At 36.4% G+C, this 72,089-nt stretch overlaps 3 protein-coding genes across 3 annotated transcripts in view; 1 reads left to right on the top strand and 2 right to left on the bottom strand.

Annotated features, from left to right (window-relative positions):
- LOC128548413 (uncharacterized) overlaps positions 1–15,220 on the bottom strand; it is a 15,446-nt gene extending 226 nt beyond the window's left edge. The window contains exons 1-4 of the mRNA XM_053523092.1: positions 14,678–15,220; positions 13,800–13,955; positions 13,123–13,501; positions 1–4,265 (exon numbers count right to left, since the gene is read on the bottom strand). The exon at positions 1–4,265 is cut by the window's left edge and continues 226 nt beyond it. Coding sequence (XP_053379067.1) covers positions 1,555–4,265; positions 13,123–13,501; positions 13,800–13,955; positions 14,678–15,220 — 3,789 coding nt within the window. The 3' untranslated portion in view covers positions 1–1,554. The remainder of the gene's footprint in view (positions 4,266–13,122; positions 13,502–13,799; positions 13,956–14,677) is intronic.
- A 4,436-nt stretch (positions 15,221–19,656) lies between these two features.
- On the bottom strand, positions 19,657–30,408 carry LOC128548139 (uncharacterized). The gene is made up of 6 exons (XM_053522548.1): positions 30,138–30,408; positions 24,810–25,354; positions 22,661–22,816; positions 22,156–22,504; positions 20,274–20,380; positions 19,657–19,884 (listed from the first exon to the last, which is right to left on the bottom strand). Exons 2-6 carry the CDS (start codon positions 25,350–25,352, stop codon positions 19,657–19,659), a joined length of 1,383 nt encoding a protein of 460 aa, XP_053378523.1. The 5' UTR covers positions 25,353–25,354; positions 30,138–30,408.
- Positions 30,409–38,972: 8,564 nt separating this feature from the next.
- On the top strand, positions 38,973–67,860 carry LOC123526701 (sacsin-like). The gene is made up of 7 exons (XM_053523091.1): positions 38,973–39,271; positions 42,086–42,198; positions 49,207–49,320; positions 49,846–49,993; positions 50,670–52,298; positions 55,901–66,186; positions 67,738–67,860. The coding sequence occupies exons 1-7, from the start codon at positions 39,268–39,270 to the stop codon at positions 67,843–67,845; spliced, it is 12,402 nt and encodes a 4,133-aa protein (XP_053379066.1). The 5' UTR covers positions 38,973–39,267; the 3' UTR covers positions 67,846–67,860.
- The last annotated feature ends 4,229 nt before the right edge of the window (positions 67,861–72,089 follow it).

The raw sequence follows: 72,089 nt of genomic DNA, 5'->3' as shown, positions 1-72,089 counted from the left end.
ACTATCACTCTTCGTTTCCTAAATTTTCTTTTAATTGGTTTGTGTAATTCTTCTGCTAATTCGTCGCTCCAGCGGTAACTCAGAGTTACCGGCTCTGCAGTGATTCCGGGGGTATACTCTACCCCCTTTTCCCGTTTTTTGACTTTTGTCCCAGCCCAAGTTTGTATTTCGTTTTAATTACAGGTTTTACAACTAAATGTTTTGCAATCTTTTCTCCAAATGTTTTTGATTTAGTTTTATTTAAGTTGGAAAGCATTTCTTTGTCGCATGTACCCTTTTTTTACACCGCTGTCATAGCAAAAGTCATGGTCCATACATACTGCATCCAGTTCGTTGACAGGAGGTCCGTTATCTAAAGGATTTCCTGGTCCACAATAATTATATCCTGGGAGTGTTACACCTTTCTTAGATAATAAAGGTAACATTGCTTTATGAATATCTAAATTACCTGCTGTGATAGTACTTTTAACAAACTTTGATTTCATTTTTCTACAAGACGAACAGGTGGCCATTATCATTCTTTTCCCGTTTTTTTGCCGTAACATAGTGAGGATTTATATTATCAGTAAATTTTCTTTCTTTCAAACAATATATTTTATTCTGTAAACTCATTATATTATATGTGTTTAAATTTAACTTTAAAACTTTTTACTGGGTTTAAACCTGTGGATTTTAAATTGTCCGGCATTAGTTGGTTCGGACCGGGGATTAAAGGTTAAATGGGGTTATACTGTTTCAAAACAAACAATTACTTTACTACTTAGTGCCTATTATTTTGCATTTTTAGTTACAATGCCTATTTATATGTCATGATAAAGTCGACAAACTTGAGGCATTATGTATCAAACTAACTGATTTTGTTACGCATTGTGTGTCCTACTTGGAAGAAGGGATAAATTGTTTTTCACACTGTCCGTCTGTCGGTAAATCAATTGGTTTCCTATCAGTGACTAGAGTCCTTGTTCTTTTAATAGATGTTTGTCAGTGTTTATGAGATGACCTCTATTGTTACGTTGGTCAGTAAATCAAAGGTCAAGGTCATTGTGACACTGAGACTGAAAAGATTATGCTCAAGAACTAATAGTTCTATGACCTACAGTTGTCATACTTCGTAGGGTGATTGCCTGTTGTCAGTAGATGGCTACTTTAGTTTTGGGGGTCAGAAAGTCAAAGGTCAGGGTCAGTGACCTCTAGACTGAAAAAAGTGGCCACTAAATATCTAACAAAAGATTTGGTCTACTTCCATACTTGTTAAGGGGTCAGTAGGTCAAAGAACAAGTCCATAGTGACCTCAAATCACCAACAATCCAAAGACTGGTACCATACACACACTATTTTTTGCCATACTTTACTTGTTGATATTCTAAGCTGACTCTAGACTTGGGGAAAAAATCGAAACTTTGGTATACATAAATAAAGTTTGGAGAAATGTAGACTGAAGATTTTTTTAAAAACAGAATAGACTCATATCTGTTGTGTACAATTTCAATTCATTGCTTTTGCCTAGCCCTTATCTATGCTGATTCTTACACGCTAATGATGTAACGCATAGTTTTAGTCTCTAATAGTTCTGAATACAAAGCTATTAGACTTCACTCCATAAACATTTTCATTTTCTCCATCCAGAATCACTTCAAACCTACCCGAAGATTTTATATAATCAGTTATCCTCTCATATTCCTCCGCTGGTGTTACAGTACATTCTTCTAGCATTACCTGAACTGACTGTAGGAGCTGTTCAACCTGCTGTACAAGCTGTTCCAGTGATGAACTTGTCATTGTTGTATTCATCATATGAATATATTCAATATTTGCATCACACGATAGTTTCAATACTTTGTTCTTTATATCAGTATTTACAACAACAAGTTCCTTGATAGTATTTAGTCGTGGAATTGTATCCATCATATTACTAAGGTCATTTCCTCTTTCGTGTAATTGAAAATAGTAAAATAGTCTTAATTTCTTTGCATCGGGTAGACAGTTCAGGAAGGAAGAAAATGAGCTTGACGTTTGCAACGGTCCAGCATAACACACTTCTAATACTGAAGTGTTTATTAGCACATGTATTAAAGGTAGACCACCTAGTCCAGTTGTAACGAGTTGATCATGCTGAGACAGATCCATACTGAAACCGGGACATGACTCACCATGATCTATACATGTGATGTGAACCAATGTTATATGTTTCATACATGTCCGATGTGTCAGGTGTGATATCAGACTCTGCAGCAAACAATGAGACATTCTGAAGTTAAATAAACTTAAAGATGTCAGATAGTTCATGTCTCGTATTAACTTTACACTGCTATCTGACAGTGTGCGATATATACCTGCCCTTGATTCACCTTTCCACATCACGCTAGCAGCAACTAGAGTATTCAGCGTATTGACAGAACCAGCAAGGATATGGTCAAGGTCCTCGGTCACTATTGGACAAAATAGGAATAGACTCTCGAGTGTATGTATGTTCTCCAGATTAGGATTTCTGATGAGATTTTGGGTGTCCATTTCAGATTCACAATTGGAAAGCCAGATTGATTTGATGTTTTCAGTATTCGTTTTTATTAGCTGCTGCAACATTTGAAGATGTCCTTCTTTATAACGGTCTCTGTCTATGATAACATCCTGAAGTAGCGGGTTAGCAGATGCATGATTAGCATCCTTACTTTCTTTGACACACGCGATATACATATCTTGGAGATCTTTAACTGTTTTATAGAGAGTGTGTTGGCCAAAGGAAAGCGTACTCTTACTTCTGAATTGGATTATCATTTTATCACCATTAATAATTTTGCTGAGCTCTTTTGTGAGAATGTGCAACCGTTCAGGACAAAGTCCACTAAGAAATATAAAGACATTTGACATTTCAAGGATATTTTCAACTGAATTACACTTCTCTAACACCGATTCTTTCGCATCATTGTGATCAGCTTTTGCGTAGATGTACAAGGCTGCTAAGAACTCCTGAAACGTTTTATGTGAAAACGAAACTGTAGTCTCATTCGATATTAATCTTCCCGGAAGTTTGTTTTGTATCAGAAGTCCAGCTGATAAGCAGAACGTTTTTTCGTCTTCATTAAGGCAGCTGTCCATCAGAGAACATCTGAAAACGAGAGATCTTTCTTCTATTTCACAAAACAAAGCTTTAAACGCTAACTGCCCTAACGATAGGAGGATTTTCCCATATGCTTTAATATGACCACAATTTCTGAACACGGCTGGCAGTAAAACAGTATCAACAGCATTATCTGCGAAAACGACTTTTGTAACCTTTTTTTGTCGTTTTTCCCATCGATGAAGTAGAAAATCTATGATATTTGCATATAATTCACTCTTTGATTGTCCTAGAGATTTTCCATCACATAACAAGCAAATCATGTAAGTAAGTATAAGCGGGTTCTTTTCAAACTCCGGAGTAGACCTTGAGCGTATTTCAGTTGTTGTATCTTCAATTTGACTATTTGTTCCATCGTTAATACAAGTATCAGTATCGTCCTGAACTAAGATCTTTTTAACAGCATTTGCTATTAACTGTCGTGAAGATTCGTCATCAAGATATCCTATCTCGATATGGTTATCTATCTGGCTGGATTTGAGGTTAACAATGCTTAATTTCCAAGATCTAGTTGTAGTGAGGATTGTGCAGTTTTGTCTAGGTTTTCTATGTGGTAAATCATCTTGTGTCTTTGTGCAGATTGACACACTTGGTTCGGGATGGGACCATTCGTCAAGGCCGTCTAAAAGAATTAAACACTTTTCGCGATGGAGAAGTCTTTGCATAAAATCTGGAGTATATTTTAAGTCGTTTGCTAAATTCTGAACAACTTGACTTGCAATCATGTCATCAACATCGCACTGTGCGGTAGAATTTCTCAAAGAAAGTAGAAAAATATATTCAAAGTCCTTCATTACCTGCATGTATTCTACAAACAATTTACTTTCACTACTATGATTTCCATGGGCGTGGCACCATGCCAACACCAACTGTTTACAAAACACGGTCTTCCCTAGGCCAGCTCCTGACGTCAAGTATATGTTGGAACACGGTTTCGATTTCCTATAGAAAACGTCTTGTAAAGATTTAATTGGCTTCCGTACTTCTACAGCAGGACCACTTAATGTTGTCTTTTGCACTTCAATTGAATTCATAGTAGGTTGAACGTAGAAACCTTGAAGATGTGTATCATGTTCATCGAATATAGACGAGAGAGGAATGGTGCTGTGGTACTGTTGGTTAAATTCCAGTAGGTCAGACTTGAAATCTGAAATATATATACAGTTTAAATAATAAGCAGAGACAAAAATGTAGATTTCATCTTCGTACCGATTTCATTTTCCATCAATTGCTTATCTACCTAATATCTGTTTATAAAATATGGAAACCAATAATGTAATTCATGACGACAGTGAGATATTCAGAATTGTAAAAATTGAAAATTATTTCTGGTTATATGGCATATTAAAATAATGTAATTTCAGCATTTTTAGATGGAAGATGTTATCTTCTTGGGCCAAATGATTTTGGGCATAAATATTACTGAGAATATTTTCCCATTTAATTTGAAATACAATTAAATCATGGACGGTAAAATATTAGCTAAAGAAAAGTCATTTGATCAAAAGCATCACGCCTCAATAACTATGTACTTATCTTTAATTTAGAAAAAGTTATCGTAAATTTGAGCATCAGCACTCCCTTACAGAAAATGGTCTGTGGTGAATGGATGCAGTAAATGATCGGTGAAAGATTGGTTAATAGAAAGTGAATGAAGTTGGGATAATTAACTTTTCATTAACTTTTCACATGCAAATGAGGTCTGCGGTGAATGAGCTGCGAACAGTCTGCGGTGAATGAGCTGCGAACAGTCTGCGGTGAATGATCTGCGAACTGTCTGTGGTGAATGAGCTGCGAACAGTCAGTGGTGAATGAGCTGCGAGCTGCATGTCTGCAGAAAGTTTTCGTCTTGTAGTTTCAGAAGTGATGTTATTTTAAGAAAATGTAAAGTTGATAGATGAAAAGGTGGACATACAATGAACAATCACAAAAGCTCATCCTGGCACTTAGTGGCAGATGATTTAATAAGCTAGTATATTAGCTTGACACTTCTGTATATTTACATGTACAAGAATTCAAAGTTATGAATACTGTTCAATGGCATAAATAGTCTGCATCTGTTTAGAATTACATGAATCAAATAAAATGAAAACAAGAGGGCCAAAATGGCCCTATATCGCTCACCTGTTATCATTGCACTTAAGGACAAGAAGGTCAAACAATCATAATCAAGATCAATCAAAAGAATTATGAGAAAATATAGTTGAAATTTTCTTAAAGTTACTTCAAATAAAATTATTTTCAAATCAGGCCAGTAGTTTCATGCCTGAAGGATTACATCAGAGGAGGTTAGGAGCAAAATTTTGACTGATGAAGCCCAAAGGACAGGAACAACAAAGGGAAGAAATTAAAAATAAATCTAAGTCCTCAGAAAAAAATTTAAGTCCAAAGGACAGGAACAACAAAGGGAAGAATTTAACCAAAATTAAAAAAAATTCTTACAAGGTACAGATATGTCAAAATACACCTAAAAGTTGGAGGTACCATCCATGTTTTACCATCCATGTTTTACCACAGAAAAGTGGTCTCGGTTTTTCCCTACGGCCAATAATAAAAAGTTTCTTAAATAAGCTATTTATAGTAACATAAAAGGGAAGTAATTAAAAAAATTTATTGTAACTGAACAAAGTCATATGAACTTTGACCCCTAAGTGTGCCCTTGACCTTGAAGTGAGCCATCCGAAACATGTGCTCTGCACATTGTTTCGATGAGGTGAACATTTGTGTCAGGTTTCTTTGAAATCCTTCAAGGGGTTCAAGAGTTACAGAGCGGAAGGGAAATTGCTAACCAACAGACATACAGACAGACGGACACCAAGGCGATAACATAATATGTCCCTTCGGGCGAATAAAAAGGAATCGAGATCTTACGGTGATACAAGTTGTGTGCAAGTTTGGTTAAAATCAAATCATAAATAAAGCTGCTATTGTGCAGACAAGGTCAAAATAGCTAATTTCGGCCCTTTCAGGGGCCATAACTCTGGAACCCATAATGATATCTGGTTCAAGAAAGGAACCAAGACCTTATGGTGACATAAGTTTTGTGCAAGTTTGATTAAATTCAAATCATAAATGAAGCTGCTATTGTGCAGACAAGGTCAAAATAGCAAATTCTGGTCCTATCAGGTGCCATAACTCTGGAACCTATAATGGAATCTGGCCAGTTTAAGAAAGAAACCAAGATCTTGTGGTGATACAAGTTGTGTGCAAGTTTGGTTAAAATCAAATCATAAATGAAGCTGCTATTATGCAGACAAGGTCAAAATAGCTAATTTTGGCCCTTTCAGGGACCATAACTCTGGAACCCATTATGGGATCTGGTTGATTCAACAAAGGAACCAAGATCTTATGGTGACACAAATTTTATGCAAGTTTGGTTAAATTCAAATCATAAATGAAGCTGCTATTGTACAGACAAGGTCAAAATAGCTAATTCTGGCCATTTCAGGGGCCATAACTCTGGAACCCGTATTGGAATCTGGCCAGTTCAAGAAAGGAACTAAGATCTTATGGTGATACAAGTTGTGTGCAAGTTTGGTAAAAATCAAATCATAAATAAAACTGCTATTGTGCAGACAAGGTCAAAATAGCTCATTTTGGCACTTCAGGGGCCATAACTCTGGAACCCATAATGAGATCTAGCCAGTTCAAGAAAGGAACCAAGATCTTATGGTGATACAAGTTGTGTGCAAGTTTGGTTAAAATAAAATCATAAATGAAACCACTATCGTGCAGACAAGAAATTGTTGACGCACAAAAATAGCAAATTCCGGCCCTTTAAGGGGCAATAACTCTAGAACCCATGATGGGATCTGGCCAGTTTTCGAAAGGAACTGAGATATCATGCCAATACAAGTTTTGTACAAGTTTGATCAAAATTGCTTGCAAAATGTGGTCTCTATCTTGTTCACAAGAAATTGTGGACGGACGACGGACGAAGGGCGATCACAAAAGCTCACCCTTGTGCATATCACAGGCAATTAAAAGGCACTTATTGTAGCTGATACCATGCTATTAACATAATCCGCTATGCTCTGCATGGTCCAGAATTTCAAACTATACCAATCATTTTGCCGCCAAAATTGGCGCAGCTATTTTATTCACAAATTATGAAAATCAAGTTTCTTCGGGGAATAGAAAGTGAATTAATGATACAATATTAAAAATAACAAGTCCTGCGGTGAATAAGAAGCGAACACTGCAGTCTGTGGTGAATAGAATGTTAAAAAATATTTGATCGCCAATCATTAACCGGATGCGGTGAATGAACCACGAACTGCTGCTGTGAATAGCTCCATTAACTTTCTATTAACTTTCCATTCACCAGAGAAGGCTTGTTCTGTAAGGGCTCATAGGACTCTGCCGAATCAAAACTATTTTCAATGTGTATTTGTTGCCTACTAGCTTATTGAAGTTGAAGATACTGAATAAAAATTATTTTCCATTATACAGAAACCATTTCCTACCAAAATATCAAACTTTGTAAAAAATAGTGTTCCTACATATTACATTTCATCAAAGAGCAATAAAATAAAAGTATAAAAAAATGTAATTTTCTCTCTTTGATTTCATATTAATGTCCTCTGTCGTTAGTAAATTATTAACTTAATTCCTTCTGGAAAAGGATAAATAATGATGGTATAATTAAAAGTTTGGCATAGTAGAAATATAGTCCTTGGAAAATGCACTTTCTCTAAATGTTCTCTATCATTTTGTGAATCACACCCCTTAGACATTTCTTGAGATATCTTTATGATAAGTAAAATAAACATATTAAGGTGTAAAAATTAAAAGTAAAATGAGTTATAATTCTACCTCTTAATATCCTCTATCCTTTTATGGAGTAATAACTGCAACTCAAGATCTGCACTGTTTGCAATTCAGTCAGTGCCTATTTCGTGAGCACCCTTTTTAACAGTTAATGGTACTGTCGAAATTGAAAGATGGACAAGTTTAAATAGAATTTAGCAGGGTTAATGTTAATCGGATTATGGCAGCACATATATAGTTCAAAAAGTAAGCAAAGCAGGGTTATGACTCTTTTTTTATATTGAAATTCTATCTAATTTGAATAATTTCCCTTTTAGCATGTTATGACCCGGACAACTTTGTTTAAACAAGGGAAATCATTCAAATTGCTTGAGTTATGAAACATTGCACTTCCAGTTTGTCCCACCTGTCACTGTTGGTAAAATTCAACAAAATAGCTCTAATCGAACAATTCTCGTGACAAAAGTTATATGAGTAGATTAAATAAAGTGTCAGAACTTAAGCCAGGTAGTGTTATGTTTCTTGCTTACTACAATTTCCCTAAATGTCCTTTGTCTTTGTATGCTGTTCAAATAAATTCCAATCGGCATTATTAAGAGCTATGATCTTATTTATACCTGCCAACAATAAAGGGAGATTCAACAAGAGACAAAAATGGACTAAAGGCGCCCACCTGACGAGGACCTTGGCCATCTCACATTACTTCTTAGCAGGTATGGTGATCAGTTCATTAAAATAAAAGTTAATCATAGATTTTTTTCTAGACTTTGCCATGTCAGCCCAAAAAATGCGTAAACATTAAAACAAACCTGATGCTAAGTTGTTTGAATAGTTTTATAGTTTTGATTCAGGTGTATCCTAAAAGGGACCAAGTGAAACCATTACAATGACGCTACAAACCAGATCTAATGACGATCCATCCAGCGGTTCATAAGAAGTCATTTTGTAAGTTTTTCTTTCTCGATTTTTAGCTCTAGTGGCCTTGTAAAAGAGGCTGACTGTCCCCTTTTGAATACACTTGGGAGAGGACCTTACAATAATGCTACAGAACAAGTTAATGAAGGTTCAGACAACAGTTCATCAGAAGAAGGTGTTTCTAGGTGTTTCTGTTTTTAACACTTGTGGTCCCTTAAATGGCTTAACATCTTCATTTGAACAAATTTGGAAGAGGCCCTTACAATGATGCTACCAATCAAGTTTGGTGAAGATTTGTCATGCTGTTAATGAGAAGAAGTCGTTTAAGGTATGTGTAGCTCTAGTGGCCCTTAAAAGGAGTCGAGTACCTCTATTTGCAAAAATAAGGATAGGATCTTATATTAATGCTAAAGGCAAATTTTAATAAACCTCCATCAAGCGGTTCATGAGAAGAATTTTTTTAAAGATCTTTATATTTTTAGCTCATAGCCACTAGAGATAAAAGGGACCAAGTTCCCCGATTTGAATAAAATTATGAGAGAACTTTATAACGATTTTACAGACTAAGTTTGATGAAGAGTGGTTTAAGATGTTCATGAGAAGAAATCATTTAAAGATATTTCTAGTTTAAGCTCTAGCGACCCCTAAAAGGGACTATCTACATTTTAACAGATTTTGTAAAGGATCTTATAAGGATGCTACAGACCATCACTCTGGAACCCATAATGGAATCTCGCCAGTTCAAGAAAGGAACCAAGATCTTATGGTGATACAAGTTGTGTGCAAGTTTGGTTAAAATAAAATCATAAATGAAGCTGCTATTGTGCAGACAAGGTCAAAATAGCTAATTCTGGCCCTTTCAGGGGCCATAACTCTGGAACCCATAATGGAATCTGGTCAGTTCAAGAAAGGGACCAAGATCTCGTGGTGATACAAGTTGTGTGCCAGTTTGGTAAAAATCAAATCATAAATAAAACTGCTATTGTGCAGACAAGGTCAAAATAGCTAGTTTTGGCCCTTTCAGGGGTCATAACTCTGGAACCCAAAATGGGATCTGGCCAGTTCAAGAAAGGAACCTTGATCTTATGGTGATACAAGTTGTGTGCAAGTTTGGTTAAAATAAAATCATAAATGAAACCACTATCGTGGAGACAAGGAATTGTTGACACACGGACTCACGCACGGACGGACGGACTGACGACGGACGACGGACGAAGGGTGATCACAAAAACTCACCTTGTCACTATGTGACAGGTGAGCTAAAAATCAAAAAGTTATCGCGTGGCCAGGTGATTGCTATAAAAACTGAAAAAGAAACAGAAAGCAGTAAATCTGGTACTACTACTACTATAACCAATATCACCACCATCACCACCACAATCACCACCACTTCCACTACCACCACCATTACTACTACTACTACTTCCACTACCGCTACCACCACCACCACCACCACCATCACTACTACCACTACCCCCATCACAACTACCAATACCAATATTACGACCACCGCCACCACTACCATTAATACCACTTCCACCACTACTACTTCCACTAACACCACCAGCACTACCACTACCACCACCATTGCTACTACTACTACTACCACTACTACTACAATCACCACCACTCCTACCACTACCACTACCACTACCACAACCACTACTACAGCTACCACCACCACCATAACCATTACTACCACTACCACCACCACTACTACCACCACCACTATCACCACCAGTACTATTACTACCACCACCATTACTACCACTACCACTACTGCAACCACAACCACTACTACCACTACAACCACAAACACTTTAACCATCACTACTACTACCACATTCACTACTACCACTACCACCATCACTACTTCAATGTACCACTACCACCACCTCTTCTACCACCACAACTATAACTACCACCACCACCACCAATACCACTACTACCACCACCACTACTTCCACTGTTACCACCGCCACCACTACCAACACCATTACTACTACTACCACAACCACTACCAACACCATTACTATCACTACCACAATCACAACCACTACCACCAACACCACTACCACTACTACATCTCCACTACTACCACCACCACTATTACCACCACTATCACCACCATTACTACCACTACCACCACCACAACCACATGCACTACCACCACTACTACTACCACCACCACTACCACTACCACCACCACAACCACAGTCACTACTTCCACCACTACTACTACCACCACGACCATCACTGCCACTACCACTACCACTCCTACCACTACCACCACTACTATTACCACTACCACCACTACTACTACTACCACCAACACTTCCACTACCACCACCACTACCACATGCACTACTACCACTACCACTACCACCACAGTACTACTAATACCACCACGGCTACTACCACTACCACTACAACCACTTCAGTAACTAACACCGCCACTACTACAACTACCACCATCATTAACACTACTTCCACTACCACCACCACTACTACCACTTTCACAGATTTTTTGTCGATAAATTTGATTTGATGTCTGTCTATTTTTAAATATCACTGGCATAAGGATAATGCATTTCTGTAAATAATGTACTATAATATTATGTTGTGAATTTAAGCTTTGACAAATGATTTTTTTTTATTTTAGGCTTACATGTTTATTAATGTAATAATTGATGCTTTATTATTAACTAAATGTTTATTATTGTACACAGCCGTTGAATATGTTTTATATGTAGAAGTAGGCGTTTAAGCAAATAAACAAGTTTCAATGTTCCACTACTACCACCACCACCACTACAACTACTGGTGGTGGTGGTAGTGTTGCCGATGTTGGTGGTGGTCATGGTGGTGGTAGCGGTAGTAGCGGTAGTCGTGGACCGATTCTCAAAATATATATCAAGGAATAAAGTCCTATACTAATGAGTAAAAGCCTGTACTAAATGAGTAAATTTTTGGGGAAGCATGAAATAACTTTAAGATTTTTTACGTGAGAGAAAAGCTACATTATATATATTTCCAACTAAACTGAATTTTCTTTAATTATGATTTGAAACATTCTTATTTGCATCAATTCTTTTAATTTAGGATAAGAAGAACTCATTCGGAGCAAAGATTAATTTACGTCCACCAGGGCTGCTTAAATATTGAATCATAATGAGTATGCACACTTGACAATCACCGTTTAGCTCACATAACAATGTGTTTATAGAGGCCAAATGAACGTTTCATAACTTTAATTTTCGTATACAATAACAATAACAATGCATTTATTGGAAAGCGATCAAATTAAACACAGGCTAAACTTGATATATTTGCATGGCAGGCTCCTGCTAGGGTGGGTGGGTTCCGACCCACTTCCTGGAATGAGTTGAACAAAATTATAAGTCGCAGTTTCATGCATTTTTATATCACAACGTATGTGACATATACGTTTCGGTGTTAATTAACTGTCAAAAATGGCCAGACAAATATGTCACACTAGACACATGTCAATTTTACGGTCGAATATATCACACACGTGTGATATATTCGATCTGTGACATATACGACTCAACAGGGCTATATAATTATACTACAGACCAAGTTTGATGAAGATCCATCAAGTGGTTCACAAGAAGAAGTCTTTTAAATTTTATTTTTCTATTTTAGCTCTAGTGGCCCCTACAAGGGGCCAAGGTGATCCATTTGAACACACCTGATAGAATTCTATGCCAGAGTGATACTGGTCTGGTTTGGTAAAAGTCTGCACAGTAGTTTCAGGGGAAATGTTTAAGTTAAAATGTTAATAACGGACGATGGACGCCGGACCATCTGCCTATACGGATATTTGCCCCCTTAACAAAGTTCAGGTAAGCTAAAAAGGATGCAAAGAAGTGTAACGGTCTCTACACGTATACTTTATTTCTGCGCGATGTGTTCTTATTGATACAATGATTGCGTGATATTTATTTCAACAATTAGCGTTTTTCTACGGACAAGCGTGTTATATTAGTAAACTTAATATTAGGAACATAATTCAGAATGGAATCAAGGTAGAGTTATGATTCTTGTACCGTGAAACTGAATATTAGTAAACATTCATAAAAATAATAAAGTCTTGACGGTGGACGGTTGCATGCATTTCCACTACCGTCAATGACCAGGCTGCAACATTTTGAATTTTGTCGATTTGCATTTAATATATTTGCTTTCTTTTTGAAAATATTTTAAAAGTGTGATGTTCATCTTGACGCTCGATCCTTAAAAATCAGGAAAAAATGGTAAAACAAAGCTATTGAACAATTATAGTTACTTATAATTACCCGCTTTCAGACGTTGATACTCAGTGTCGATAAAAGTTTGCTTCATGTCTTCTATCTCTGCAACTGCCTGTGTCTTTACTTTGTCAATATCACTATTGAATTCCGTCTTAAGTTGTACAGTAGTTGATTTGATATCATCTATGGCAGTTCTTTTAGAACCCTCTATATCATCGATTGCTGAGACTTTGGCAATAAATATGTCCTTTATGCTTTTGCTCGCTACTTCATCGAGTTTATCAAGATCAACCTTAATTTCGCGTGCGCGTTCAGCTAGTGTTTCATTGACCACTTGCAGGGACTTTTTTGTGTTTTCATGTATAACATTTTGAAGAACTTTTGTGACGTCGTTTGTTGTTATTGTGAGAGAATCCGTTTTCAACTGAAACATTTTTAAAACAAGATCAACATTGCCATTACAAGCAAACGCAAGGGTTAGAAACTACATTATAAGTACTATTTGTCATTTAAAGTATATAGATGTAAATTGGAGACATGTACTGTTGACAAATGAAATAAAAAGTTAATGAAATCATACCTTAGTCCAAATAATAGGACGTTTAGGGACCGCGTGACAACTTTTGAGTGTTGCCGTCCCTTCACAGAGGGATGGCAACTATAAGATATCAGATCTTAAAATAAGTCATCCCGATAAGCCAGTTGAGCAAGGCTAATAATACCTTAGTTATTTTCTGAACAGATGTTGCTGCCTTTAAATCTCCCTGGAACAGACTAGAACCTAGAAAAGCGACCAGTGTGTCGAGGATATTGTTCATATCTTGATCACTTATACAGAGGTCTGGAGAATGTCGTACTCTTCTAGTTACCTCCCGGACCTAGAAATAAGAATCTGATTATAAATTCATTGTATGTTTGATAATACAGAACAAAGTTTGTGCTTTCATTAAATTGAATATATGTAACAAAATTACCATTACAAAGTATCAGGTACAACAAGGAAAATGCTCCTCAGGCAAGAAAATCTAACATGAGATGAAAATGACAACGGCCATAGGAGAGCGCACTCGACTAGTTCGATGCCAGATAGTTAAATAGGGCAACTCAGAGGAACTTGAGCTATCTCTGGAGTAATTAATACCTGCTTTGTCTTTAAAACGAAACACTGAAACATTCAGAGATAAAAAAAAAGCTAAAAGCATATAAATATTAATATCAAGTTAAGAAAATTGAGGGTATTTGTGCCCTCATCTTCGTCCACCACAAAACAAAACAGGTCAGCCACATCTAGAAATCTTGGACACTGTCATATGGGTGCAGATGCGGAACAGCTGTTTCAAGTGTTAATCAACTCCTATTAGTAATAACTGCTATATGGTGAATTTGAATAGTGCATCAAACATTAACAAGAATGTCCGAGTATAAAAGCGTTTTAGTTTTAGGCAGAGCCTCGCATTTTATTATTTTATTCAACTCGTTTAATAAATTCAATATGAAAAGACACTTATGTAATACCCTCTATGTATACTTCGTAAAGTCGAGCTAATGGATAATACACAGAATGAATACCCAGTATAAATTTGTATAAGGAAATCATTACCTGATCACAACTGCGCATGATGACTTTGTTTTTGAAGGCCGAATGGTTCATGATGACACTGACAATACCATTTATATCTGTTTCTGCTATAGAAGTGACACCGAGATATCCATCCGGAGGCAGGTAGCACTTTGCCAGTTCCCACGGGTTCTGACACCAATCCTCCGCTTTAGTGTTTTTCCAAGATGGAAAATTGTACTTGTGGCATTGTTTTATCTTTTCTCTCAATCGATCACAGATATGTTTCGGACATGGACGGTACCATTTCTGTTGCGTATAGTGGAAGGAACAGAGACCTGTTTTCACTATACAAATACCTCTCGTAGGGCACGGCAAGATGTTTTCGTTTTTACATTGTCTACAGAGATCATTGTTTAGAATTTGTTCCGGTGATAATATGTCGTTAAGTGTGTCTTGATGAAACGTGTTTATCTCAGTTAACACGACATCCTCAATTCCATCCTTGGTAATGTTCAAGGCAAGATTGGCTTTTATCCAGTTTTGAAACCCCTTATCCACTAATTTTGAGATATTTTCTGCCATTTCTGAAAAGAAAATGTAAAAACATGATTCACTATTTATATTAGACAATAAAAGGCAATGAATATTATATAAATATTGCATTCCTGAGAGGGTGATATGAAAAATGTTCACCGCGAGATATATGAATATCGACCGAGGCGCCAGCCGAGGTCTATATTCATATTTCGAAGGGTGAACATTTTTCATATCACCCTCTCAGGAATGCAATATTTATTTTATTATACCGAAAGATTATAAGGGTCAAAGCATTTACTGGAAAATCAACATAGTAATTTATTTAATATTAAAGAGTAATTACTAACCAGATAATGAATACAGAATTAAAGAGTATTTACTTGTTTTGGCGACTTTGTTGTGTAATAAGACTTTTTTTGACAGATTCAGTCGGGACGTTTACATATCGCTGACCCCTACAGTATATTTATTCTAATATTTCAACATTGCGTCAATCAGTAGGCCTAACATTCGAAAAACGGCGATAACTTTCTTTTTTCTAAACGAAACATATAAGTGTGAGTACTCATTTTCTTAGTTAGATCATTTCCAATCTCATGGTGGTAGTTTCGATTCAATATTAAATGAAAAGTTGTTTTCGAAATATTTTGCACGTAGCATAAAAAAGAAAATTCGGCCGGATTCGCACATGCAAGAGCACCAGAAAAGGGTAATTTAATCCTAAAGTATAATTATATAAACGCTTCGTCTTGAAATTTATCGACTCAGTCTTTTAATCAATGCGTAAGTATCAATCTCTCAACGGGTGATATGAAAAAATAATATCACATGCGCAGAAAAACAAAATAACGCTGTTGCGCATGTGATATGAAATCATGGATCATATCACCTGCGCAGAAATTGAAAATAACGGTTTTGCACATGAGTCATAAGATCATTGGGGAATATGATATAAAATTCAAGTTAAACTAATGGGAAATTTGCATTGGACATTTATGTGAGGTATAATAATACAATTTATTCATTGTTTACCATTTTCATTAACATATCGTTTTTGTAATGCATTAAAAATGCATGAAAAAAAATCATTAAGTAAAATTTTAGGTCTGAGTATTGAAAATATTGGAACGGACCAACGATGATGTATTGTTGGGTTTATCAACACCGCGAGTAGTTTTTAGCTCGACTATTAAAAAAAAAGGTAGAGCTATATGGGATCTATAACATTTTGTAATTTATCAATAACGTGATTTTTATATTCATCGCTAACTATTTGATCAAGTTTTGATTTAATAACATTTCTTCTTTTAAGAACTTTCTTATATGAATTTTTGTCTGGATTCATTATTTCTCCTAAAGTGCTAGATAATTTTGACATAATCATTCTATCTACCTTTCTATTAACCATCTATATATAATATACTTATAGAAAAAAATCTTTAAAAACGCACCTAATGAAATTATATTGATTTGAGAAATTTGTTTATATTATCTATATCTTTTGAATAAGATTTTAAAGTCATTTTTTCTAAATTGTTATCAACTGTTAAAATTTTAATACCTTCTTGAGACATTCTGTTTAACCATTCTTCGTGTAATTTGTGTAGTTTTTCTAAATAATCTAAACCAACTTTGTTTTCTTCCGTTCTGTTTCTTTTTTGAAGTCTTTTAAAACATATTTCTGGGTCGGTTTTAACATAAACAAATCCATCAATTGGGTTTTTTCCATATGGTTTTATAATATGATCAGTTAAGAAAAGATTGTATACTGCCCACTCGGGGTCATTTATAACACCATTGTCGTGATGTTGTTTTGTAAAAACGTTACTGTTAGTTAAATAACAACGTTCAAGAACAGAAACACCATCAAACTGTTTAGCAGAAGATAACATTTTTATATGGCTGTTTAAAGTTGTTAGCTGAAAAGGAAATAAATATTTGGAAGGTTCTTGAGCAGCAAGTTCAAAAAGGTTATATGAATTATAATCAGAGTCCATAACATTTTGCCATTCGTGAATTGGTTCTGGAATTATATTAAAATTAGGATTATATTCTTTAATAATATCTAAAAACGTACTTTTTCCTGATGCAATATTACCTTCAACTGATATAATTTTTCTCATTTATATAAAATACTTATAGAAAAAATCTTTAATAATCTTTAATACAACTCTTCTTCTTTTTTACTTTTATATCCGTTAAGTTTAAATTCCTTCATGTGCATTTCAAGAGGTGTTGAATAATTTTTTTCTTTCTGCATTTCTAATAGTATTGTAAAAATATCCTGAATAACTTTATTTGGATCTTCTTTATTTACTTTTTCAGGATCATTAGGGTCATGAACAGCTAAAGCTGCAATCCGTGCTTTTGTTATTAGTTGTTTTATTTTGTGATGATGTGCTTTTAAAATAAATTTCTTGTCGTCAAGTTTTAGTCTGTTAGTAAATATGGTAATTACTGATGGAACAGCGCCAGCAACTGCTACAAATATAGGAATAGCTGGAACAAGTGCTAATGCAGCTGAACAACCAAAAACACCTGCTGTAATATATAACCCAGTACTTACTCTCCCACAAAATTTATAACTTTTTCTGTAAGCAGCAGCTAGTTTAGTTAAGTGAATAATTAATTGATCTATTGTTTCTATTCCATTATTATTAGAAATAAGATTTTTATTACTCATTTATATAATTAAACTTTTTATTTTCTAAATTAAATTTGTTCCAATTCACTAAATGGTACCCAACTATTAAATTTTTCATTGTAACCTTTCCATTTTACTAAAGCTTGTTTTTTCTTATAGTCTCGTCTAATAACTTTTTCTATTCTAAAAATTTCTTGTGTAGTAGGTAAAAGTTCTTGTTCATAAAATGAACCTTGAACTATTTCATCATTTAAATCTTTAATAGTGTATGTTCTGGGATTTGTATTATTAATTTTATAAATTATAAATATTTCCTCTGTCCAGTTTGGTGTATATCCTTTTTCAAAATGTCTTTTCAGTTTGCTTAAGCGAACTCGATCACCAATTTTAAATTTTGCTTTGCTCTTTGGTGTCTTTAAATTACCATATAAGTTAAAGTAAACAGTACCTTTATTTAAGTTTTTACTAGCTTCGGTTGGTGTCATTTTTATACTAGAATGTTTTGTTTTGTTATATTTATCAACCATATCCTGCAAATTATCTAAATAAGTATAAGTATTATTTGCTGTAAAATATTTCCACATTATTCTTTTTAAACTTCTATTAAATCTTTCTATTACTACAGCCTTTCCTTCATTAAATGTATGGTACATATTAATCTTATTTTTATTCAAAAATGATTCAAACTTTTTATTATAAAATTCTTTTCCTTCATCCACCCATAAATTTGTTGGAATCCTTGCAGTCTTCGGGGACTTTCGTCCCTGAATTCTATCTTCAGAAATTATTTTTTCAAATGCTTCAGTAACAGATTCTCCAGTTTTATTCTTTAATGGAATAACCCAAGCATATTTACTAAATATATCAATAACGGTTAACAAGTACTTTACTCCTTTATTATATTTTGAAAAAGCTTGCATGTCAACTAAATCAGCTGACCAAGTATCATCAATATCATTAACTATCACTCTTCGTTTCCTAAATTTTCTTTTAATTGGTTTGTGTAATTCTTCTGCTAATTCATCGCTCCAGCGGTAGCTTGGTGCAGTGATTCCGGGGGTAGTAAAAGTTTGCTCTACCCCCTTTTCCCGTTTTTTGACTTTTGTCCGAGACCAAGTGTGTATTTCGTTTTGATAGCTGGTTTTACAACTAAATGTTTTGCAATCTTTTCTCCAAATGTTTTTGATTTAGTTTTATTTAAATTGGAAAGCATTTGCTTATCACATGTACCCTTTTTTACACCACTGTCATAGCAAAAATCATGGTCCATACATACTGCATCCAGTTCATTGACAGGGGGTCCATTATCTAGGGGATTTCCTGGCCCACAATAATTATATCCTGGAAGTGTTAAACCTTTTTTAGGTAACAAAGGTAACATTGCTTTATGGATATCTAATTTACCTCCAGTTTTGTTTTTAACGAATTTTGATTTCGTTTTTCCGCAAGATTTACATTTTGCTTTTATCATTAGCCTCCCGTTTTTTGCTGTAACAAAGTGAGGATTTACATTATCTGTAAATTTTCTTTCTTTCAAACAATATATTTTATTTTGTAAACTCATCTTATATTATATATATTTAAAACTTTTTAGTCTGTTTAGAATCTGTGGTTTTTAAAGTATTTTAAATTGTCCGGCATTGGATTTTTTAGAATATGGACAAGGGGTCAGTTCGGACCAAAGACTAAATCTTTTTTTGGTTAAACCAAAGGTTTTCATTCGGTTTAACTAAAGATTTAAAAGATTTTCAGGGTATTAAGGGTACTAAGTTAGTATTTTAAGTTTAGGGCAAGGTTAAAGTCCACTTATAGAATAGGGACAAGGGGTCAGGGGGGGTCAAATAACGCTCGCTGCGGTATTTATATAACTACTACTACCACATGCACTACTACCACTACAACTACCACCACCACTACTACCATTACCACCATCAAGTGATGGTAGTGGTAGTAATGGTGGTGGTAGTAGTAGTGGTGGTAGTGGCAGCGGTAAAAGTGGTAGTGGTGGTTGTTGTAGTAGTGGTAGTGATAGTGGTGGTGGCAGTAGTAGTTGTTGTGGTGGAAACTGTGGTGGTAGTCTACTACTACCACTACCACCACTACTACTACCATCACCACTACCACTACCACCACCACAACCACAGTCACTACTACCACCACCACTACTACTACCACCACCACCACTACTACCACTACCACTACCATTACTACCACTACCACCACAACAACCACATCCACTACTACCACTACCTCCACAACTACTACCACCACCACTACCACTACCACTACTACCACTACCACCACCACAACCACAGTCACTACTACCACAACTACTACTACTACCACCACCATCACTACCAATACTACCACCACCACTACCACCACAACTACTACCACTACCACCAACACTTCCACTACCACCACCACTACCACATGCACTACTGCTACTACTACCACCACTACTAACACTACCAACACAACCATTACAGTTACTACCACTACCACTACTACCACTACCACCACTTCCACGTCTTCTTTTGGCGATAAATTTGATTTGATGTCTGTCATTTTTTAAATATCACTGGCATAAAGATAATGCATTTCTGCAAATAATGTACTATAATATTATGTTGTGTATTTTAGCTTTGACAACTGATTTGTTTATGCATGCATGTTTATTAATGTAATAATTGATGCTTTATTATCAATTAAATGTTTATTATTGTACACAGCCACTGAATATTTTTTATATGTAGAAGCAGGCATTTAAGCAAATAGAGAACTTTCAATGTTCCACTACTACCACCACCACCACCACTACTACAACTACTGGTGGTGGATGGTGGTCATGGTGGTGATAGCGGTAATAGTGGTAGTCGTGGAATATATTTCAAGGAATAAGTCCGATACTATTAAGTAAAAGCCTGTACTAAATTAGTAAATTTTGGGGGAAGCATGAAATAATTTTAAGATTTTTGACGTGAGAGAAAAGCTACATTATATATATTTTCAACTAAACTGAATTTTCTTTAATCATGATTTGAGGCATCCTTACTTGCATCAACACTTTTAATTTAGGATAAAAAGAAATCATTCGGAACAAAGATTGATTTTCGTCTACCAGGGCTGCTTAAATATTAAATCATAATGAATATGCACGTAAGACAATCACCGTTTAGCTCACATTACAATCACCGTTTAGATCACATAATAATGTGCTTATTAGGGGTATCTAATTAAAGAGGCCAATGAACGTTTTATAACTTTAAAAAAAAACAAGACACTTATAAGCAGGCTCCTGCTAGGGATGGGTGGGTTCCGACCCCCTTCCTGGAATGAGTTGAACAAAATTATAATTCGCTGTTTCATTCACTTTTATATCACAACGTATGTGACATATACGTTTCGGTGTTAACTGTCAAAAACGGCCTGACGAATATGTCACACTTGACAAAATGTCAATTTTACGGTAGAATATATTCGATCTGTGACATATACGGCTCAACAGGGCTATATAATTATACTACAGACCAAGTGTGATGAAAATCTATCAAGTGGTTCACAAAAAGAAGTCTTTTAAAGGACTTTTTTTCTATTTTTAGCTCTAATGGTCCCTACAAGGGACAAGGTGATCCATTTGAACACACTTGATAGGATTCAATGCCAGAATGTTACTGGTCAGGTTTGGTGTAAGTCTGCGCAGTAGTTTCAGAGGAGATGTTTAAGTTAAAATGTTAATAACGATGGAGGCCGGACCATCTACCTATACTGATATCTCCCCCTAAACAAAGTTCAGATGAGCTAAAAAGGGTGCAAAGAAGTGTAACGGTTTCTACAAGTATACTTTATTTCTGCGCGATGTGTTCTCATTGATACAATTATTGCATGATATTTATTTCAACAAAATTCCTCTGATCGTTTTAGCGCATTTCTACGGACAAGCGTGTTATATTAGTAAACTTAATATTAGGAACATAATTCAGAATGGAATCAAGGTAGAGGTATTATTCTTGTACCGGGATACTGAATATTAGTAAACATTCATAAAAATAATTTAGTATTGACGGTGGACTGTTGCATGCATTTCCACTACCGTCAATTCCACTACCGTCAATGACCAGGCTCAATCAAACCGAGCCTGCAGCATTTTGAATTTTGTCTTTTTGGGAGGCCTGTGCAGTTTCTACTTTTTCTATACAATTATATTTCGATATTTCATTTATGTTGCTTTCTTTTTGAAAATATTTTAAAAGTGCAATGTTTATCTTGACGCTTGATCCTTAAAAATCATGAAAAAAATGGTAAAACAAAGCTATGAACAATTATAGTTACTTACCCGTCTTCAGACGTTGATACTCAGTCTCGATAGAAGTTTGCTTCATTTCTTCTATCTCTGCAACTGCCTGTGTCTTTACTTTGTCAATATCACTATTGAGTTCCGTCTTAAGTTGTACAGTAGTTGATTTGATATCATCTATGACAGTTCTTCTAGAACCCTCTATATCATCAATTGCTGACACTTTGGCTACTTCATAGAGTTTATCAAGATCAACATTAATTTCGTGTACGCGTTCAGCTTGTTTTTCATTCATCACTTGCATGGACTTTTTTGTGTTTTCATGTGTAACATCTTGAAGAATGTTTGTGACGAAATTTGTTGTTATTGTGAGGGAATCCATTTTCAACTGAAACATTTTTAAAACAAGATCAACATTGCCATTATATGCAAACGCAGGGATTAGAATCTACATTATAAGTACTATTTGCCATTTAAAATATATAGATGTAAATTGGAAACATGTACTGTTGACAAATGAAATAAAAACTTAATTAAATCATACCTTAGCTATATTCTGAACAGATGTTGCTGCCTTTAAATCTCCATGGAACAGACTAGCACTTAGAAAGGCGACCAGTGTGTCGAGAATATTGTTCAAATCTTGATCATTTATACAGAGGTCTAGAGAATTTCGTACTGTTCTAGTTACCTCTCGGACCTAGAAATAAGAATCTAATTATACACTCATTGTATTGTTAATCACTGGACCTCAAATTCCAAACGTGTGTGAACGAAACTTTCCTGATATGAAATCTGCAGCATAGGCATGATACACATCCTAATTCATTTACAAATGGTACCAGCACTCCGTGATTTCATTTAGCAGTGCATCTAAATTGTCCTGAACTTTGTGCAGTACAACTGTCAAACCCATTCGGGTCGCGAAATTACATTACAATCACGAATAAATAATAAACGGATGAAACATTTACCACTGTATAGATGTAACTCTATATCAGTACTTTTACTGCAACTAACCATTTCGGTGTATCATTTCGTAGAAAATACACAATTCGCTTATGTTTACATTTATCGGAGAAATTTAGAGGAAACAAGTGCCGTTTCCAGGCAAACGACCAAACACTACCGTAATGCAACAAAACTACCCTAAGTATGTTCCGATACTGTATCGTCTGCTCAATATCGGACTGTAAATCATTTGTGCATTAATTATAATATGAAATAAGGCAAAGCCTCAAAGCGAGCTCAAAGAAACCAGGTTTAGCTAAACATATATACAAATGTACATCATTTATATATAACAAAGAAACTGTTCACTACTCAAAAAAATTCGCGAGAACCTATTCACTTGAAAAGAAAGTCTACATTTAGTGTTAGCATACCTATAACAGCGAATATCATACATTGCGAAATTTATGGGAAGTCGGTGTTGCGGTGACGTCATTACCTATTCGCCGCGTTCTCGTTGCTTTATGATTATTAATGACTGTGACTCAATGCAGACTTGGAGCGCCGGTATAAATTACAGACTCCGGTACATACCGGATTAACTAAATTTGAACGAAAATATCTTAAATGTATATATTTTGTAACCAAGGTGATACTAACCCTAACCTTTAGTCAGTATTTTATGCATATTGTACATTAAATGCATGCGGACATGCAAAAATATGCATATTTTTGCCGTGCGCTACAATTGATAATCACTTTCGGGCATGCGCAGAAGACCGCTCCAAGTCTGCAATGAGTTACATCGATTATTAATGACATGTTTTCCATTTTCTGGCCAATGTTTGATCTTTTAAAAGATTTTTTTTTTTCAAACAACTGGAAATCTTTCTTGCATTATCTTTGAGTGATGAATAATTTTCAGCAATCGAATGAAGTTCTGTATTCACTGCTGAGAGAAGTACTTCCTGTCAAGACCTGTCCGCTAGGGTGCGCTTTTTAACAACTTCCAACGAAACTTTTAAAATCCATCACCAAGTGTGAAAGTATACTTGCGTTACCGTAAAGTTCGATTCTCGAGCAGGCCCTCCGACGTCGCTATAAATGCAGAACAATCTTATATTAGCGGAATCCTTAGCGGGTCTATCTTTTCGGAAGGCGTAAGAGCCATGACAATGCTAAGTTTAGCGAAACGTTTTGACTGGTCAATCGTTTCCGCAATCGTTGCTGATTGGACGAGAGTGCATTTGAAAGTTTGACGGCGGACAATTTCGTTTGTATATATATTCCAACGGCCAAAAGCTTATAAATACGAGCGCAGACGTCAGTCACGAGCTTTCCAACCGTTAGACACGGACACCAGGTTACGTCATCCGCAAACATCCGCCAAAGATTCTACATATCTGTAGTGAAAAGTCTAAGTATAAAAGGGCCATAGTTCGTAAAAGTATTTCCTAAACATTGACAAGAAAGTATATATATAGTAAGTATGAAGGGTCATAGTTCGTAAAAATATTTCTGCCATAGTAATGGACCTTGTATCATATGATGGAGGCTATGATGGAAAAGAATTATTTTAAGCAAGTACATCGATTAATAACTGAAATACGTTAATCAATCTCTGGACGCGGGCGCCGACGCATGGGTGAGTAGGATAGTTCACATAATACTTGGTAAAGTCGAGCTAATGGATCATGTACAGGATCAATACCCAATAAAAATTTGTTCAAGTAAATCATTACCTGACCACAGTTGTGCATGTTGACTTTGTTTTTGAAGGCCGAAAGGTTCATGATGACACTGACAATACCATTTATATCTGTTTCTGCTATAGAACTGACACCGAGATACCCATCTGGAGGCAGGTAGCACTTTGCCAGCTCCCATGGATTCTGACACCAATACTCCGCTTTTGTGTTTTTCCAAGATGGAAAGTTGAAATTGTGGCATCGTCTTATGTTATCTCTCAATCGATCACAGATATGTTTCGGACATGGTCGAAACAATTTCTGTTGCGTATAGTGGAAGGAACAGAGACCTTTTTTCACAATACAAATACCTCTCGTAGGGCACGGCAAGAGGTTTTCGATTTTACATTGTCTACAGAGATCATTGTTAAGAATTTGTTCCGGCGATAATATGTCGTTTAACGTGTCTTGGTGAAAGGTGTTTATCTCAGTTAGCACGGCATCTTCTATTCCTTCTTTAGTAATGTTTAATGCTAGATTGGCTTTTATCCAGTTCTGAAACCCCTTATCAACTAATTTAGGAATATTCCCTGCCATTTCTGAAAATTAAAAAAACTTCATAATGAATATGCAGTATACCTGAGGTGGTAATACATTATACAATAGAGTGCTTATATTGCGGTAGGCTTTGTTTGTTTACAGCAGTTGAGTATATCTAAAAATGAAGTACTTTTACAGACGTTTTGAAAAAAAAGCGTGATGAAATATTAAAACACTTTCATTTGTCATCGGTCTAGAACGCACGAGGATGTCGACAGTTCTCTCTTCACCTCTTCACATGGTTCACACAAGCCAGGAAAAATGATAAACGAATGAATAAATACGTACAGACGACCAAATGAATAAAAAGAAGGACTTTGCAAATTAAAATCATAAATTAATAACGTTTCTTCAATTTTACACACTATATCTTTACTGCGTACCGGCAGCGGTAGACAGCTTTTCTTATCTAGCACAAACATCTATGATCAAATGATTAATTTTGAAACATTTTATATCAATATCGAATGTCACCATTTAATTGTTTGGGCTAGTTTCAAGGATACGTAGAATTAGTAAGCATACATTTAGACTCGTCGGAGATAATACAGTTATAATGGATCTATAACCACTGAAAATTAGTAGAGACTGACTGACAACATGTATAGCAACGAGTTCCTTAAATTGTATGTTACGGAATTGTTTACCGAGGAAGACCCCAGGTGCCTCTCTGTGCATTATTTCGTCACAAACGGGCACCTGGGTAGAACCGTAAGTAAGTGGATGAATTCTTCATGTTGCGAAGTAACTGAATATTTTCTCTGCTACTGAACTCAGACAAAATGGGTGTGGGATATCAATCCCTTACTTTAATGGTGAATTTATTTATATACTTTGTAAGATTCTCGGTCCTTTCCTATTGTATTTGTAAAATGATAAAAGGTTTCATTAAACAATGCTATGATCCGGCTGATTAAAGACACATATTTGAGTTTCTGTTTCTTTACTTGCAGACGAGCGCCTTCTTTTTTTATTGTGTCTAGCGGACAGGTTGTGAACTCTATGATAGGCCATTCTAAAAGCCGAGCCCAGTGGAACTGAACTGCTGGCTGTCTTGTTTCGTGCCCTTAATGGTTCATTTGTTGATGTAACATCTGCAAAGGTGTTAAGATCATGCCTATGTGGTTCTTAACAGTTTGTTTTAATATGTTTTACACGAGGATTTGTGTTTTAAATACTGTACATTTTGCCACTGTTGCCTGTTTTATATATTCACCTGGCAGATAAAACTTTTATTTGCGATGTCATGTAACTATGGAACATGCCGGTGTTAAGGTAAGGGTTTGATGCACACCGTTAACTAGTTTAAACTTCCTAGTGGTATTTTACCATTGACCGTTCCAGAGTGGTGTCCAGTGGTGTCATCGCGTTCTGTATGCTTTACTTTTTCTATGTTTTCGTGTGCATTTTAATACACACTCGCGCGCGTGCGCGCACTGTTTTAAAACATTTCATAGATAAATTTTGCGCGAATTTGATTAAAGATATATCCAACTCAAGTAGCAAATACATGAAGGGATAGATATTAATCTTTTGCAAATGTAAAATGATGAAATGATCTCATATTACTGCGATATAAATTTGGTTAGTTCAACAATATTTTTACAATGACATACTTTTGTTAATATTGATCTTTTTTTAAACAAATTCACGAAGTGGATGGTTCCTGACTGTTTATACTGATATATTCATTTTTACACTTCTGTTAAATGGTTAAATTAATTGCGAAATCATAATAAGTTTTGATTTGTTGTCAATGGGACTATTGTAAAAAAAAAACAATACCAATTTGTAAAGAATAAAAACCTGTTTTTCGGCCACCTCCAAATGGCAAAATCCAAAAATGATAATATTTCTTTATTGACAAAGACCTATAAATACACGGAGTTTCGACAATCTCAATGATAGTTAAGTATTTGGATATTGATCAGATGTAAGACAGCTTGGTATACACTCAAGGTAATTAAAAACGCAACATCCACTTATGGCAAATAGTTCATTCTTGCAACTTGTATACACATATTTTGATGTATAGCTATCATTATTCATTAAATCCGATCTAAATGCTAGTTCATTATGTGATACTTTAAACGTTAACATTGAGCTTATGTGGTAATTAATGTCATACAAAAACATGGCACCAACAAGTCAACATTTTAATCACGCAAACGTCATCTACGAAAGCGCTTTGCTACGTAACAATCAACTCAGAATTTTATCATCGGAAATCCTGGTCAATTTATTTAAGAAATGATACTTTAAAACCGGTCATTTGTCGTTGAAGAAAATCATTGGAGTTCAGATGAAAAATGAATTATATCACGGAGGAGCCTGTTTTGTGTACGCGCCGCTATGCAGTTTGATGCTATGCCGAAATAATTATGACGTTCAATGAGTGCATGTGTTACGTCATAACAAACAGTTTCAGTATTTGAATAAAACATAGTCACACACATGTTCCACGAGCGGTAGTCACGCTTCAAGCAGCACAAAAAAATTACCGCTGACACCGGCGTTTATTATGTATGATAAATACACACATAACGCCAATCGTGAAACACCGGGTATTTCCGTATCCTCCGTAAAATGCATAGCATAAAGGCCGAGGTGATCAGATTGACATTACAAAACTGTTTATGAAACAATTTCTTCCTGTGATTAGATGTAGCGTTTCTAAATTTCCTGAGTGTAGACCTAGGATATCAATGCTTTGAGTAAAGATTTGTATGGGTTTTACAAAAACGATTCATAAAGACATGTTATCACTAGTTTAATCATTTAATTTGCAAATTTTTTCATATCTGATATATCTGGTTAATAAAGGGTATTGATAAAACAGACATATAAAAAGGTTTTCCAGAGAAGACAAACGGGCTTGTATATTGGTCGACGGAACTAAAAAAAAGAATTCAAACGTGTACATAACTAATGGTATTACAAAAATAAATATTATTACGATTCTAACGATGAAAAATACATCTCTTTAAAGCACATTAACAAAACGTAATTTGATTTACACTCATCCAGATAAATGTTAAATGTAATAAATTTACAAGTACATCCATTGGCTAGTCATTTTAATGGAATGTAACCATTTGTTTCACTTAACAAGATATATTTTTATTAATATACTGAAACCAGTATATAAGAAACAAGGATAAATATCCAACATGGAAAGCCACGTTCCAAAACCGCAGCCTCCCCAGACCTTAACTCAGCACACGGACGTGGAGGCGCACACGACCAACACATACTTACATAAAGACACCAGGACAAAACGAACAAATAAAGGAACACAGTGGAGCACCGCTTTAAAACGGTCAGTGGCAAAATCACCACTGAAAGCATAAACCGATTTATGGTGCACCTAACCTCATTCAAGATTAACCCCACAGTGTTCCAAAAGAACCGGACAGTGTAAATAAAAGTTATCCCCGCAAGGTGAAACCCTAACAAACGCAATGGCAACAGCAGACATGTTAAGTAAAGTGAAACACAAAGGAAGCATTATCGCTAAGGTAATTTCTTTAGAACTTTTAGTAGAAATGCAAATGATCATACTGTTTTCTTGCTTTGCACGCAAGGTGTATCATAATTTTCACTTGCAAGGAGTAAATATTAGGTCAAAGGATCCGCCCAACATAGGCGTAGGAGTAGGGGAGGTGGGGGGCAGCGCCCCCCCCCCCCCTCCCAAGCTAGGAGAGGAGAGGGGGCAAAACTATAGTTTATATTTTGGAAAAGAGATATAACTTGCAGGCTAATATAACATTTACATAGCATCATATAATTCTTTTCAACCTGATTTCTTATTTGCATTTGGCCTTCCCATTTATTCTGACTTCTGACTTGTCTCTTTTCGTAGTGTCAGTACTGAAATCTGTACGCGCCATGCCAAGGATCATGAAGGATTGTTTGATTACATTTTATAATCAAAGTCTTGAGATGTCTGGTGGTTGCGGGTTTTGTTAGATTTATTTTCTGTTTAAATAGCAATCTATAAATATACATGAATGAAAAACAAATACAGATGTGCCTCATATCTAAGATGACATAGCTTGTGATGTAACTATGAGCTGGAAAACCTTTTCATTGATAGATCTTATATAATCTTAAACAATCTATGAATGGATACAGATTGAATCAGAACTGCTTGATCATTGATAATAAATCCGCATTGTTCATGAATGGGACTAATTTGTGTAGCACATGAACATCCTTTGGATGTGATTTGGAATCAAAAAAGATGCTATATGATTGTCAGAATTACACTTAACTTTAAAATAATATATCATTGAGCGCAATCACTACAGTTCCGGTTTGAGCGTCTGCAAAATCTATGTAGGCCTAACTATTAAGCCTGTTTACGCATGTAAACGTTATGTATTTTTTTTTTCATTGTCCATTCAAGGGAAATGATATTTCCACAACTTTATATCACAATTAGACAAATGCATCGCTAATTGATTGTATGTCCGGGGCTTCAACAGAAGAATGTAAAAATGACACACTTAATTAGAACAATGCATAATATGACTAACCCCCTCCCCTCGCCAAACCGCCGGTCGAAAAGGTCCCCCCCCCCTCCCCCCCACACACACCCAAAGTTAAAGTCGCTCCTACACCCATGTCCAAGTAATGATTTTGACAATTTGAAAGCTACTAATAAAGGTCGTTGTAAAGAAAGGAAATAGTCAAGCTTAAATATCAGCAAAAGTGTCTCTAGGCGGTTCCTCGCTTTAATATTGTAAACAAGGAAAATTAATGTCAAAACAAACGACGTACCTTTGCTGTTTCTTGTCAATTATACCTCATGTTGTTGAACAGAAACAACGGTATCGCAAACTTCACTTTACTATTTATTTAGAAATGTTTAAACTGTAAATACATAAAACAATGAATCACACTGTAAATGTTGAACACTTGTTTACTTTATGAAAAAAAGCGTTACGAATAGTAAGTTTCCATTTGTTTTCAATGCGATTAGTTTGTAGCAAATCGAAATTAGAAAATATCATATATTTTTATGTCAATGCCATATCACAGCTACAGGAAAATTGACAAAGTTATTCAATGACTACAAATTAACGTAGTTTTAACTAAACAAGTTTGTATTTGTAATGCAATACCCACCTGACAACGTCAATTCGGTATAGAATATCAACGCTTTTGTAATATTTTCTATGGGTTTTGTAAAACACGAATCAATTGAATAACACAAAACTTGTTTTATTTGTTTTATTGCCAATACCTTAATGATTACTTGAAGTACATTTCTTTTTGTAAAACTTTGAAGTTTTATTTAAGACAATAATTTCAACAGAAAAGATATACAACATGTATTTTAGATTAAATGTAAATTTTAAGATAATATGTATTTTAGACCATTATACGATATTTGTTAGCAAATGTATATTATACATTTAATTAACAAAATTCCTAATCGGTCAGTTTATATTGTATTACTATTTTGTTAATAATGCATGTATTTACAGGAAATTTCACATACCGACATTTGAATAGGTACTGCAGGTAATGATTGATTTATTTTTGGCTACTCTCGGCTGAAGTAATCGTATTCGGCGTTTTGACCAGTATAGCATATTTTGCACGTGAAGGGCATGTGCACCAATACGCACGTGTTCATGAAACATTTTGAAATAACTGACGAATGCCCTGCTAGAAATATACATCTCATGGTTAAACTGACACAAGAGCAATGCGCCCGAGCTGTCGGAATTTTACAACAAAATTCCAATATCAGACACTTCAGTGAATTGTACTTGGGTTAAATTTCTCAAAAAAACCTCGGTAGCCACCGATTGAAGGTTCTTGTAAACGGAAAAAAAGTTTAAACTGGAAATAACTATCAAAGTAACAGCTGCAAACAAATTATATCATTTTTTTTTTTGAAATTGCAACAATAAATAAGACTCACATGTCGTCAATGTCCCGGTTAGCAACATTCCGACGCTCTTGTGTCAATATCACCATGGTATGAGCCGCGCCATGAGAAACCCAACATGGTGCGTTTGCGACCAGCATGGATCCTCCGCGCAGTCTGCTCAGGATCCATGCTGTTCGCTAAAGGTTTCTCTAATAGCAATAGGCTTTCAAAGCGAACAGCATGGATCCTGACCAGACTGCGAAGATGGATCCAAACGCACTATTTTGATTTTCTCATGGCGCGGCCCAGTTATATGTTTCTTTAGTAGGACCAAAAACTATTGCCAAGCTGAGTGAAATCCCAGAGAAAACAATGTGCACAACTTCACAAACTACATATTAATCCACGAATGTTTTTATGACTCTCGTACGTTTTTGATATACATGGGACACAAAATTAAGGGCCATAACCCTGGTCTTGCAAAGTGAAATAAAAAAAAACTCGAAAAATGCACATGCTGAGTAATATTACCATGATGTTTCACACTTACCCGAAACTGAATTCGTTAGATAGGCAGACGATGTCTTATGTTAGAGCATCACTTAAAATACTGTCGATAACTTATCACACTTCAATGTTAAAGGCGGGTTTATCTACATCGAAAACATATTATCTTATAAAGCAGTATTTCATTTTTCCATTGAATTCAATGTTCATTTATTCTAATTGATTTCAAATGAAATTTAGTTTTCGAAATTAGTATATATTTGCAACGCAGACTTAAATCTTCCTATGACCTGACATATTCTAAATTTAGCATTTTTTTGTTATTAGATACCAAGTCATGAACCACTTCAACGTGAAACATATAAAATGATTTAAACATACCGTGCTCTGAGTGGAACTATTGTATCTTGTTCTTTATTTATATACAGTAACAACAGTTTCGCGTTCGGTCCCCAATGTGCGTTACGCATTATTTTCTTTATGTATGATGGGAGTAGGTGTGGGGGTGGGGGTTGGTGGGGTTAAACACAATTCAGGTCATATGGCGACTTACGCAGAAGTTTAACAGAATAAAACATGACTAAATGAAAAATGAAGACAGAAATATCCAATAGCTGGTGTTACAACAGAAAAATTCCTCGACTTTATTTTGGAGTCAAGAAATGTCAACAATAATTATATGTACGGCAATATAATACAATTAGTTTATTTTATTTAAGACTCACGTTTCAGGACACGTACAGAACATGTAAACTGTGAATGGAATTCCTTTCTTAAAGGAATATCGGGCCGACTAGAAAAACAATTTACTTACAACTTTAAGTTGACTAATATGTACACTAAAGTTGTACAAAGGGAGGTTATTCCACCATATATAATAATACGAATGTATCATAGTAGCCTCCCTAGTATATAAAATACATGTTCCTAAAAATATATACATTAAAAGTTGATTTATACACAATTGTGGCGATGTCTGACAAAAAGTATTATTTTCAAATCAGATGTCTGCGATGCCATAAAACTACACGCATTAGTTGTATATTTTCTTTGTATAATGTATGATTTTGACTTTTTCTACAATATGAATTTGAAAACTGGACAAATTCATTCTCAAAAACAGATTAAAATGGTCCTTTAAGTTACATACAGATGTATCTGCAAGCTTAAGTCAATTAAAGAATCAGAGAATGTATTTTCTTAATACATGTATAATTAGATATTTTGCAGTAAAATGTGAAAAAAAACTTATGGTTTTGTTCTGTTCTTAATGACAAACAATGGCTGTTTTCCTGCAAAAAGGAAGCAATATCTAAATACTGAGTTTTCAAGCACAGATAATGGTGGCCCCCGTGAAACGCTGTAACGCAGAATGTATCTCTCAAGTTACGTATTCCCGCTACATGCATTATTAGTTACACTGCTTGTTGATGACAGGATACGGGATATACGTTGTCGAGGAAATCCATATTTCGAGACAGCGTATATCCCGTATCCTGTCACCAACAAGCTGTGTAACAATTTTATCTTGTCGACTGCCCTTTACTTACATGCTATAATTAACACGTTTTGTTTATTAACAAAGCTACTTACAGTGCAGACTGGAATACTACAATCATTTGTTTGGTCATCATGTTTTGTTTATAGTTGATTACACCAGCCATAAAATGCACAATGACCTGTGTTTTGGTTAAATCACAAAACACAAAAGCTCATTTACACAGGTTATGAACTGGTTTAGATCAGAAACACTAAAAAACTTCTTGTTCCATCCCTTCGAAAGTCACCAGATTTCACGATGTCACAAATATTTTGATACTTCGGCTTTCATCCCGTTTCCAGTTAAATCATTTATCTTGCACGTAGATTAAATGATCCTACATCAAACTGCTGAGTAACAAATATGTCAATTCCTTTATTTTACGATGATTTAACTAAGAACAAGATTCCAACGTCCATGTATCCCATACAGAGTTATTCCGCTTTTATGGCTAACTTTTGTCACATTTCATGAGCCTCAACTTAAGTAGATGAAATCGGCAAGAAAACACTAAATTTACTCTCGGAAACGATACTATCGCTGGAGCTAATAAATTATCTGACTTGATTCAATTACGCCAGCAGTGTGGCAGCCATTTTGTTTTAATCAAAATTCATATCTGTGATATGGAATATATCCTGTCTCCACGTGACGCCTATTGACCAGTAGAAATGCAAGAAACTTGTAGGAGGCAAGATAAAGCCTCTTACCAATTAACACTGAAACATAACAAACGTTATTGAAGTACTGCATGAATACCTTATTTCAGGCGAAATTATTTTTTTCAACACATACATTCATCTCAAATACTTACAGTAAAAATGGAATATTTAATTATCGGAAAATGGTTGATGATTTTTTACTTGTCGGAGATTTATGATTTTAAAAGTTCTCCACACACTGAATTAACAGACTGAAACAAAATAAGACGTATGAATCACGATTTTGAGAATTGTCAGTTTGGTATGAAATACATTCTTAAGGTTTATCAAAATTGTTTGGAGACCACCCCTATTTTGGAAATTTATACCTCATACACCATTACTATTTACAATATACTGAATTATTCTCAAGAAAACGGAAATATTACGTTTGTCGATTTAACTGCACTACTTTCGGTCTTATTTAGGCGTAAAAAAAATGTGTTTTTTTCCGATATCCCGACCTACCCTAAATTTTTGGCCCGACCCTAAATGTTTTTATGGGCTTGGAGAATTTTGTTTTTAAACTGCATTTTTTGTGCTTTAAACATGGCCAGTGATGTTAGAAATCAACTTACTGATGCTCTAAAGGCAGAACCCCCTTATTTGTATTCATTTTTGACACAAAAATAATTTCCGAAAAGTCTGCCTTAATAAAACAAAATTCCAAAAAAATATTTTTCGACCTACCTACCCTAATTTTTTGAGCATGTTAAAGGAAACAAAGAATTTTTTAAGCCTTAGCAATGTTTGCAATGTTTTGAAATATACATTTTCAACTTTGGGAGTACATGAAGAAATATGTTAGACACATAATAATTGTAGACATAATGTCCAAATATTTCTGGAATTATTTTTTAGTAATTTCTACAAAACTGACCGTGAGCAGTCAAAGTGCATGTGATACAAGAGAAACTTTATTATTCCAAACACAACAACCTCTCTTCAACGACACTTCTATATATTCTGAATTTATGAAAAACAAAGGCTTATGAGGCGAACAAAAACTAAAACAAAAATTTATCCGAAGGGCTGTTTCAAAACATTTTATCTGAACCTTAAGCCTCTGCACATTGTAAACCGCCGTGTGCAGACGGATAATGCAACGTCAGTAAAACATATGTATGCATGCGTTGAAGTGCTAATGCTTTTGTTTCTTCAACTGTTAGTATTATCAGAAAATCACTAACACACATGTTAACATAGAACGCGCTCTCTTAAATGTGCGCTATTGGCCGGATATGGTGCTATTTGTCTCATCTCTAAAGCTGCAGAATTGAACTAATTAGTTACAAGACGTTTCTTACCTGAATCGGCGTTGATTTTAGCATTGACAGCTCATTTGTATATGTTTATACTTGTTAACTCACCTTTGTATTCAATACCCTAATCGCTGTATGACTGATAACTACACCGATGGCCGCATACTTGTGTCTGTCCAATATGGCCTTTTTCGAGCAAAGAAAGACAAAAAAATACGCAAGACTTTGAACAAAATTTAATGTTGATTGTGATCATGGATTTTATTCTACGGTCCATATTATTAGATTAAAAGAGATCCAAGCATTGTAGTTTAAAGTATAAACCTGTGCTGATCATGAAAACGCATCTTTTACATAATATACTATATATGACAATCTCCTACGTGAAAATGACCGAAAGACGATGTTCAGCCTATGCCTTTCTAATAAAAGCTGTAATTCAACATGCCTTCCCGAACTCATCTGTGAAACGCTGCAGCTGTATAGTGTCGACCATGTCAAAGTGTGGTGTTAACTTGTCAAAGAGTGTCTTGTTTTTTTATAAGCTATGTTATCAGGTAAAAGTGTTATGTTTACGTGTCCAAATAATGTCTTATGTCAAATATCTATGTTATCACGTCAAAGTAACGTGCGATATTCGTGTCAACATAACATTATCTATGTTATCGTATTAAAATAGCTGGTGATCTTTGTTTATACTAATTTATTTTAGGTCGATTGTGAAGCAAGTTATACAACTTCACTCTCTGCACTTCATTCCTGATAGAATTCCTGATACCATCGCCACGAGGGTATGAGAGAAGAGAACCCAGTTTCCCTTTTAATACTGAGCGCCAAGCAAGGGAGATACCGGTACCATTTTCATGTCTTTGGTATGGCGCGGCTGGGTGATCGAACCTTACGACCTCTCACACTCGCGGACGCTCTATCACTGGGCTATCGAGGCGTGTGATCTTGTCTACTGAGCACGCTATTATGCTTAATCGCTATGTGATCTTCTTATAAAGAGACGCATGATCTTGTCTACTGTGGGTGTTAATATGCTGAAAAGATAGACATGATCGAATAGTATTCAACAAGATAACATATCTGTTTGACACAATAAGCCATCATTTAGACAAGTTAAAACCACATTTTGTAACATATCATATTGACATAATAAGACACTGTTTTGAAGTAAACAACGTTACCAGAGTGCCACAAATGTGCCATGAAAATGGAACGGATCTTTTGATGAATGTTTCCAAGGAGTGTCAAAAGGGTATAACGAAGAAGCTGGGAGGGCCCTCACGACGAGCGTCTCCAAGGAGTGTCCTAAAGTAATAACAAAACTGAAACGGCCCTCATGAGTAGCGTTCCAATGTAACAGCCCTCATGACGAGCGTTTCCGAGGAGTGCCCTAAAGTTATAATAAAGCTGGAACGGCCCTCATGACGAACGTTTCCAACGAGTGCCACAAATTTATAACGAAACTAGAACTGCCCCTGTAACGAGCCTTTCCAAAGAGTGCCACAAATTTATAGCGAAGTTAGAACTGCCCCTGTAACGAGCGTTTCTAAGATTGCCACAAATTTATAAAGAAGCTAGAACTGCCCCTGTGACGAGCGTTTCCAAGAGTGTCACAAATGTATAACGAAACTAGAACTGCCCCTGTGACGAGCGTTTCCAACGAGTGCCACAAATTTATAACGAAGGTAGAACTGCCCCTGTGACGAGCGTTTCCAACGAGTGCCAAAAATTTATAACGAAACTAGACCTGCACCTGTAACGAGCGTTTCCAACGAGTGCCACAAATGTATAACGAAACTAGAACTGCTTTGTGACGAAAGTTTCCAACGAGTGCCACAAATTTATAACGAAGTTAGAACTGCCCCTGTGAAGAGCGTTTCCAACGAGTGCCACAGATTTATAATTAAACTAGAACTGCCCTTGTGACGAGCGTTTCCAAGAATGCCACAAATTTATAACGAAACTAGAACTGCCCTTGTGACGAGCGTTTCCAACGAGAGCAACAAACTTATAACGAAGTTGGAACTGCCCCTGTGATGAGCGTTTCCAACGAGTGCCACAAATTTATAACGAAGTTAGAACTGCCCCTGTAACGAGCGTTTCTAAGATTGCCACAAATTTATAACGAAGCTAGAACTTCCCCTGTGACTAGCGTTTCCAATGAGTGCCCGAATGTATAAAGAAGCTAGGACTGCTCTGTAACGAGAGTTTCCAACGAGTCCACAAATTTATAACGGAGTTAGAACTGCCCCTGTGACGAGCGTTTCCAAGAGTGCCACAAATTTATAACGAAACTAGAACTTCCTCTGTGGCGAGTGTTTCCAATGAGTGCCCGAATGTATAACGAAGCTAGAACTGCCCCTGTGACGTTTCCAAGAGTGCCACAAATGTATAACGAAGCTAGAACAGCCCACACGATGAGCGTTTCCAAGAGTGCCACAAATGTATAACGAAGCTGGAACGGCCGTCATGACGAGCAATTCCAAAGAGTGTTACGTATGTGCCATAAATTAGAACTGCCTCCGTGACGAGCATTTTCAAGAGTGCCACAAATATATAACGAAGCAACGGCCCTCACGGCGAGCATTTTCAAGGAGTGTCACGAACTTATAATGAAGCTGGAACAACCCTTATTACGAGCGCGTTTCTAAGAGTACCACAAACGTATAACGAAGCTTGAACAATCATGACGAGCGTTTCCAAAGAGTGCCACAAATGTATATCAAAGCTTGAACAATCCTCATGACGTCCGTTTCCAAAGAGTGCTACAAATATAATAACGAATTTCCGAAACTTGAACGGCGTTGCTAAAGGGTGCCACAATTGTTTACTACCACGATCCTCGTAATTGAAACCAGTGCCGTGTGTTGACTTTTGCAATATTTGTGTGCTATCGTTATTTTTTATGTTAAGAAACCACTACATTGAAAGGCTGGTAAAGCCATATGAGTAAGTTCAAATTGTTAATTATAAAAAAGACGATTGATAACATAAGCGGCTTTTCAGTCGTGGAGGTTATGATAAAGAGAAATATGGTCAGGTAGAGATGTGGTTATTTAACACTGCACTCCTTCTCACTGATCTCTATCATCTCTATCAATATTTAAAGTATGAAGTCAATACCGTACATAGTATTCGAGTTATGCCCCGGACAAGGTTTTCAAAAAATTGGACCACATTGTGTTATGGTTCCTTGTCACTGCACTTCCTCTCACTGACTTCAATGAATATGCAAAGTATGATGTAAATACCTTCCACAGTATTCAAGTTATGCTCCGAACAATGTTTTCAAAATGGGAGATAATTAAAAAATGGGACAACCTAGAGTTATGGTTCCTTGTCACTGCACTCCCTCTTACTGATTTCTATCAGTATGTAAAGTATGAAGTCAATACTTTACACAGTATTTGAGTTATTTTTTTTGTAATATATTTTTTAAGTTTTATATTTTAAGTATTTGTGTTATGCCCCATTTTTCAAAAAGGGAATTATTAAATTCAGAAACAGGACAAACTAGAGTTTTGGTTCCTTGACAATGCACTCCCTTTCAGTGAGTTCTATAATTGTATAAAGTTATAACTTGGTACCATTGATACTTTTTAGTTATCCTCCGGACAAGAAGTGTGACAGACGGACGGACGGACAAGCTGGCGACTATATGCCCACCACACCCACCCACTCTTCGGAGAGCATAAAACGTATGTTGCATATTTAGTTGTTATGAGATATTTTCATTTCTTGCAATAATTGCAATATAATCGGAAGTGAATAATTAAAAGGCTTTTTCTGGTTGCAATTTTCCGAAAACATGATAACCTGGATGATTTAGATAATCAATACGCATGTGATAACACATTCGCCGTATGTTAATGTTGAGCGGCCTTCTGCTTTTCAGAAAACGGCGAAACCTAGATTGGTTAGGGGGAAAGACATCAGATCTTTAGAAAATATTTATTTGTTTGTGAAGATTTAGAAGCAAAAGGAGCTAGATTGAATATAAAGAAAAGACATGGGTAAGTGTGTATTCATCTTGTAGATATTTGTTAACTTTCGCTGTTTGCACGAGGGAAAATAACTCTGTACAGTTAATATGTCAGTTTAATTCCGGTTTTGTATACAATGCCGTGAAAAATCAAAATTGTAAGTTGTTCAGTAGTCTGGTACTACCAGTACCGACAGAAAGAAAAAAGAACATTGCTAGACAGAATTCCCAGGTTATTTTCGAGCATACGTAAGTAACGTTTGAAATTTATTTGACTTGGATGATGCTAAAATTGTTTCTAATTTAACACCTGTTTTGCATCTTTGGATACCAATATTGGCATGACACACGGAAAGCTTGCGTAATATAGAAGATAACCCCCTGTAGATCTATATATTCTATATGAAAAGTGGTTGACTGATAAAATATTATGTTTTTGTGCCGGTGAGACGTTCTTCTCTAAGGAAGTACGATATTTTTGTAACAGAGATATATCAGTTTTGACCTTCAGTTTGCAATAAAATAAAAAAGAGCTGTCAGTTGACAGCGCGCTCGACTATTCTCGGTGCTTGATAGTATAATATAAACTATGAGTAAAACTTTAACATTACAAAAAGCATATTCTAAGTCGAAAAGAGGCATATTTCAGTCAAAATGCTTGATAGAGTTGCCTCCTCCTTTTTACAGACTGGGGTCATGATGGTAAACAAGTATGCAAAATATGAAAGTAATATCTCAATGGAGTTTGAAAATATTTGGAGTGGTACGCAAACTTTAGCATTACAATAAGCATATTCTAAGTCGAAAAGGGGTCATAAGTCAGTCCAAATGCTTGATAGAGTTGCCTCCTCCTTTTTACAGACCATGAAGGTAAACAAGTACGCAAAATATGAAAGCAATATCTCAATGGACTTTGAAAATATTTGAGGTGGTACGCAAACTTTATCATTTGTGTGTGACGCTCACGCTCACGCCGACGCCGGGGCGAGTAGGATAGCTCCCGTATTCTTCGAATAGTCGAGCTGAAAAAAATATCATGAAATAATGGTATGCGACTGGACTATAACTGCAGTGTCGGCTTTGTAGATCGATATCTATCGTATTTGCCCTACAGGCGTATTCAACTTTTTGTTTGATTACTTCTTTAAAATACTCAAAATTTGCTCATTCTTGATAGTTCTGAATGTCGTAAAGAAGCATTTAAATCGAAATTTATGGTTTATTTGTTGGCTATGTGTGTGTTATAGAGCTAATAACAAAAATAACAAGTCAAAATAGTCACAAGCAAATAACTTTATCATTTACTTTATCTATCACCTACTTATGCAGATATCATATTACTTTCGACTCTTGTCATATATACATTTCGGAGGTGACAAAGCAAGTTTTATTACGATAACAAACTAGTGAAACTACCATTATCTGTTTATGATACTACTTTGACGTTGAGTTGAGATCTAACCACTCTTTGTCGGAAAAATAATTAAAACTTAATTAAGCCAGGTCAAATCTGATTAAATAATAACATTTATTCTTTAATTAATTCTACATTTAGTGAAGTTGAAACGTTTATATTATTCCAATGCCAATGTGTTATAACTCAATAAATATCCTTCGAAGAAGTTGTAGAGCCAACTCTTAAAAACTTCGCGACGAAAATCGGGATCGATCCCTCTACGGTTACATGCGATATACCGAATGAAATATTTACTATCGAATTAAAACTGTGTCATTCTGTGCTCCTTTCAAATGTTATGAGATGAGATTAAGTCGGATCGATTCCCGATTGATGCAGTGCGTTATTTTATATAACTTCTTTGTTTGTTTACATGTATGTAAGCTTATGGGTAGTCACCACCGGGAACCCATATGGGTGACTACTTCAGGAGACTGTTAGTAATGTTAGTTTGTGGATAGTGCAAGATACAGAAGACGCTGAAGTTTCCCTGGTTCCGTAAAGCAGCCATACACGTGTCTCTTATTCCAGTATTAGTAATTTTAGTTGGAGAGCAGGGGCTCGAACTCATTACCCATGATATACCGCCTCGGTAGCCTAGTGGTAGAGCGTCCGCTTCGAGTGCGGGAGGTCGTGGGTTTGATTCCCGGCCGCGGCATACCAAAGACGTAAAAAATGGTACTAGTAGCTTTCTCGTTTGGCGCTCAGCATTAAGAGGATATGCTAGGACTGGGTCAGCCCGGTGTCAGTATAATGTGACTGGGTGGGGTGTCATGCCACGTGTCTACAGCGTGATATTCCAGTGAGACAGCACTATATGGTTGGGCATTATGCTCACTGCTACAAGTAGACACCATCGTTTATATGACTGAAAAATTGTTAAAAAGACGTTAAACACGAACACACACACACACACACACACACACACACACACACACATGATTCATGCTTTCGTAGTCAGTTTTATTACTGTATCACTGCGTCCGCTCATAACTCTTTGAGACATTTCAGTGTTTCTATATCTACTGAATATCGCACCCTCTACTGGTTACATTTGGATCCCTTGTCAAGCTTAACTTTTACCTCCATTGGTTAAATAAAGCACCGTCTGTATTGTCAAACTGTTAATGAATTTCTATCAAATCACCTGTTTTACCATATAAAATAGTTTTGGATGTCAACCATTCTATGAATATTAATTAATTAATAGGAAATTATGATCCTATTCGATCAGGAAAACAGTATCTACATGTTAATTGACAGGAACGCTGTATTGTACATCAAAATGGCGTTTGATAATTGAGGGAAGGTGACAAGGCAATTTTGCTACATTTCCTTGGTAACATGAAATAATGATAACACATCTGAATTATTCTAACACTTTTACAGGAGACTCGGCGGACTCTGATGTCGAGGAGAACCTGGGTATACTACAGCCTACAATCTTGGAGCACATCAAAAAAATCCTTAGGGAGTATCGGAACGATGTTCAAATCATAAAGGTAAAATTTTCTTTATCGTAGAGTTACATCCTCCTCCAACCCCTCCCGCCTCCTTCACACTCCCACACTCGTTCGATAGTTATCTTATTCTTGACTTATGACAGTTTCCGGAAAACTATTCCATGACACGACGGTCCTCTGGTAGAACGATTGTTGAAACAACAGAACAGAATAGAATATACGTTTTATTTTAATTTCAAAATATACATATATAAAATAAACAATTAAACATGTTATCACGTGTTAAAGTGTAAGTTAACATAGTGTTGAGGATGAGTAATACATTCGATTTTATAAAAAGTATCTAAACGTTGACAATTATTTGTAGACTGCACCGAAACATGTAAGACAATTTAACCTTATACAATGGTACACTAGTCTCACGATACAATACATATCGGATACAGATGCAATGATACGGTACGTATCGCGATACACATTGAGTACCGCAAGTAAGCATTCATGTGACAAAATAAAAAAATCAATGTTCTTACACTTGGAAATTACATGAAATTTGCTTTAAAATTAAAGGAACTGTTATAAAAAGTAAATTAGTCTACTATCTTTAACACTGATTTTATGAAAGTTTCATTCAGTGATTCTACTTTTCACTGTATCGTTTCTGTATCGTGAAACAGGCCTACGATACAATACGCGTATCGCCAGAGTAATATATCGTGATACAATAAATTTCGATATATCGTTACACCCTTATACATGCATTAAGAGTACCAAGTAAAGTCAGTTGCACTAAGGGTGTATCAAACATAAATAACAATACATATAATTGTCGCGATGCATAATTGACAAATGAATTTAGTAAAATGTATTTAACGAAACGTATTACCACTATAATGCAGAGTTCCAAGCCGCCAGGAGAGGGTCACATTTAGACCATCTTCATGGCAGAACACCCAGTGTTGCGCAGTGAGCTACACATGAGTGCGCAGGTGTAGATTCCCCGTAGTTGACGACTCGGTAATAGCGAAATCTGCTATATAATTGGACAGTCAGATACTTACATTAGGCACAAAGCAATAAATAACAGAAATTCTTATTTTAATTGATTCATTATTATATTTAGCTATTTCCTTTTATTTGTAGTAATCAGTTCAATGAATTTCGTCATTGGTGGTGGCCTATTGTTGTAATATTTCTTAAGATATTTCTTTCTTATATCAATATAACACTAGTATATTCAGTTGAAATGACATTTACTGAAGTAAGCACTGAATTACACTAGTCACGTTTACTGACGTAAGCACTAAGTGTGCTAGATGTTACGTTTATTGAAGTAAACACTGATTGTGCCTATAATGACGTTTACTGAAGTAAGTACTGAGTGTGTCTGTAGTGATGTGTACTTGACTGAGCACTGAGTGTTTCTATAGTAACGTTTACTTTAGTAAGCACTGAATCTGCCTGTAGGGACGTTTAGAAGTAAGCACTGATCGTGTCTGAAATGGTGTTTATTTAAGTAATCAGAGAGAGTGCCTGTACTGAAGTAAGCACTCAATGCCTGTACTATCGGAACTGAGGGTAACTGAAGTGTCTTTTACTGAAGTAAGCTCACTTAAGTAAGCCCAGGGTTATCATTGCAATATTATGAAAACTAATGCGAAGGGAATGCAACCACACGCACAGTGATACCAAAGACAGTATTGCAGTATTACTAAGAATTTTTTTTAATTACAGTTAAGCATTAATTACCATCAGTGATAATTTTGATAATTTCAGTTTGCAATTTCTTATAAAAAAATTTTTAATTAGACAGTGGAGTTAGAAACAATAGAGGGAACACAGACAAATAATTTCATGCTATTTCTTGAATAAAAGATAATTTTGAAGAGTCTATTGATTGGTCATTTATCTTCCCTCTATCGCAGATTGGACATGACCTAAACAACAATGACGTGTGGAAAAAATCAAACATGTTGATATTTGAACTAAAATGATAACAGTTTTTACCTGACCGAAATGACTAGAACAGATACCGTAATTTAGCATTATAAGCATTAAAATATGATTGTTACATAGAAACGCGGATTAGATTTAAAATCGTATCGACAAAATATCTGTCATTCTAATCCAGACCTTAAGTTCAAATCTGCCTGGGAAATATATGATCTTAACACATGTACTTTAAAGTGTGAGCTGTACGCGATAACAAGATTTAGGGTAATCAAAGAAAAAATGGTCGCCTTCCTTCTACAAAATGAGTTTTTATATTATAAGTTATAGCTGTAAGTACCATCACCATTTTCCTTACAATTTTGTCATTAGAGAACACACCCAACGATGATCACCTGAACAGCGATGGAGCGCGCACCAGGTGATCACCTGAACAGAGATGGAGAGCGCACCAAGTGATTATCCGCAGTGTTCCCAGAAACACCCAAATGGAGGCTTTTCACTCCCAGAATGGTACTTTGCACCCCCACTTTTGGAAACAGCTGTTATATATCTCATAGTGAAGGGGTGCAAAAGTGCAGGAATATATCTCTTAGTGAAGGGGTGCAAAAGTGCAAAAACTGAGTTGTTAGTTTTAAAGCCAGTGGGAGCATTGTTATCTGAACAGCGATGGAAAACACGACAAGCGATTAGCTGAGCAGCGGTTGAGATCACCTGAACAGCGATGGAGAGCGCACCAAGTGATCATCTGCAGTGTTCCCAGAAACCCCCTTATGGGGGCTTTTCACCCCCAGAATGGTATTTTGCACCCCCACTTTTGGAAACAGCTGTTATATATCTCTTAGTGGAGGGGTGCAAAAGTGCAAGAATAGATCTCTTAGTGTAGGTGTGCAAAAGTGCAAAAAAAACTCAGTTTTTACCCCCAGTTTTAAATGCCAGTGGGAGCATTCTTATCTGAACAGCGGTGGAGAACACAACAAGTGATTAGCTGAGCAGCGGTGGAGATCACCTGAACAGCGGTGGCTCACCAAGTGATTAGCACACTAAGTAATTACCTAAACAGCGGTTGAATGCAGTCCAAGTGATAACATGAACAGCGGTGGAGAGCACACCCAGTGATTACCTGGAGAGCACACCCAGTGATTACCTGAGCAGCAGTGGTAAGCAGTCCAAGTAATTACCCGAGCAGCGATGGAGAGCACATGAAGGTATAACCTGAATAGCGATGAAGAACGTATTCAAGTGCTTACCTGAACAGCAATGTGGAGCGCACCGAGTGATTACCTGAACAGCGATGCAGATTACATCAAGTTTTTACCTCAGCAGCGATGGAGAGTGCACCAAATGAATACCTGAACAGCGGTGGAGAGCACAGCAAGGATTTACATGAACAGCTGTAGAGAGCAGTCCAAGTAATTATCTGAACAGCAGTGGAGAGCACATCAAATGATCACCTGAACAGCGGCGTAGAACGCACCAAGTGATTACCTAAATAGCGGTGGAGAGCATATCAAGTGTTTACCTGAAACGCAGTGTGGAGTACAGCCAAAGTGATTACCTAAACAGCGGTGGAGAGCACACCAAGTGAATACCTGAACAGCGGTAGAGAACACACCGAATAATTACCTGAACAGTGGTTTAGAGCACACTAAGTGATTACGTGAACAACAGTAGAGAGTGCACCAAGTGATTAGCTGAACAGCAGTGGAGAGCACACCTCGTGACTACCTGAACAGCGTTGGTGAGCACACCGAGTGACTGCCTGAACAGCGATGGAGAGCTACCCTAGTGACTACCTGAACAGCGTTGGAGAGCTCACCTAGTAACAACCTGAACAGCGTTGGAGAGCACACAGAGTGATTACCTGAACAGCGATGGAGAGCACAGCTAGTGACTACCGGAACAGCGTTGGAGAGCACACCTCGTGACTACCTGAACAGCGTTGGAGAGCACACCGAGTGACTACCTGAACAGCGATGGAGAACACACTTAGTGACTACCTGAACAGCGTTGAAGAGTACACCGAGTGACTACCTGAACAGCGATGGAGAGCACACCTAGTGACTACCTGAACAGCGTTGGAGAGCACACCTAGTGACTACCTGAACAGCGATTGAGAAAACACCAAGTGCTTACCTGAACAGTAGTGGAGAGCACCCAAATGTTAACTGTAAAAACATGAAGTTTCGCTAGGGTTTAAATTTCGCTATATTTGCGAATATTAAACCCCTCAAACATACTAAATACATTTTGACCCAGCGAATTTACATGTTTTTACATTACCTGAACAGGAATGATGACACCAAATGATTACCTGAGGACATCAGGTGTTTATCTGACAGCGGCGGAAAGCACACCACACGGGTAGAGAACACATCCAGGATTTACCTGAACAAGACTGAAGAGCACACCAAGTGTTTACCTGCCGGCAGTAAAGGGAAAACCAAGTGTTTACCTGCCGGCAGTAGAGATCATACCATATATTTACCTGCTAGTAGTGAAGAGCGCACCAAGTGTTTTACTGACAGCAGTAGAGGACACACCAAGTAGAAATTGAGAGCAAACCAAACACATCAAGTTTTTACCTGACAGCAGAAGAGACCACACGAAACTGACAACAGTTTGGAGCCCATGAAGTGTTTACTTTATATCAATGAAAAGCACATCAAGTATAAATAAATTTACCTGACATCAGTTGAAAGCACACAGTGTTTACATGACAGCATTTGAGAACACATCAAGTGTTTACCTGAACAGCAGTGTAGAGCACATCAAGTGTTCAACTGACGGTAGTAGAGAACACACCAAGTGTTTACCTGACAGCAGCGGAGAACACATCAAGTTTTCACATGACAGACGTGGAGAAAACACAAAGTGTTTACATACAAGCAGGGGAGAGTACACCAAGTGTTAACCAACCCGGCAGCAGTAAAGATCTAATCATGTCTTTACCTGAACAGCGACGGACTGAACAGTGATTGTGAGCTCATCAAATGGTAACTTGAATATCAACGCATGGAAAACACACGAAGCGTTTACCTAAACAATGATTGAGAGCACATCAAATGTTTACAAGCGTTTACCTAAACAGTGATTGAGAGCACATAAAATGTTTACAAGCGTTTACCTAAACAGTAATTGAGAGCACATCAAATGTTTACAAGCGTTTACTTGAACGACGAGCCAAACTCATCGAAACTATGTGAGAAACATTTTTGTTTTAATTTGAAAACAGTCAGAGATAAGAACTCCTCTACAAATGTATTGTTTAACCTTTACCCTGCTTAAATTTTATAATGAACTTGATCTTTCAATTTGGACAGTACCATTTACTGTTAAAATGGGTGCTTACCAAAACGATACCAACTGAATAGCGAACAGTGCAGTTCATGATCAAACAACACGGATGTGAGGGCTGATCATGATCTACACTGGTCGCAAAGGTAGAACCGATCGTGTCCAGCATGCTAAGGGATAAATAGTGTATAGGTCCGTGCGAAATCTTAGCTTGGCTCTATTACATTCGCCTATTTGAACCGAGACACAACTTTTTTCTATATGCCTATATGTTCTACATGTTCATTTCCGAGTCTAAATGCAAATTAAATTATATACTTACAAAGACGACACTAATGAATGTGTGCACTTTATTAACACAAACAGAATGAAACTTATTACATATTCGTACTTACTCTTTGTTAAGTTACAAGGGAACCGGAAGCCTTATTTCTTTCATTTTAGTGTCCGAATTTCTAGTGTGCGTGATGTCAGTTTAATGTATGTTGTTGTGTCATTTATTATTTATATCAATATTGTCAATTTTGTTAGGACTTGAAAACTAATTTATAATATTTGTAAAAAACTGATATATTTAGACACATGTTTGATGAAAAATCTATGAATGATTGCCTGTATCTTCTATGGAGGAAAAGTAACTTCTTCACGGTTATATAAATGCCCCCAACGACCAAATCCAATAAACAATTCCGGTCTTGTCTACTGCTTATCAGCGATTATGTAACAGTAGCTATTTGATGGGCAGTTAGTATGACAAGGGTCCCCTAAAGATAGCTGGAAAAAATAATACTCCTTCAGTAAATGTAAAATGATGTTAATGATGATGATGATAATGATAATGATAAGTATAGTAATAATAATAATTATGATAAAACACGGGTATAGTAAAACTTAATAATTTCCTTGCATTGGCACACAATATCTGTCAATATGATAATGACAAAGGTCATATCTGCAAATGTGATCTTGCCATTATATTTATATACGATACTGATAAAAAGAATGGAAAAATGATTATTCTCTTATACCTGCAATCGCCATCACTGGAATGTAATATGACAGGATAAAGTCAAAGTATTGTGTTTCATCTATACTGAATTTCATTTTCATTATTAAGTTGCATAAAGTGTACCTTTTTCATGCTGTGCTTGATAACACTGAAATGCACATTAGGGTTTCAATCTTAGACGAATGTACTTTACAATATTCAGAAAGCAGTAGAAACTTTAGATGAGTGAATGTCACATTTCTTTTAAATATCGAACCTGAATGTGATAGAACTTGAAAAAAAATAGAAACTTTGCTTTCTTCCTTAAAACATGTTGAAATTTGTAATATATTCCAAATAAATTTCTTATTATTTTGTTATTATATTTGAACAATAAATAATTATCCTTTAACAAAGAAATGCAAAAGAAAATAGATAGTTATAACGTGTAAAGTTAATAAATATTTATAAGATATCTTTTACAATCAAAGTTTAAAATTTCTTCTCGCTTATTGATACAGTTATAGGGTAGACTGTTTCCAATAAACAGTATAACCATACTGTGACAGTCATTAGCTCCCAAATGTGCTGATGAACACAGAACTCCCTTGACCAACAGCCAAGATATAGACCCTTAATGTACATTTTAAGGGTCGTTTGGCTGCTAATTAACTCTTTGTTTACCCTGGAATACGAATATCTTATAATATTAAGCTATATCATGAAGTTTAGATGTAGTATACAAATCATGTTTCATAAAACTGCATAGAAATAACTTAAAATGATCTTATATGATGTGTTAATATGTTTAGGAACTTGTCCAGAATGCCGATGATGCCGGGGCGTCCGAGATGAAGATACTGTACCAAGGGAAATGTATCAACCCGGAAGTGGACGGGGAAACCAAATTCAGGAAATTTCTTAGGGTAAGAAACATCTAAAATAATAGCGGCGTAGTTAGGAGTCCAAGAGTGGGTCGACCAGTCAAAAACAAAAACAAAGAAAACAAAACATTCTTGGCAATGGACATTGTATAAAATCCTTACAAGTACATCATAATGCCCTCTCAAATAGTTTTTTCCCTTTGTTTACTCTTATTACTGTGAACAAATCATTTTTGCCCCAAAATGATATATATGATAAAAACAACAACATTGACGAAAGCATGAAATATGTGGAATGTCTCTACGATATGAAATATTGAGACTATGTGACGGTGCACGATGGAAGATAAATACCAGTTGTTGAGTATGCAAAGTACCCATTTACTGTACTGTGTGTTAAATGCGCGATTGAAATGACTTAGTGCATTTTGGACCTAGGGGTAGGGATTAACATGTACAGTGGCATTTTCTTTAACTGACAGTTAAGTCATAATCAAATATCCTCGGAATGAGATAAGATGTGCAGCATGCTACATATATACTAAAAGCCACAAAAATCATTTTCAGGCACCGGCATTGGTATTTTACAATGACGCTGTATTTTCTGAGAAAGATTGGAAAGGTGTCAGGTCGATCTACACCAGTGAAAAAGCTCACGATCCACTAAAAATTGGACGGTTCGGTCTGGGCTTCAAGTCCGTATTCCACATGACAGGTATGTTAAAATAGTATTTTTGGAATATAATTGAAAATATTTTCAAAATAATAACAAATTTATTTTGGAATTACCAGTAGCTCATTACTAAGTTATTTTGTAAAATGGCATGTTGACAGTTCATGTCCCCTAAGTCTTCCTAAGTGCAGAACCTAAAAACTTAATATCAATCAGCATTTGAAGTTTTCATGCCATTGTTTCATTCAAGCTATTACAATTCTGGTGGTGTTTTAGATACATTCCATGGTTTTGATAGGTTACGTATGTAATCAATGTTTTTGTTTTAAACAGAGAAATGCATTTTCGTTTACAGTCTCAGATAATGTGTTCAATTGACTATTTGAAGTATTTCCTTTTATAATTATAATAGACTTTATTTCAATGCTTTACACGTCTTCAGGTATTTAAAAAAATCTTATAAAAGACTATAATGTTAATCATGTGGCAAACAATTACAAAAACAGTTACAATTTGACATTTATTGTAAAATTACTGGCATGTCCTTTAATATTTTCAAGCCCGCAGACTCGAACAGCAACGTAGAAGACATCTTTCAACCTAGAAGTATCTGTAGGCATGTTTGCCAAATATAATATTGCTTTTGTTGCCTTTACCATGAACATTTCCGAATTTTCTTTGCAAAGCATCGTAGTCACTGTATTACTTTATTTTACAGACTACCCGACTATCTTGAGTGGCGACAAGATTATGTTTATCAACCCGAAAGAACAAGATCAAAATAAGGTTTGTACTACGATAAATTTAAAGAAACTAAAACGGTCTAAAAACCTTAAGGTGTCCGACTTTTTAAAAGTTTTTGAAAACACTTTCGACTTTAAAGAAGAAATTTTAGAAGATGGTGAATATCCTGCAACAATTTTCTGGTTTCCACTGAGACAGAAGACGTCTCAATTATCAGACACCATTTACTCCCAATCAGAAGTTATAGAGTTGCTAGATTCATTTATCGAAGAATCGGACAAAAACATTTTGTTTGCTAAAACTGTAAGCAAAATACAAGTGTTTATAGAGAGGTCAGAAGTTGAAGAAATGAATGGAACACAAGAAGGTTGCATGGACGAGTTAAATGAGTCAAAGCAGCATTTGTATAAAGCTAGCGTTTGGAATCAGGCGGCAGTATACACAGTTGAGATAAATAATGAAAATGGAAATCTGAAAGCGGAAAGGAGGAAGCTGAATGAAAAGTTACAAACAATGGGAAAGTCAGTTCCTGATACCACAGAACATTGGACCACTGATGCTGTTGTCACAAGTACGAAAATACTGAACAACGGAGAAACGAAGGAGTCTAAATCAAGATGGCTTATTGTGAATTATCTTAAGGGAGGCGAATTGTCCGATCATATACAGATGCTGTTGAAAGATGAAAATTTATGTTATCACCATTTTGTTGGATTAGCCGCCCGAATAAAAGAGGAAGACACGGAAGAGTATACTACAGATACAGGTCGTGTGTTTTGTTACCAACCTCTTCCTCAAGAGAATCACACAGGTCTTCCCATATACATAAACGCCTTATTTGCTTTAGGGAATAACAGGCGGCAGATAAAATGGGAAGATAAAGATAGTTTCGGTATGCATACTGACAAGGAAATAGAATGGAATCACGCATTAGTCTCAGAAATACTGCCATTTGGATATCATTTACTCTTCCAGGAAATGATCAATCGAAGTAAGAGGAATGACAACAAAAAGCATTGTGTGGCATCTGTTTACAGCATTGTTCCAGACATTCAAAACACAGACGAAAGATGGATCGAGCTGGGGAAGAAATTCCTGCAGCAAGCCGGAAAGGACAAACAGTTCTTTACAAGGAACGAGGGTGGTCATTGGTTACCTGCAAGTGAAATTACTTTACTGTCTGAAGATGAAACGTGTGTTGACACAATAACCAAACTGCTGACTGAAGAACAGATGAATTTTGCCATAATTCCGAGAAATGTAATTGCTTCGTTACCGCATCTAACAGAAAAAATCAACCAAATTTCTCCAGAGTTTCTAGGCAACCATATGCTTAGTAATACAAGCTACATGGAGTTGTCTTGCCAGCAAAAGGAACATCTCCTACAATATATTACATCTGAATCATTTCCCGACATGATTTTGAACAACTTGGAACTTCTTCCGCTTGCGGATGGATCATTTACTTTCTTTGAAGGTACGGAAACGATTTTCCTGGAACACGCGGAGGTGCTGGAGTTATTCCCTGGAATGCTGTCCAAGTTTGTTTCCACAAATCTTCTTCCAGAGACATCTGTCATCATACAGAAGGTCGCTGATGCAGGTATGTTATATGAAATTAGATGATGTTGATAGTATTCGTTTCGATTTGTTTGATTTAAATGAAGTTAGCCTAATCTATGACCGGGCCACTTATCATGATAAAAACGAAAGTAGAAAGTTCACAGATATAATACAGATCAATAAGGTTATCATCTCAGTCTGTCACATGATTTCATAGATAAAATATAGTAGGCTAAGTGACACATGTCATCTTCGGTCAAAATCTAGGTATCTTTTTGGCACAACTAATGGGAAAAATGTTTTGCAAGTTTTAATAAATATCATTTTCAACAAAATACGCAGTTGAACATGTGTTACAGATCTACCTCTTCTTAATCTAATTAAAAAGCACAAAAATACAGTATCGGAACACCCGCCCGCTTAGCTCAGTAGGTAGAGCATTCGGTCTCGGATCGCGGGGTCGCGAGTTCGATCACTGGGGGAGGGGGAGGGGGGGGCGTATGTTTTCCGTGACGATTTGATAAAAAGACATTGTGTCTGAAATCATTTGTCCCCCACCTATGATTCATGTGGGGAAGTTGACAGTTACTTGCGGAGAACAGGTTTGTGCTGGTACAGAATCCAGGTAAGGTTAACTGCCCGCTATTACATGACTGAAATGCTGTCGGAAGAAATACAATCGGAAGAACAAACCGAGTATGCTTCGGAATCGACTAAAAGGCCCATGTAAACTGCTTATAACGACAAAAAACTTATGTTATGCCTTGTTCTTTTATTATATCGCAGACCAAGCGTCACAGTGTTACATATAAGGGTTTAGAAAGCATTAGCTTTTTTGTTTCACTTGCGCTCGTCTCGAGTTGTCGCACTTATTAGTTCTCAACGTTTATCTTTCTTACAGTGAACCTAAAATTTTATTACATGAATATAGGATACATCTGCAGTCTTTTTGATACGTTTATTAGCTCACTAGAGCCAAAGGCTCAGGGTGAGCTATTCTGATCAGTCACCGTCTGGCGTCCGGCGTCCGTCGTCCGTCGTCAGTAAACTTTTACTTTAAACGACATCGCCTCATAAACCGCTAGGCCAATTTCATCCAAACTTCACAGGAATGATCCTTGGGTGAAGCTCTACAAAAGTTATTCAAAAAATTGAATTCCATGCAGAACTCTGGTTGCCATGGCAACCGAAAGGAAAAACTTTAAAAATCTTCTTCTAAAAAACCAGTAGCCCTAGAGCTTAGATATTTGGTGGGAAGCATTGCCTAGTGGACCTCTACCAAATTTGTTCAAATCATGACTCCGGGGGCAAAATTGACCCCGCCCCAGGGGTCACTTGATTTTACATAGGAAAATCTTAAAAAATCTTCTTCTCAAAAGCCAGAAGCCTAGAGCTTAGATATTTGACATGTAGCATTGCCTAGTAGACCTCTATTAAAGTTGTTCAAATCATGACCCCGGGGTCAAAATTGACCCCGTCCCAGGGGTCACTTGATTTTACATAGATTTCTATAGGAAAATCTTCAAAAAAAAATAAAAAATAAACCAGAAGACCTAGAGCTTAGATATTTTACAAGTAGCATTGCCTAGTAGACCTCTACAAAATTTGTTCAAATCATGACCCCGGGGTCAAATTGACTCCGCCCCATGGGGTTACTTGATTGTACATAGAAAAATCTTCAAAATTTTCTAAAAATAATCCAGAAGGCCTAGATCTTAGATATTTGACGTGTAGCATTGCCTAGTGGACCTCTACAAAGTTTGTTCAAATCATGACCCTGGGTCAAAATTGACCCAGCCCCAGGGGTCATTTGATTTTACATAGAAAAATCTTCAAAATTTTCTAAAAATAATCCAGAAGGTCTAGAGCTTAGATATTTGAGATGTGGCATTGCTTAGTGGACCTCTACAAAATTTGTTCAAATCTTGACCCTCAGGGTCAAATTGACCCAGTCCCAGGGGTTACTTGATAGTACATAGGGAAATCTTCATAAGTTTGCTAAAAATAAACCAGAAGGCCTAGATCTTAGATATTTGATATGTAACATTACCTGGTAGATTTTTACAAACTTTGTTCAAATCATGACCCCCGGGGTAAAATTGGCCCCGCCCCAGGGGTCATTTGATTTTACATAGGAAAATCTTCAAAATAATTTAAAAAATAAACCAGAAGGCCTAGATCTTAGATATTAGACACGTAGCATTGCCTAGTAGACCGCTACAAAATTTGTTCAAATCATGACCCCCGAGGTCAAATTGACCCCGCCGCATGGGGTTACTTGATTGTACATAGAAAAATCTTCAAAATTATCTAAAAATAAACCAGAAGGCCTAGAGCTTAGATATTTGACTAGTAGCATTGCCTAGTGGACCTCTACAAAATTTGTTCAAATCTTGACCTCCCCCCACCCCCGGGTCAAATTGACCAATTCCAGGGGTTACTTGATTGTACATATGGCAATCTTCATAAATTTGCTAAAAATACTCCAGAAGGCCTAGATCTTAGATATTTCATATGTAACATTGCCTAGTAGACTTCTACAAATTTTGTTCAAATCATGACCCCCGGGGTAAAATTGACCCCGCCCCAGGGGTTACTTGATTGTACATCGGAAAATCTTCCAAAAAAATCTAAAAATCATCAGTTTGACATTTGAAACATGTAGTTCATATTACGCAGGTGAGCGATACAGGGTCATTATGACCCTCGTGTTAATTTTTGTGATGTTTCAAACTTTAAATAGATCTCTCAAAATTTGTATTTGACTTTCAATAAAACATTTCAGTCGTCTTTGTAATAATGCTTTTTAAATACAGCCGCGAGGATTTAGTTTGAGACAAATGCTTTTTTTTCTCATTTATTCTGCATATTCAGTGTCATAGTTTGATCATGTAAATAAGAGATCAGTAAACATGTAGCGAGTTCTGCATACTTTCATTTGCGCCATGTGATCTCATGTTCTAGCTCACTGCCAGAAAAATATACAGTAAATTTTAGGCATTCTTTTGCTACATTCGTTTTATATTGTTCTCGGTGTTATTTTTATCTAACCCGACTCTACTCTACTCAAGTGTTTAAAAAACAAATTCGCTCTTCGGTTACGACATAAGTTGCCGGACAAAGGTGGTTATATGCAATCTCGATCACACTTTAATTATCAATGCATATCAATGCCCGGATCCGGAAATATTTTATTGGGGGCTCTTTGTTAGAACGAAGGCGTCACCGGCGAGTTGCATAGCGCAAAGAGGGGGTAAGTTTGGGAGGGGGCTATGCTCGTGTTAGTGGGGTCAGAGGGTCTCCCCTTGAATTGTTTTAAAATATAGGTATGAAACGGTGGCCTCTTGTGCATTTTAGTAAAAAAAAAAATGAGAAAACATACACATTTGCCAACATAGTGGGGTGCAACTGATGAGTGTAGATCACTTCTCAGCCAACTGGCATGCCCCCCCCCCCCCCCCCATCCCCCCTCGGTCCAGCCTTGGTTCGGGGCCTGAATTCTCTATTATGAAAACATATTATACTCATACAGTTGTTATTCAAATATTTGTAGAAAATCAACTACTTCTTCCTTTGTTATTATGCGATTCCATTTGGAATTTGTCATTCATGAAAAAGTTATGGCACATTTTCAATTGCTAGGAACACATCGAATCAAATCTCTCGATGCGGAAAGTGCAGCTCATATGCTTGATTCAGTTCTGACGGAAAACCTAGGAACAGGAACGTTATTGACTCTACACATGTCGGACGTATCAAAATGGAAACAGTGGCTAGAAAATGTGTGGAAATTCATACAATTTAGATATAGAGAGTCGATATCTGTTTTTGCATCATTACCAATGTTTCCATTCAGTGTTAAACCAAACTGGGAAACTGCGAATGAAATTGAATTGTGCAGCTTGTCATCACTGATGATGTATTTCCCTCAGTGTGAAGACCAGACAGAGGCCGAAAGTGTTAGTCATGCATTTGAGTTGTTATCAATAAACATTGTGAGAAACGTTCCTGACTTTATCAATACTGCTTTGATTGACACTTACATTACTGATGACAAAAGTTCGAAGCTAGTTCAGCTTTTTGAGCGTATAGGCACAAAAGAGATTGACAAATTCAACACAAATGTAGACGACAGTAGTCACAACATTGCGCTTCTGACATATGTATCAAATATACTTCACACGGAGTTGACACCACAGAGTTTAAACGTTCTGAAACAGATACGCCTGTTTAAGCAAGTCAAGTCTACTTTTGACGATGGATTTGATTTAGTATCAATCAATGAAAACTATACCCTGTGCCGAGGACATCAGTTCCCGGTCAAATTATACAAGCCCATGATACTTATATCATCGGATACAGAGCTAACGCTAGCAGCTAAACTTGGCGCAGAAATATTAGATGAGAAGCAGCTTAACATAAGAACTCTACAGAATTCATTTCATTATACACCAGCCGAAAAACAAAGATTTATTCTATGGTTGTTAAAACAACCTGGAATGGTGGAAAACCGGGAGATTATTCAAACTGCTAAACGGATAAAGTTTCTTCAGTCGGAAGATGGGGAGTGGAAGGAACCGTCTGCTCTCTTTGATCCAAAAGATGAACTACTAACAAAGCTTTTCAAAAATGAAGGTGTTTTTCCAAAGTTATCTGGAAATGAAGATGAACTGATTTTACAAGGTTTAAAGCATTTAGGTCTGAAGACAAGAGCTGACATAAAGCCGATGGATATTACAAGAACATCTGAGAATATCAATAGAAGTTCAAGAGAAAATAAAAACGAAAATGTAAGAAAAGCTGAAGCGCTGCTTGAGTTCTTGAACGGCAACGAAGAGCTAATTGATCAAGCATTTCTTTGCGACAAGCGCATTATTCCAATTAAGCATGTCGGTCCGGATAATTACCCAGAGTCCATTATGTTGAAAGCCCGCAGTTGTGACTGCCGTCTGGTTTTGCCATCAGAAGTAAAGTCATCACAATATATACATTTAATAGGTTCAGTCTACTATACAATCGACTGTACAGTAGTACAAAACGTGGCAGACAAACTTGGATGGACACAACCTCCAAAAGTTAACGATGTCATAACACATTTTAAGAACGTGATTGATAGCTACAACGTCACAAAAAAATCAGCGTGCCTACAGATGATTTCAAAAATATATGAATGGCTTGCAGAATGTACACAACAAAGAGACGATGTTGTTACACGAATACTTCAGAACTTTCAGAAACCAAATGATCAGTTTATTTGGAATGGAGATGAATTTGTTTCTCCGGACGACATATATATAGACTCTTTAGAAGGGAATTATGAAGACTTGCATCCATTTATGTCAAAACTTCCGACTGAATTGCAACACTTATCGGGGTTGTTTTCTGATTTGGGTTGTGCCAGATGTCCGAATTCTAATATGTTTGTCAAAGCACTTGGCCGGATAAAACTAGCAACTGAAGGTCAACATGGAAACAGAAGGCAAACTTCATTGCGTAAAATGGCAATTACAATTTTAAATAAGTTGAAAGATGATTATCTGCAGGAAGTGAGCACATCAGACTTATTTTGTCCAGTTTACCAAAACAATTCCTCTGACGTAGTGATGAAACCTGTAAATGAGTGCGTGTATTTTGAAGCTGGTGAATTCGACAATTCGTTTTCTTTGACACGAAATGCAGTGCCTATCCATCCAGATGTACCGATGCAAACAGCTAAAGCTATTGGGGTTCCAAACCTTACACAAAAAATGCTGTCAGAATCAGACTTCTTTGAGAGTTGGGGGCAAGAAGAACCATTAGTTATGCGAATTCGAAATATCATAAAACATGGGTATGAAGATGGCTTCACAGTTGTCAAGGAATTGTTTCAGAACGCAGATGATGCCGGTGCAAGCCAGTGTTACATTATGTACGATGAACGTGAAAACAACGAAGCAAGTACAACTTTAATTAGCGAGCGTATGTCGGAATGTCAAGGACCGGCATTTTGGGTGTACAATGACGCCCTGTTTTCAGAACAGGATTTTGTTAACATAAGAAAACTTGGAAAAGGAACAAAACGCGACGATGCAGAGAAAATAGGGGAATTTGGTCAAGGATTTTGCGCTGTGTATAATCTAACAGATGTCCCAAGTATTTTGTCAGGTTCAAATCTGATTATGTTTGATCCTCATACAACATTTCTCGAGACAGCATTGCCAAAGGGAAGCCCTGGTGTTCGTATAGACCTTAAAGAACGAAATGCGGAAGTACTTCGCACATTTACTGATCAATTTAAACCATATGAAAATGTATTTGGATGCAAAATACTCTCTGATCCATCTCCATATTTCCACGGAACGTTATTCCGACTACCACTGCGAACAAAAGAAAGTGAAATAAGTGACACTGTCTATACAAAAAGTGCAGCCAAACATCTTATGGACTCAGTAATGAAATTGGCTAGTAACTTGTTTCTTTTTAATCAGAATACATTATCAATCAGATTGTACCATTTACCCAAAAGCGTTTCTGACCCATCAGGAGCTAAGTTAGTGTTTGAAGTTGGAGCTCATAAGCAAGGCGTTGCAGTTGTACCAGACACACATCAGAGAAAAACGGTGCTACATGAAGTCAATAAACAGAAGATTAATAAGACATTAGAGAGCAGACCTTTAAAACAGCTGCAGGAAGTAAACATTACAACCAAATGCTGGTTTGAAAATGACAGAAATGAAAGCAGTACAGTAAAATGGCTGGTCTCCTGGGCAACTGGAACAGATCCTGTCCTGTTAACGAATACATATAGCAAACATGCATTACTACCTCTAGCCTCAGTCGCTATACCTTTTGAAAGTTGCACACTTAACCCGGCACAGAAACAAAACAAGAGGTATAGATTAATAGATATTGCAAGTTTGCCTTTTTTCTATAACACCGGACACTTTTTTTGTTTTCTTCCAACTCCACATAAACATTCCTTTAAGTTTCACATCAACGGAAAATTTCATTTGTCTGCGGATCGGACGCGATTGAAAATTAAGTCGGACGACGTGCAAAATACACAAGAAACGAAATGGAATGAAAAGCTTATGTGCGATCCTGTGATATCTGCCCTACTTTTTTTACTGGAAAGTATGGCAATGCCACAAAAAGAAGCATTCCAGCTATGGCCTAGGGAGGAAATCGATGACAAAGTTTTAAACAAATCTTTTGTTGAAACATTTTACTCCTATATCACCAGCAGAACAAGTTTTCAGGTATTTGAACATAATGGAAACGCTGTAAGTGTTTCCCAATGTGTATTTTTGGACCCAGACATACGTGAAGACGAGGAGATAGGAGATACAACATTCAAAATACTGGACAATCACCATGATGAATATGCCATTGATATGCCGAGAGATATTTATACGTTATTAAATGACTCAAATGGCAGCATGATGAAACAAAACACTATTACGCCAGAACGTTTCCTTGTACGCTATTTCTTCCCTAAACTCGACTGTTTGTCGTCAGAAATCACCAACGCGGAAAGGAATAGTATACTTCGTTATGCTATTAATCAAAACATAGAATCCGTTAATAGCTGGCTCATGAAAAATAAATGTATTCCCTCTGATGATGGCAGCTTGAAAAAAACAACTGAAATTGTTGATCCTAGGTCAAAGCTAGCAAAATTAGTTCGTCATGCAGAAGGATATTTTCCTGAAACTGAATTTGTAGACCAAGATCAAAGTCTTTATGAGAAATTGAGAGCACTTGGTATGCGAACTGAAGAACTGTCAGACGACATGGTCTTGAATATAGTAAGAACGATTACAACCGAGGAAAGAACATGTATTGATTGTGCCGCCGATCGGTCTTTGTTTCTTGTGTCTTACCTGTGTGACCAAACTGAACTGCACGAGAAACTTTTTAATGAACTTAAAGAATGGCCATTCCTGCCAGTTATGTTGAAACCAAAAGATTGGCCTTTCATGTGGCATGCAGATAATTTGATGTTCCAGTCCAAACGACTTCCACTTAGGAAAGGATGCAACGACCATAAAGCATTGGAAACATATCTTGGTTTAGAACGACCTGGTAGTCTGTACACCTGTGAATTCATTGAACTTGTTGCCTGCCATCGTTTAATTGTTGACAAAAACTTTTGTGACAAATTGCAGTTGCCTGAGAAAAAACTTGAAACATTGTTTTGTAGACTAGGAGTGCATGGAATAATTTGCAAGGAACAGCACGTGCATGAAGTTGTCAGTCAGCTTACAGCTATTACGGAATATAACAGTGACATACCTAGAGATATAGATATGAAGCATGCTACGGAACGGATTTGCGAGAAAGTGTATGACTTTTTAGAGGAATTCAGTAACTCCGATCAAGTGAAAGATTTTCAAGACAAGGCAGTAATATGGGTAAGAGATACATTTGTTTCTCCTCAAAACGTGTCAGATGACAATGCGCTTGTTGGTTGCCAGCCGTATCTGTATAACGCGAAAGAGTCCTCAATTTCACGATGTCCGAAACTTTGTCTTTCTCTGCAAATTCTTGAAAAACTTAATGCAAGAGATGCCGCGGAAATTCTACAAAGGATTGCAGTTGGTAAGAAAAATACGCCCTGTAATGAAACACAAATACATGCTTATGTGAATTTATTACACTTTTTACATAAATGTCTAGAAAAAGAACAAATGAAAGACTTAAATATCATTCTGTCTAAAGAAGGACCAGTGAGTGCAATTTATGTTCCTGACGAAAATTGCATTCTAAGAGATTGTTCAACATTATGTTTAAACGATTCAGACGATGTTGAAAGAACAGCTACAATGATTTATGTACATGAACTTGTACCACTACATTTAGCAAAATCATTGAACATCAAGGGTAAAAAACTTCAACGGCTTGAAGAAACAACTGAGGACGTTGAAGACTTCTATCAAATCGAACCATTATGTTCAAGACTTCGACGGCTAGTTGACGGGTTTTCGTTTGACACGGGAATATTCAAGGAATTGCTACAAAATGCCGACGATGCAAAAGCAACCGAAATCGTCTTCATTAAAGACTCCACTTCATATTCAACTGATGATATACCTGTCGAAACGTTCAAGCCTTTACAGGGGCCGGCTTTATGTGTTTACAACAACAGCGCGTTTTCCAAAGAAGACTTAAGGGGAATAACTCAACTTGGTAAAGGAAGCAAAGCTAATGATCCGTCAAAAACAGGTAAATATGGAGTCGGGTTTAATGCAGTTTATCATATTACCGATGCTCCATCATTTTATACTGCCGGAGAGGAACTTGAAAACGGCGAAACCCTGTGTATATTTGATCCTCTTGCCCGTTTTGTCCCGCGGGTTTCAGAGCACAAGCCTGGAAAGCGGTTTAAGAATGTACAATGGCTCCGAGAAAACCATGCGGATGTTCTGAAAGGCTACCATGAAAAAAGATTTCCAAACCTTAGAGAGAAGGGAACTATGTTTAGGTTTCCTTTAAGAACTGAACCATCGGACATTAAAGATGACGTTGTCGATTTGTCGGAACTGTCTAATATTCTGAAAATATTCTGTGAGGAATTGAGATACTCGATGATATTCCTGAAATATCTGGAAACAGTAAAAATATATTCGTTTGACAGTGGTGAATACACAGAAGAGTACACAATTGAAACCAAATTGTCTGACACAGATTTGTGCAAACGAAGTCAATTTGCAACTAGCCAGTCTACGATGTGTAGAGACTTTCGAGATCGAAGAGGAGAAGTGTTTAATACTAGACAAGAATCAGTAAACTACAGGATTATATTAAGGGAAACATTGGTTGATAGATGCATCTCCTCTTCCTACCATGTAATTCAAACTATTGGCTTTGATAGAGCTATTGAAATACCTCAACTAGTAAGAGTGGCATTTGACAAAGGGGATATAGGCCTGCTGCCTCAAGGAGGAATTGCAGTCTGTGAAAAGAAAGCGAAGAGAGAAACGTTTGGAAAGGCGTTTTGTTTACTGCCGCTCCCAGTTGATACTGGTTTGCCAGTACATGTAAATGGACACTTTACTCTTGACCACGAAACAAGGAGATCGTTATGGAAGTCTGATCATATAGATAGTTGTTACCGGACACAGTGGAACTTAACTGTTTTGAATCATGTTATTGCAAGATCGTATATCATTTATCTGCAAATACTTCACTCTGTATTGTTTGAGTCTTTCTCAGATGAATACTTCCCGCACACGTTTGTAAAATCTACTCTGGACTGTTTCTTTTCTCATTTTCCTTTATCTGAATGTGCGTCCGATATTTACTGGAAAGAACTCACAAAGAACGTCTACAGTCGCATATCAACAGAACATTTGCCTTTCATGCCAGCTTTGCAAGAAAACTTAGCAGCAAATCTGAAAGGCCATTCACCAGAATTCAGGCTTTCTTGGATTCCAGTTTCTTCAGAAGATGACGATCAATATACGGTTTACCACAGTTGCGAAACTCATGCAATTAGCGACAAACCGTCCTTTAACAATATTCTAAGGTCGGTTGGAATGAAAATTGCCAGTGTCCCAAAAAAGATCAGAGATTCATTTGAAAACTGTGGATTGAAAATTGACACTTTATCTCCGGAGCATGTTATTGACTACTTAAGTACTTTTGACAAAAAAGAAGATGGAAAGCCTTATGTATTCTTAAATCTTCATGTTAGTCAAACAGGCTTTCAAAATGAGAGTAATTTGCGAAAGGTGTTTGAGTACTGTGTGACGGATAACAAAAAATTCTTTGAAAAGTTACAAGACCTGCCCATTATTCTCACGCAAGATGGAATACTGAGAAGACTGAGTGCATCCAGTACAGTATTTGTTACTGAGTTTACAGATTTTTTTCGAGGAAGACATGACCAATTTATACACAAATTGTTGGCACATTGTTTACTCAAAGTTTCTCAGAAAAAGAAGAAGAAAAAACGTGAATACTTTACAGAGATGTCAGGCGGGCTCATGAAGCGGTTTACAGTTGCTGAATTTATGACTTTAACTGGGTCTGAAGGTTTGTTTGGAATGCATGAACAGATAAATGATCCGTGGAATCAGAAATATCCATCAAAGGCACTGATCAGAATCTTCTGGGACTTCTTCAAAGAGCAGTTGCCTGATTGCAGTCGAAAAGAAGTTAGTAAATGTTTAGACGTCATCAATTCATTACATTTGATTCCATCCAAAGAACCAACTTCTGACAAGAGGTTACTGCTCACAGCGTTAGACATCGATACCTTAATCGATTTAGACAGTTTTCAGAGAGGTACAAAGCTTTATGAGGTGATTAAACTGTTTGGATTTACTGAATTAGATAAGTCCATATTTGACCGTGATCAGCAAGTCAGAAGGAATGATTTATCATTGGATGTCGCCAGAACCGAAAATGTGGACCATGATCAACAGATTGATACAAATATTGAAGCCTTTAGTGTCCTCACTATTTCGCCATATAAACTTCTTCTAGAACAAATACCAAAGTTTGAAGAACCAGAAAAATGCATACGGTGTTTAGTTAGGAACATTAATAAAGTTAAACGTGCTCCTTTGGACGTTGCAAAAGCTGACTTACTATTGAAATACTTTTCTGATCGCGCCAATTTACTACAGAACAAAGATTGTGTGGAAGTCCTGAAAAAGGTCCCAGTTTTTGTCACACATTCCGGCGATATAACACCAATAGACAGTTTTGATCGTATAGTTGTAGTACCAAAAGGACTACCCAGATCAGGACTTCGTTTGATTACTGAAGTCTCAAATGCAGTTTTACTGCGGGATTTGGATGTGGAAGATCTGTTCAAAATTCTTGATATCGACTACATTTCGGTAGATAAGGTATATACTGAATTGATATTTCCGAATCAACACCATTTAACAAGGGATCAGTTTTATGATCATGTCGACTACCTTTGTAGATATGTATTGGTAGAACAGACAACAGAAAATGAAAACATTTTATTTGCAATGAAAGAACTGCAGTTTATAGAAACAGAGGCAAATATCCGTGTTCGCGTGAAAGATACATTTTACGATCGTCCTCGTGTTAGGAATTTTTTTAAAATGTTCTGTAAGGAACATGAAATGTTGCCAAAGGTTTACCACAAGTCGCACATCACTGATGTATTTGAACGCCTGGGCCTACAGTGCGATATGAATATAAAGTTGTTCGAAAGATTTGCCAATGAGATAGCAACTGATAGAAGTTTATCCAGCATACATGTCCAACGAAAATCAGAATTACTGGTAGATAAACTATTTAAAATGGGAGCATACTTTTACCAGCGAAACGACTTCATGGGGTTTTCGTTTATTCCATTTATAATGCCAGATGCCTTAAAAGAAGGTTTGTCTGTAATACATAAACCGTTTAATAGCTCGCAGCGCTTTTGTTTCGCTGGTTCCGTTCGGGATCAAAAAGACATTACATATACATGTTGGACGACAGCAAATATATTGCCAGTATGGGCTGATCCAGTAAGAAACAATGCAGATGTATTTATGCAGAAACTTGGCATTTGTTCGCATCCGGACATTAGTCTTGTGGTAAATCATTGTGAGCAGATTGGAAGGAAACTGAATGAGAATTTGTCAATAATGGTGGGTTATCGTGAGCTGATAACTAAAGTTATGGAAAACATATACAAAGCTATCAGCGAATCAGCCACTAGACAAGACCAGGCCAGCACTCTCAAGGATGTTCCAATCATTTACTTTCCCCAAAGAGACACATTAAAAGTGGCTTCGTCAGTCGTGATAGGTTGTTCCGCGGACGAAGAAGTAATACCTTATTTGCAAAAGTCACCTACACAGTATGGCCAGTTTGAAAATTTGTTTGTGCAATTGGGAGCTGAAAGGGAACCAGATATTTGCATGTATGTATCTGTCATACAAACAATCAAACGTGAGCTTGAAGGTCAGGAAACGTCTTCAACACAGAGAGAAGCTGTATTAAAAGCTATGCTCAATATTTTCATGCAGGTAAGGAAACAGACATCACAGATACCACTGAAGTTAGACTCACTTTATCTTCTCAGTGATGAAAATGTGTTGACTGAAGCTAGAGATCTAGTGATTGATAACAACAGATACATGCACAATCGGCTGAAACGAGGCATCAAGCTGAAGTGTATGACTAACCTTGAGGAATTTTCCTTAAACAGATTAAGGATGGATGAAATTATAGATTGTCTTAGGAAAATAGAAAAAACTTCTCGTCCGTCGTTACTAACGGAAATCGTGAAAGAAGAAGTGGATATGTCACTTGTTTCCCAGATAGAGAGTGATCTAGCAGAAGATGTTGAGCACTTCATTCACAATCAACTGTTTGTTACAAGTGTATGCAGGCTTGCACGGCATGGAATAAGAAACAAACTACAACAGCAATGGAGCGTTGAAAAAGAAAAAGACGTATCTTCCTGGATTTTGAAAATAAGATTGAAACATGTTAAAGGTATTCGTACAAATCTTCTTTTGAATAACGAAGTCATTGAAAATACATGTGAGGCAAAGAAAGTCCATATTCAAACCGAAGGTAATAAAACTCTTGTTTACTTTGATATCACTGGCAACAGCAATTGGTACACTGAAGTCACAAATTGCCTTATTTTAAAACTGAAAGAAGTCCATGGTTGTTTGGTAGATGAACTTTTATTCACTGCTCAAAAGGTATTCATGTGCAAAAACCCTGAGTCGTGTGAAGAAATTCTCGACAGAGATGGAATTGAAGCCTATAAGAGTGCGTCTGTAACGGCTGTCAATAATCAGAATGACGAAGAAGCTGAAGGAGCTGAACGGGAGCCAGCCCACTGCTATTCAGAGGCTGAAAGATGGCAAAGACAAGCAAACCGTGATCTAGATTATGCGCATGAATCATTAACGGTACTTACATGTGGAACCTACAACTGGGTGTGCTATCAGGCTCATCAGGTAAAACAAATCTTTATTATTTTTATCTTGTCAATTAATAGATCGTATGATTCAAAACTTTGATAGTATAACATTTGGCGAAATATTTCTAATCAAGCGGCACTAGAACGAAACTTTATTAATCACAATGATGTTAATGATCGGAATATTTTTATACAAGCGCAAGTAAGAACAACTTACAAAATAATCATCCTACCTTGACTCCAATACCACGAACAAAGTCATTAACAGAAATTTTGCCACTTTAACTTTAAATACCTTATAACCTTAGCCTTCTAGTACCAACGTAATGAAAATGTAATAGCGAAATTTTTATCCAAAGTTATTTGATTTCCTAATTATGAACGAATACAGTTTTTGTGATTCGTATCATTTAATATTCTACCATAAAACTACTCTTCTTGTCACTTTTTGGGGGTGTTTTACAGGAGAGTACACTTGTATTAACAGAAAGATTCCCACGGTCTCGTGTTGTTGTAATACCTTTTTGTATATGCGCGTTCCGTAGCAAAGCGGAAACCTATTGGCATACAGACACTAAATAGAAAAATGGCGCGAAAAAAATGGTAGTCGCATAATGGCGGACACAAATAGTCCTCAGTTTTTTTGCTCTGTAGAGCTATTTTCCTTATTTTCTTGCAATTTTTTTGCTAAAATCACATGACAGATCTATGACTGACATGTAGGTAGCATTTTCATAATGAAATAACAACATGACGAAATTTTTCATGGAAACTTAGATCATACACCACTAGTATAATTTGGGGTCTCATGTTTTAGCTGATTTTGCAGTTTGTGTGTTTGACTGAAATTATTTTTCTTGCATCAGACATGACCCCTACTTTTCTTTTGATTTTTCTTTAGCACTAACAATATTCTTCAAGAAAATGTAGGTTACAGACATTTAAAATGGGTCCTGGTGTGTGCTGCGGCCATTGGAAATAGGTCAATTTTATATAGAATAAAGAACAAAAACTATTTAGTGTGTTATAACCTATAAGATGACATTGGTAAAAATTGAAATCTGGCCAGATGATGGTGGAAATGGGCTACTTCGATTAGAATTTGATAGAAAATGACAAATGTATTGCAATTTTGTTGAAAATGAGGATAAAACCCCAAAATATCACACTTTCACTGTTTTGAGTGTATTTTTTTTTCAAAAACTGCATATTCATAGCCTACTGATTGCTAATTTCTAGCCATCAGAGGTAAAAGTGCACATATTTAACAGTTTAAATGTGTAATTTGTATGCATATCAGAGTAGAAAAAGTCAAAACAGGGCAAAACAAGGCTGCATTTAGGGTAACTGCTTCAAAATTATGTCGCGACAGCTATTTTTGACAAAATCTGACGCTTTTTCTTGTGGTACTGAAAATGCCATAAAACCTTAGAAACTGTTGATATCAAGCTAAAACCTTTATGTGCATTTAACGTGGTTTAAGGTATCACGAGAAAACTTCACCCTTACTGAATAAAGGAGAAAGACAAAAGAATAAACTGTATTATTTACTCTGTTAAATTATCACGAGTTTATATTTTATGTACAGGCAGCAGAGAAATCTCTAAAAGCAGCATGGTTTGCAAAAGATGCCAACAAAATCGAAGCTATTAGAGAGAGTCACTGTTTAGTATCCATTGCTCAAGGTAAATATTAGAGAAAGTGACTGTAAAGTAATTATTGCTGAAGGTAAATGATAGAGATAGTCACTCATTGCATCCATTTTAAAGGTGAATATTTGTTAGAGTAACTGTTAAGTATCCATTGCTCAAAGTAAATATTAGAGAGATTAAATATCCATTGCTGAAGGTAAGTGTTAGAGAAAGTCACTGTTAAGTATCTATTGCTGACGGTAAATATTACAGAGAGTCACTGTTAGGTATCCTTTGTTGAAGGTAAATATTTGAGAAAGTCATTGCTTTTCGTTTCTTCGACGCTTTTTAGCTCACCTGTCACACAGTGACAAGGTGAGCTTTTGTGATCACGCGGCGTCCGTCGTCCGTCCGTCCGTGCGTGCGTCCGTAAACTTTTGCTTGTGACCACTCTAGAGGTCACATTTTTTGTGGGATCTTTATGAAAGTTGGTCAGAATGTTCATCTTGATGATATCTAGATCAAGTTCGAAACTGGGTCAACTGCGGTCAAAAACTAGGTCAGTAGGTCTAAAATTATTAAAACGTTTTGACCTCTCTAGAGGCCATATTTTTCAATGGATCTTCATGAAAATTGATCTGAATGTTCACCTTGATGATATCTAGGTTAGTTTCGATACTGGGTCACGTGCGGTCAAAAACTAGGCCAGCAGGTATAAAAATAGAAAAACCTTGTGACCTCTCTAGAGGCCATATTTTTCATGAGATCTTCATGAAAATTAGTGAGAATGTTGGCCTTGATGATTTCTAGGTAAAATTCAAAACAGGCTCACGTACCTTCGAAAACTAGGTCAATAGGTCAAATAATATAAAAACCTTGTGACCTCTCTAGAGACCATATTTTTCAATGGATCTTCATGAAAATTGGTCAGAATTTTTATCTTTATATTATCTAGGTCAAGTTCAAAACTGGGTCACATGAGCTCAAAAACTAGGTCACTATGTCAAATAATAGAAAAAAACGACGTCATACTCAAAACTGGGTCATGTGGGAAGAGGTGAGCGATTAAGGACCATCATGGTCCTCTTGTTATCTTAGAAGCATCAATTAAGTAATAAGGAAATTTTAACCACTACCTAAACCGAGCGATTTTCCTCGTGTGTACGGTATACCGATAACCCATGTGTTGTGACAACAAATCGAACCATGTTCGAAATTTTGTTATGTTACTTTATTTATTTCATAGGTCTATCGTCAGCACTGGGGACATACGCAAGTCGTTTGTCAGAAGTGACGGGATGGCATACACGCATGCGCTACCCTAATGCAGTAACAGCACCCGGAATTCCCTCTGACAATTATAGTAGAGCTAATGGAGAAATTGTGGTCAAAATTGCTCAAGATATCATACATGAAGTGCAAACGATAATTTCCTCTCGGGATTAAAATTCGAGGGGTAGGTTTATCTATACCGCTATGTCAGTAATTGATTGAACTTGTACAATGAATTTGAGTAAAAGTCGTGTGACATTACTGGAAGTGCAAGCTCCACTTGCTCCTGAACATGTGGCCATTCGTCATGTGAATATGTGAACAAAACTTCCTACTGTTCACTGTTTATGTAAAACTTAACTTTCTGATAATTAATGAAAATTTTGTTTCATATGTTTAATTATATATGCTTTATGTTGTTTTAGTATGTTATAGTTCAAATTTGGACATGTATTGGAATATATTTTGTCTTGAAAGTAGTTGTATATAGAAATAGATTTGATGACCTTCAACGGTTAAAGTTATTGTTTAATGAATATACTAAATATAATAAATGGTGCTACTTGACACTGGTCTGTACAATGTGAAGGGGCTGGACACGCGTTCAAACTCATATACATCCGGTATATCTGCTGAAAATTGTAAATTAATAATCTTTTTATGTTTAATTGTTAAAAGAATAAAAACAACTCGGACGGGCATTGCCCATAAAGTGATGAAGTCCTTTCCGTTAAATATTGAAAACTGACAACGATTTAGTTTAAACATAGAAGTTCGTGCCCATATCAAACAGTATATAATCATATATAATATATATTTATTTTTAGTTCGACTACTCGAAGAATAGGTAGAGCTATAATTCGAGGGGTGAATGCGAAAGAGTTCTAAGTGTATAAATAAAGAAGCACTTAGAACTCTTTCGCATTCACCGCTCGTTTTGCGCTCGTCTATTCCTCGGCATCGGCATCGGCGTCCCGATTTGGTTGAGTTTCTTTATGTAAACTGGTATCTCTGTAACCATTTGTGTGAATGGAATGAAACTTCACATACGTATTTTCCGTGACACACTAACTTACACTGCACAGGTTCTGTAACTTTATTTTGCCCGTTTACAAAATTATGCCCCTTTTTCGACTTAGCTTCGGTTAAGTTTTTGTATGTGAGCTGGTAACACAGAACCTACTTAATGGGAATGAATTGAAATTTCGCTCACTTTTTAGTGTAAAGATCAGGTTTCATAACTCTACTTTGTATATTTACAAAATTGTGCCCCGTTTTTTTACTTTTTTATTCATTCCATTGACAAGGCTGTTGAATAGTCGAGCGTTGCTGTCCTCAGACAGCTTTATTATCAACTTGTTACATCACGAGTTGCAAATACGAATCGTTGCTTTGAAGAGAAAAATGTTTTAGGAATAACTAGCTATATGTACATATATAACTATGTATAATGCACCTGTCAATATTTTGCCCGTCCGGGGGGGGGGGGGGGGGGGGGGGGGGGGGCGGCGGGCTGAAAATTTTATTGTCTAAATCCCCACGCCAGAGACAACCTTTTTTGTCTAAATCCCACCCTAGAGCCTGGTTGGTACATCAAATGTTTGTCAAATTCCCGCCTGTCGGGAATGGTCTTCTGTCTAAAGTCCCGTGTATGCCCGCCGCTCCCCCGGGCGGGCAAAATATTGACAGGTGCATAAATATTGCCAGTTGTGTTTACACAACTACATTTCAATATGCTTTACCTGACTGGGTTATTTCTTCAGCCGCTGACTTGTAACGGAGAATAAAGGAAAACATTTTATGCTTATATTTAATTATTTAATAATATGTTCTTTTCCGTTCAGTTAGATTTAAAATTTCGTATTTTTAATTGCTTCTGTAAATACTAAGACTTTGTTAAAGTTTATTTTATTATATACCTTACTTTAAACAGTAACAAAAACGCCGTAAACAACGGCCATTACGGCCACAGCTGACGTATCCATAATTATAATGACCCCGGGTAACCGGAACGTCCGCGCGTTCTGCCGTTGACGTCATTCATAAAGCAACGTCACTATGGCGGGTGAACGAGTCCTGAATCTTTTTAGATCACTTCTCAAGTTATGGTGGCATTGTTGATGATGCTTTTAAGTTTGTGGAAAATATGTAAAGCGAAAAAAAACAAGATAAATATGAAGCGAAGGTATATAATAAAAAAGGTCAATAAACGACTGGTTGTGCCTTCAAGCCATAATGGCACACCTAGTTTCATAATGGCCCTCAGGCTAAGGCCCTCGGACAAGTATGATAGAAGGTGTTCCGGCACAACCAAGTCGTATATTAACCTCTTAATAAATTGGAATTTCCTCCTGGTCGTTAATTCTCGTCAACTCCGTGGTTTTTCCTTAAGTTTACGCATGTTGTAGGTGTCAGTGTCTAGTTATCATCTCTTGCTTTTGAATTATTAAAGTTATATATAAAGTTGTAAATATTTGATATGTAATTCTCATATATTATGCTCATATATAATTCCAATACACTGAATATTTGTATGTTTTATATTGATAGAGCTATTTTCCATATGTTTATAGATGTTTTAGGTTTATTGATCAATATAGACATGATAGTTGTATACTGTTACCTAGGTTTATGAATCATTAATGTGATAATGGTTGTACACTGTTGTATAGTTTTATGGATCATTATATTCATAATAATTGTATACACATATTGTTACATTGTTTTATGGATCATAACAGACCATGATATTTTTTTTTGTATATTGTTACCAGTAACAAGTTTCAGTAATCCCATGTGAAAAGACATGAAGAAAGTAAGGATATTTTTGCCACATGTTAGCTTTTAAGCCAAAAAAATTCGAAATTTCTTTTTTTTTTGTTCATAGACAAAATTAATTTAACCAGCGTCTTCTGTACTTGAAAAGGTGTCAACGTCAAAATAATATTACACTAGAATAATACCAAAAATATGGTATTGCTCCATGTCAGATAAATTTTAAGTACTGCTGTCATTACCAATGAATTTATCCTTCTTT

The sequence above is a fragment of the Mercenaria mercenaria genome, chromosome 14 (assembly GCF_021730395.1).
Source record: "Mercenaria mercenaria strain notata chromosome 14, MADL_Memer_1, whole genome shotgun sequence".
Classification (NCBI taxonomy): Eukaryota; Metazoa; Mollusca; class Bivalvia; order Venerida; family Veneridae; genus Mercenaria; species Mercenaria mercenaria.
Note: the sequence above shows the minus strand (reverse complement) of the source record. Positions and strands in the feature narration are given on the sequence as shown.

Excerpts from the sequence above, each read along its gene's own strand:
- LOC128548139 (XM_053522548.1), bottom strand. The coding sequence starts at position 25,352 with ATGGCAGGGAATATTCCTAAATTAGTTGATAAGGGGTTTCAGAACTGG. Across the intron at positions 20,381-22,155 it reads GTATCAACGTCTGAAGACGG|ACATCAAATCAAATTTATCG; the intron begins GTAAGTAACTAT and ends AAAAAATGACAG. Across the intron at positions 19,885-20,273 it reads TGGTAGTGTTAGTAGTGGTG|TTTCCACCACAACAACTACT; the intron begins GTAGTAGTAGCA and ends CTACCACCACAG.
- LOC123526701 (XM_053523091.1), top strand. Across the intron at positions 49,321-49,845 it reads AATTCAGGAAATTTCTTAGG|GCACCGGCATTGGTATTTTA; the intron begins GTAAGAAACATC and ends AATCATTTTCAG. Across the intron at positions 66,187-67,737 it reads TGTGCTATCAGGCTCATCAG|GCAGCAGAGAAATCTCTAAA; the intron begins GTAAAACAAATC and ends TTTTATGTACAG.